The sequence below is a fragment of the Calonectris borealis genome, chromosome 3 (genome assembly GCF_964195595.1).
Source record: "Calonectris borealis chromosome 3, bCalBor7.hap1.2, whole genome shotgun sequence".
Classification (NCBI taxonomy): domain Eukaryota; kingdom Metazoa; phylum Chordata; class Aves; order Procellariiformes; family Procellariidae; genus Calonectris; species Calonectris borealis.
Window position 1 is genome coordinate 31844261 of NC_134314.1, and position 72089 is coordinate 31916349.

Below are 72089 nucleotides of genomic sequence, written 5' to 3' on the forward strand. Positions count from 1 at the left end.
TTGTTCCCCAGGTGCAGGACTTTGCAATTCCCTTTTTTGAATTTCATGATGTTCCTGTCAGCCCATTTCTCCAGCCTGTATTTCTTTTTCTGGTGTATATATTTTATTTTATGTTTGTACAAAAAAAAAAAAATAAAAGGAACCAGTCTTTTCATTTCAAGTTATTCAAAAAGTTAATGTACATGGATACTTTTTCACGTGGTATGTAAAAAAAATTAAATGAAACTATGTTTAAAATATATTTTTTAATCTTTAAAGTATAAAATACAAAACTAGCACTTGTTATTGTTTCAAGATATTCACAGTGAATATTTTTATAGTGATATATTTGATCACACAGATTTTAAAAAAACTACATAGCTACAGTATAGGAGTCTTAAAATGGATTGTGCACAAAAGTGTCTCTATTCTAACTTTTGTGATCCTTACTGCTGCAACAGAACCTTCAACATGTTATGCTAAGGTCTGGGAAAGCTATCCCAATGATAAGTAAACAGACACACATGATAAAAAATTAAAATATTGTATCATTGACTGTAGTCTGCTCCTTTGCTGGAGCTTAAATTATTTATGATAATACTTCACAGTGTATTAATAAATGTATGATAATATATTTTGTACAAGTGATGAAGCCATAATCATATGCAGCCTCTTCACAGCACCATGAAATTAAATTGTTACTGAGGAAGATATTGTGTAGGCCACGTTTTGTGTAAGAATTGTGCTTAAAGGTTAGTAAAAGAGAAAAAGAGAATTTTTTTAAAATTTACTTTTCAAAGACTTAATATATCAACATTCTTTACTGCTTTACAGGTTAAATAGAAATTCTAATACATCATAACATGTACAAATCTGGACCAGGTATCTTAAAAACATTTCTTAAAACCTTTATTTTAATATAAATTACATAGCATGTGTTTGAGCAGTTTCAGTCAAGAAATTGTTTTCTTAAATAATGTTGATGTCATAGTATTCTAAACTTTTCTAACTTTAGTAAAATATTTGGGCTTATCTTAAAAACATGGTGGCTGACAGCAGTTTAGTTCAGGCACTGAAGCACAGTTACCTGTCAAAGACACACACTGTAATGAAGGTTAGTATTTTTTTAATATGCTCATTCTTCTGTGAGCCACTTTTAGAGCTGCAACATTTTATTCAGTTTTAAAAGATACATTTATGCTCACAAGCACACAGTTTAAAGGCAGTTACCTTCAAAGCAGTGACATAGTTTGCCATTTTTCAGATCTTCCTTCTGAAAACAGGTACCTACTGCCCTTAAACGTCTGTATAGGTTTTCAGTAACTATCCACCCAGTTACTTATTATGATGAGAACAGTCAGAATACAAAATGTTATAGACAGAATTTCAGAGGTATACACAACATACATTCACCCAATAAAGTTAAAACTGAGTTGAAAACCCTTTGAACTCACTTCAATGTTTATGCATTAGCATAAAAAAAAAATTGAAACCTATAAAGAACTCATAGCCTATGGAATAAGAGTACTTGGAAGAATAGGAATAACTGCTTTATTTAGTTGTGTTAAAATCTAGATGTGGGAATTTAGAATAATTGCTAAAGGTATGGTAGAAACAGAATGGGGACAAGATAGGTTGCGTGTCAAGCTGAACTTGGGAGCCGTGGAAAACAGGGCTTGCACTGAACAAAATAATTTAGTTGAGGCATGGACTGCAGATGCATAAACAGCCCAAAAAGTACACAAATCCATGAGTGTGATCAATCATCCCTGGATTGCAGTCATTCAACCCAGCTGTAGCTGTAGCTTTTTGGTCTGTAAGACTCATGCAATATATACATCAGAAGATGATTAAGAAGCTTATTGCAGCCTTTCAGTACTTAAAGGGGGCTTATAAGAAAGATGGGGACAAACTTTTTAGCAGGGCCTGTTGCAACAGGACAAGGGGGAATGGCTTTAAACTAAAAGAGGGTAGATTTAGACTAGATATAAGGAAGAAATCTTTTTTACAATGAGTGTGGTGAAACACTGGACCAGGTTGCCCTGAGAGGTGGTAGATGCCCCATCCCTGGGAACGTTCAAGGTCAGGTTGGATGGGACTCTGAGCAACCTGATCTAGTTCAATATGTCCCTGCCCACAGCAGGAGGGTTGGACTAGATAACCTTTAAACATCCCTTCCAATCCAAACTATCCTATGATTCTATGATTCTATGAAACGCCTCAAAATCTAGCACTAACTTCTTGTCCCCAGCTTTCCATTGAAATAGGAAATGTTAGATATGACAGAAAAAAGAAAAAATCATTTTGAGATATGAGTGATGTGAGTGGAAAACAAATTTAAGGAGGTGTTTTCCAGTATAAAGTCAATGCCAATTAAACTAATCCTTGATTACTTAAGATGCTTGATCCTTTTTCTATTCCATGAAGCTGAGGGCTTTCCCTTCTCTCAGACACTAAGATGGATACCTTTGAAGTTTTGAAGTTTTTTCATATTTTCAATTGATTTTTTGTTTTCTTCTGGATTTCACTTTAGCAGAAGAAAAGAAATATTATGTTTCATATGCTGTGTACAAAATGATGGTTGCATTTATGCAACATGCTTTAGATGCCTAATAATTTTACTACATCTGTAAAGATAAATGACATATTTAGAAATCAAGCTGCAGATGTGTTTATGTGAATGCCACATCATTCATTTTCTTTTGAAGACTATCAGCCACTGAGGTAAAGTGAAGCTGAAAAATTCTGCAGTGCACTGTGTATGCATCTATGAGAAAATCTCATAAAGTCTTATCTAGTGTAGTTAGCAAATGAATCAATAATGAAAAAGTCAGCATTCTTTTTTTCTGCACAGAGCATATAATTCAACACAATATTATTCTAAAATCTAAACAAGTTTTAATTGTCAGCAAATTATATAAAATATAATTAATTCTCTGGACTGGTAAAGAGAATAAATGGATTTCCTTAATGAATGGAAAACACATTATCTTTTTTTTTTATCCTTACTTAAATATATATTTTAAATTCTTCATAAATCAACAGTTTTTAATAACAGTTCTTAATTTCAGCTGCACAGGATGTTTGACCAGCCACAGTTCTGTTCAGATACAAAAATTAAGACAGTCACTAGGAAAGCAAACAGTTTATACTTTCAGTCAATTTGATACTCGCTTATTTAAGTTATCACAAAGCAGCTAAGATGTGGTAACCAGTGTCGTCTTGGCCCACAACAAATGCAAAATACTGTATACTTAGTTTAACTGTCTTTCCTTCAAAAAAATCAGAAATACAACTCTTTTATTTCATAGAAGGATGAAGTTTGGGAAAAAAAAAAAAACCTAAAAGCCATAAGACGTCCTTGGAGTTAAGAGTATCAAATATAATCCTGTCTGAAAAATGCCAACATTATAGTTAGGAAATAAAAACCTAAAATGGAGACAAAATCTCTGAGATTAATGGGAAAGTTTTCATTGCTTGTGATGAATACTGAATCCTGATAAAAATTCAGGAAATTGGTCTATTCTGCCACGGAATTTTACATGAGAATCACTGCAGCCTTTTGTACGTCATTCCCAAGCAGAGGAAATACCATAGACTAACTGACAGTCCTAGGTGGAGTGTTTATTTCCATAAGATCTTTTCCCCTCGGTATATCTGTAAATCTTAAGAAACTTTTAGCTTGTTTAGGTTGACCTATCATTGGCTACACAAGATTTACATAAAACAACATTGTTGGAAAGACTATGTAATAGAATAGATATGTATGTCTAGAACTGTGATCTTCAGTTCAAATTGGATAAATAAGCGATTGGTTTTTCAGCATAGCAATTTTGCTTCTTGAATAGTGACACTTTTATTTTCATATAATTTTATATAACAGCTGTTATACATTCCTAACTGCCAGAAATCATACTCACACACACTTGGATGTCATGCCAAGATGGCCACTATTTAAGTTAGGGAACACCAACAGATAAACAGGAAGCATATGTATTTTCTTGTTATACCTTTATAAATTGCAACTTTTGACAAGCCTGTACTTCACAGCATAATATAAAAAACTAAAATGACTGTACATATCATTACAGGATTTTCACACTTTGAATTCAAGCCCTTTAAAATATATAAATATATTTCTGCATGTCTTTAAAATACCCCAAAATAACATTTTATAAATAACTTTTTTCAGAGAAATTGAAAGTAAAGTGCACAGTATAACAAGGAAGTGCAATAAGAAACATAGTATATATTATAAAATACTTAAAGCAATTTGAAAGATTTGAATTCAGTAAAGCTTAGTAGTTTTGTTTTTGTACTCTGGAAATATGTCAAAATGAAAAAATACATTGCTATCTTATGTTTTCATTGCCTGGGCTATGCTCTTTTCGTCTATGACAGCAGGATAAAATAGATAAAAAATAAATTTTTATGGGTTTTTCCTTATTTTGGTATGTAAGAGAGATATTTTTATCTTCCTAGTATGTATTCTATTTTTTATTAGTACAGCTGAGATATATGTCTAAAGTAATCAAACCTTCTTAAGTACAGATATTAAAAGTGGCTTGAATTTTTCAGACTGCTGAACTGATGTCAGGCTTGCATAAATGTCTCATTCTACAAGTCTGTGAGTAAGAAGTTAACTTTCAGCAATACATCTGAGACCAAGCTTAATGAGTCAAGCCATCAGTAGTCCACAGACAAAGCTTCACAAGTGGAATGTTCTGTTGATTGATTTGTCTTTTTTCCTTCTTTTTACGCACTCTATGTTTTCAATCAGTCACTACAGAGGGTGAATAATTTTATCATGAAGATAGGACAGTACAACATGCAACACTTTAAGTCTATATTGTCTCAACACGTTGAAAAAGAGGCAGAAAACTTTAACAATGTGAACTATAATGATAAGTATTCTAATACATAAAAGTTTTCTGAAGACAAGGAAAAACATTCTATATATTCAAGGAGTATTATTATGCCATTTGAGGAAAGAGGACCTGGATTATTTTATGAGTTAGATGTATTTTTATCCTGTTTTAAGCATATTGCTCTAGAACAAACAAAAGCTACTCAAGAAATACTGCTACACATTTTTTAGCACTTCCAATTTTATTCAGAGGTCTTCCTTTTACGTTATTCTTACCAAATACAGGATTAAGATAACAGCTATTATTACTGGGGTTTGATTGTTTGTTTGTTTGTTTATTTTGGGTTTGATGGGATTTTTTTCATCCTGAATGGTCCTATAAACTTTGTGGATTCACACTATGCTTTGAATGTCATGAATAGACACCAAAGTCTACTGTTAAGATATTAGTATTTACTAGGATATAAGAAGATGGCTACTATTACTGTTACTGCTACTACTACTACCACTACTACTACTACTACCATCAGTTTTAACAGTGCTAATACCAACACTACCAGGCTACTAGCATAGCACAGTAAATAAAATTTCTGTTCTTAACAGCCCAAGAGAAGGAAGGGGGCTGTTGCTAAAATAGTATGAAAATAAGTGCACAGGGGCTCCAGACAGAGGAAAGGAGGAAGAAATCCTGACCATGGTTAGGACGCTCCTCCCTTGGGGTGAAGGTCGGCGCTGCTGAGGGCTCTCCCTGCTCTCCCGTATCCTCCTCTCAAACCCTCCTGAGGGACAGCTCAGGCCTCAGGGACCATGGCAGACTGAGGCCCACACCGGGGAAAGGGGTGGCAAGCAAGTGTGTGTGGGTGTTTTTGTATAAAAATGTGAACTGTAGAATTCTTGAGGCTTTTCTGTTTTAATTGGGCGATTTGGACTACTCAACTGTTAAAATATTAGTTGGACTAGCCATAATTTCTTAGCTCTATGTGTATGGCACATTCACTTTTGCACATCACAAGCTTTTGAGTGTAACAATGGTGTTCTGGAGCTGAATGTAAAGCAGGGAAAGCAAAAGTCACTTGGACACCAGCAAATTGTTAAAGCAAGCTGAAACCTGCTCACGCCAAGGCACATCCTGAAAATCTGTACTGCCAATGCAGAGCTTATACCATTCTACTAGAAATAACAAAAATCAGAATTGCTGAACTAAAGTAAATACAAAAGATAGTCCCTTCCCCATAGAGTTTATTGTCTAAGAAAAGAAGAAATGACAGATGGATACAAACACAGACAAGACACTAACAGGTAAACAGTTAAACAGTCAAACTGTCCTGTTCAGCAGCGTAGTAAGTGGTCCCAGTGCATCCACTATAACAGGTGGATGATGAAGGCTGGCATCACTAAAGGATTGGAGGCAAGAGGTGACATCTTAAAGGTCAATGTATTTAGAGAGTGTGGGTTTGTGAGAGGAAGATAAGTGTTGAAGGACCTTGTGTCCTGGTTCTGACTGGGACAGAGTTAACTTTCTTCCCAGTAGCTTGGAGGGTGTCCTGTGTTTTGGGTTTGGTATGAGAGGAGCGTTGATGGCCCATTAATGGTTTAGTTGTTGCTGAGGGTGCTTGCACCGGGGAGACTTTTGGTTTCTTTTTTTGGCCTCCTATGCCCAGCCACGTGCAGGGCAAGCTGGGGCGAGGGTGGAGCACAGCCGGGGTGGTTGACCCAGCTGGCCAGTGGGGTATTCTATACCATGTGACATCATGCTCAGTATAAAAAATGGGGGGGAGGGGGGGATCGCCCCCCATTCGTGACACGTGGTCGGCAGTCGGTGAGCAGTTGCATTGTGCATCGCCTGCTTTGTATATTCTGTTATTGTTGTTGTTCTCATTGTTATTATTACTGTTCTACTTTGTTTTATTTCAATTATTAAACTGTTCTTATCTCGACCCAGGAGCTTTCCTACTTGTGCCCTCCCAATTCTCTCTCCCATCCAACCGGAGTGGGGGGTGAGTGAGCAGCTGTGTGGGGTTTATTTGCTGGCTAGGTTTAAACCACAACAGTCCTTTTTGGTGCCCAACGTGGGGCAGCGAAGGGTTGAGATAACCACAGATTATTTAGAGCATATTAAGGAATTTATATCTGTTAACATATTAATTTCTTCTGCACCATGCTCCTGTTTTTACTGACCTGTTAAAGATTGGAGTTGGGTTTTGTAGTCTGCTGTGCTCTGCAGTGAGTAATGATGTTTTGCCTGGGAGATTTGTTACTAAAACGCTGGCATTGGGGGTTATTTGGTATTTGGGATTTGTAATGAAGCCATTACTGTATTTCGAGTACCACCTCATGGAGACCATTAGCAATTACACCTTTTTCTCTGAGAGATTTTTTATGGAGGAAATAAAGAATGGCACCCTCACTACCTTCCTCTATGATGTCGTCTCCTTCGTTAAAATAACTTGTCAGTACCTTGAACATCCCTGGGTAGTTAAGATACATCTATTGGTGCTCTTTGGGAATATTGTTTTGGTTTTATCCAAGGTTAGTAAAGAATTTAAGAATGTCATCCAGAGATCTGCCCCAAGGCTCGATAGTTATGAGTGGCAGGGTGAGTGGGATAGCATGGGCAAATGCCTAGGATCATGGGCACCCCCAGTGTTCTGGAACTTCACCCCCGAACAAGTGCAGAATCCTGAAAAATTAGTAGAATATTTGGAAAAAGTTTGCTGTCACCCTGGCCATTCTAGGGAGACACAAATCACTACAATGTGCTGGGGTCTGGCCCACACCTATCAAGCCCTGTTTAACACCACTCAGAACCCCCAAGGGGAAGGAAACGTCTCTGCAGCTGATGACAAAGCAACAGGCCCTGCGGCCACCCCACCCCCCACGGCAGGCACGGCAGCTACTCCACCCCCTGCAACAGGGAACCAACCCATGCAGGTATCAGTTGCCCCTATACAAAAAAGAAAATGCACAAGAAAATCAGCTCATTTAGTAAGGGATGAAAATGAACCAGGGCCATCACGAGAACAGGAGGAGGAAGAGACAGAACCCATAAATGAGATGGTAACCATCCGATCCCTATCCCTGGGTGAGCTGCGAGATATGCGAAAAGACTTCAGTCAGCCCTCTCTATCACATGACCAGGAAAAAGAATTACTTCAAACGGGACCCTGAGCAAAGTCTGATGTTAAATGATGCCCATCTAGATTAGAGTTTTATCAAAATGCATGTACTGTAGAGCCTGCTTCTTTCCGTTTTCGTGGAGAAATTAATATCAGAGTTTGTTACATAAACCTAGTTAACCTGGATAAGAAAATCAACACAGAGGTTCAAATCGAATAGTTAGGAGTCTTGGCCCCTATAGTGAGGAGAAAAAGAAGGAAGCATTCTTGAGAGAAAGAACAGCATCTCTTGTTTAGTTATGTCAAAACTCATCTGATGGCAAAATATTTACTCAGAAATGTCAGAAAAGCAAGCCAGATTTCAGTTTGGAAGATCTATATTTTCAGAAAGCAATTCTGAAATAGAGATATAACATAGATATAAATATGTGTGTTTGATGCTCATGTTAGTTGTAATAAGCTATGAAGAAGAGAAACAGTGAAATGGATGACATTTGGGGAGAGAGTTTTTTTTAAGAGAAAGAATGGAAGAAGTAATGAGAAAAGAGAACCAGGCAAAGAGATGGTTTAAATGAGGGCTTTGCTAGATTTTTAATCCCTTATATGTCTATTAGAATAGTAGCCTGAAAAATGAGATGCCTGGGTTCAGTTCCTGAGAGAATCTGAACTATTTCCAGCTCCCAGACTGTGGAAGAGAGCTCTCTTCTTATGCATGTTGATACCCTCGTCTATACAATGCTCAAGGAAGGAGTACACTTTTGTTTATTGTTAAAGTTAAGTCATGGTATCAAGAACTGCAAATTCCTTTTTCTTAGTTCTTCCTTTATTGTGTTGAATTGGTGTACCCTGAAGACCAAACTTCATATCTCCAATCAAAAGATTAAAAATGCACATTAAATTCCAAATGCACATACATATGAAATACTTTTCCTTTAGTATGCTATCATTTGATACTATAATCCATACATATGATATCTCATTTTTCCACACAGGATGGGAGAAAAATTTTCTCACCTTTACCTTCAAACAAAAAGGGAAAGATGTCCATCTTGTACTAATAAGCAAAAGGAAGTGAAATAAATGTCTGTTTTACCCATTTTAGCTACTTGAATACACAGAATACAGACTATACAGAATAACAAATAAATATAATATTAAAATAATATTTGTACTTGTTTGCTATATTATTCCCCCCTAGTCATTACCTGAAAATTACTCTTAGTAATGCCAGGAATAGTTAGTATTTTTGTCTGTACTTTCCGTTTTCCTGGTACATTATGATTACATCTCACCAGTACCTAGTACTTTCAGTTCTGCATGCAATGTGAAACTAATTCTCAGTAGGGAGTATGCATCTATGAAAATACTAAGATACAAGGCTGGCTGGATTATTTATTGCAAACTACTTTCCTGACCAGTGATTCTGATCCTACTAATACAGTTGTTAGAAGCAAATTTTGCCAAATTGTTTTTCTGAAAAGGGTGCCAGCTGGTAATTAGTTCAAGAATTATTCCGTTCTCTGTTTTTCTTAATAGATCTAAAGCAAAGCACATTAAAACAATGAACTGAAGTCAGATTTTTTTCACTGATATCACTGTAGTTTGGATCCCTAGTTGGCAACTTGTTTGTGGATAGCCTATGTCTTCATGAGGCCAGCTTACCAAATGCTTTCACCTATTGAATATTCTTTCTGATCTTTTCTCAGGCACCCTGTTCCAAAAGAAAAAAAAAAAAAAAGGATCAGGACAAGTTCTAGTACTCACAGCCCCATTGTTATTGAATTGTTTTATTAGCAGAATGTTCTTTTCTATCATTTCTTCACTGTATAGCAGGACCTATGCCATAATGTAAATATTTAAAGGTGAGATTTGGGGAATTGTTCCATAATGAAGTGTTATGATTCAATTACAAAATTGACAGATATGGCTACATTGCTAGATACAATACTTTTGTACAAATGTTTTATTTATTTCTCATTAAATGAATTCATTTATGGTTGTTGGGTTTTATTTTTGTGTTTTTAAATCACCAGGCGATTATTGTAACTGCCTGGGAAAACAAATCACAGAACTCATTTTTTCTTCATATCTAGATCTATTTGTACAGTCCTGTGTTTGAAAGAAAAATAATTTATTTCTGATCCCTGTACTGATCAGTAAATTCCCTTAAGCATCAAATGTCATTATCTGCATCTGAAAAGGTTTATCAGTATAGAAAATGTAGCTTTACACCGAATAAATGCTTATGTTTTCAAAAGTAACCCTTGAATTTGTGTATATAACTTTACAGATCCTTCAGTATGATTTGCAAAGATCAAATAAATCCTCACTGAATATTAAATCTGGGCATTGCTCCAGGAAGCTTACTGATTCCTACATTTGTTCTCATATTGAGAACCATGTGTCAACAGCTCAGTCTGACTGCAGAGTACTTCCTCTTCCTTGCAGTTTTGAACTCTGGTATCCTCATAGCATATCTATCCATTTTCAAGTTGATACAAAGAAGGAAAAAGTTAACTGGAGTTTATAAGATGGCTTCTACCTTCAGAAAAAAAAGATTCTGAAAGAGTGTCGTAGGTTGACCTCGGATGGCAACCAGGTGCCCATCAAGCCACTCTAGCACTCCCCCTCCATCAACAGGACAGGGGGAGAAAATACAACAAAAAGCCAATGGGTCAAGATAAGGACAGGGAGATCACTTACCAGTTACCATCATGGGTAAAACAGACTTGACTTAGAGAAATTAATTTAATTTATTGCCAATTAAACACAGTAGGATAATGAGAAATAAGAACAAAACTAAAAACACCTCCCCACCCTTCACTTATTCCCAGGCTCAACTTCAATCCTGACTCTTCTACCTCCTCCCCTCAAGCAGCACAGGGGGATGGGGAATGGGGATTGCAGTCGGTTCATAATGCTTTGTGTCTACCGCTCCTTCCTCCTCACACTCTTTTCCTGCTCCAGCGTGGGGTCCCTCCCACAAAGGCAGTCCTCCACAAACTTCTCTGACTTGAGTCCTTCCCTAAGGCTGCAGTTCTTCACAAACTGCTCAGTGTGGGTCCTTTCCACGGGGTGCAGTCCTTCAGGAACAGACTGCTCCAGCATGGGTCCCCTACAGGGTCACAGGTCCTGCCAGGACCCTGCTCTGATGTGGGTCCTCCACAGGCTGCAGCCTTATAAAAAAATTTTACAAAAAGACAGGGCAGGAAAACATAATTATTTCAAGTGGGAACATTAGAGTTATATGAGAGTGTTTATCTACTTCCAATAGTAGCAATAGTAGGACACTAGATACAGTGGTGCAGATGGTCCCTCCCAGTGTATGCTCTCAGGTTCATTTGTAGAGAAATTTTAGCTTTAATTGTAAAAATATTTAGGTATGTACCTCAAAATGGTACTGGCTGGACAGCCAAAAAACAGGCTGGGCTGTCGAGCCCAGAGAGTTGTGGTGAATGGAGATAAATCCAGTTGGCGGCTGGTCACGAGCGGTGTTCCCCAGGGCTCAGTTTTGGGGCCAGTCTTGTTCAATACCTTTATCAATGATTTGGATGAGGGGATTGAGTGCTCCCTCAGTAAGTTTGAAAACAACACCAAGTTGGGTGGGAGTGTTGATCTGCTGGAGGGTAGGAAGGCTCTGCAGAGGGACCTGGACAGGCTGGATCGATGGGCTGAGGCCAACTGTATGAGGTTCAACAAGGCCAAGTGCTGGGTCCTGCACTTCGACCACAACAACCCCATGCAACACTACAGGTTTGGGGAAGAGTGGCTGGAAAACTGCCTGGAGGAAAAGGACCTGGGGGTGTTGGTTGACAGCCAACTGAACATGAGCTGGCAGTGTGCCCAGGTGGCCAAGAAGGCCAACAGCATCCTGGCCTGTATCAGAAATAGTGTGGTCAGCAGGAGCAGGGAGGTGATTGTCCCCCTATACTCGGCACTGGTGAGGCCGCACCTCGAATCCTGTGTTCAGTTTTGGGCCCCTCACTACAAGAAGAACATTGAGGTGCTGGAGCGTGTCCAGAGAGGGTCAACGAAGCTGGTGAAGGGCCTGGAGCACAAGTCTGATGGGGAGCGGCTGAGGGAACTGGGACTGTTTAGCCTGGAGAAGAGGAGGCTGAGGGCAGATCTCATCGCGCTCTACGACTACGTGAAAGGAGGTCGTAACAAGGTGGGTGTTGGTCTCTTCTCCCAAGTAACTAGCAATAGGACGAGAGGAAATGGCCTCAAATTACGCCAAGGGAGGTTTAGACTGGACATTAGGAGAAATTTCTTTACTGAAAGAGTGGTCAGGCCTTGGAACAGGCTGCCCAGGGCAGTGGTTGAGTCACCATCCCTGGAAGTATTTAAAAGACGTGTAGATGAGGCGCTTAAGAACATGGGTTAGTGGGCATGGTGGTGTTGGGTTGACGGTTGGACTTGATGATCTTAGAGGTCTTTTCCAACCTAAATGATTCTATGATTCTAAAATCATTATCCTATGTGTACTTTCTGATGACAGGTAGGAATATGCTGTAACCTTTCCTCCACTGTGTAAAGAGTGGAGCTTCTATTTGTTATCTGGCCAGCCATTTTCACAAACAAAACAGAACAAAAAAATTGAACTTTTCCAAAACCTCAGAGAATGTAGTATCTGTAAAGGTTATTTTTTCACATTTAGTTTTACATGACCATTTGGTTTAAAAGTTATTTGGAAGACCATAAAGATGTATTGACAGGCTGGACCACTAGGACTCAACAGTTAACATGGCAGTTTGTTATTTGCAGTTTTGGGCTGTTCCAGTACAAAACAGACATTGACATATTGGAGCAACTTTAGCAGAAGCCACCAAGACAGTTGGAGGCTGGAGCACTTGCTCTGTGAAGAGATGCTAACGGAGCAGGTCTTACTCATACTGGAACAGACACAGATTTGGGAGGAAATTGTAAAGCTGTCTGACAACACAGATGGAGCCAAACTCTTTTCAGAGGTGTGTAATTAGATGAGAATCAAGAGGCACAAGTTGCAAAACTGGAAATTTATAGTATTTAACTGGATTTTTTTCACTGTGATGATAATCAAACACTGGAATAGCTTGCCTGCAGAGGCTGTGAAGCTCCATCCTCCAAAACTGAGCTGGACGAGGCCTTGAACAGCCTGCTCTGGCTTGGCCCTGCTTCCAGGGAAGGATTGAACCACACAACTTCTAGAGGTCCCTTCCTGCCTAAGTTACTCTATGGTTTTAACCTAATTTCTTTTCCATCAGGAAATAACTTTAAAATAATGGTTGAATGTAATGTTAATTGGTTTTTTTGTTTTGTTTTGTTTTGCTATCTCCAACTCTGCATTACTAAACAGCCAGAGAAGCACTTTCAAGTCCCAGTGTTGGCACCATGGTTGTAAAGACGGTTGTAACTGCTTTTGTATCTATTATGGCATCTGTGGATTTATAGAACACCTAGAAAAGTACATTATCAATGTTGCTATGTAGGAAGTTAAGTAAGCTAAGACATAATGATACTTCTTTGAAAACCAAACCTAATTTATGAGGGAAGAAAGTACCAGTTTTTCTGCACCTTTTTTCATTCTGAAGTACTTTTCTCTACCACTTAGTTCAACAGAAATGTGACACCTAATGTGCAGGGAAGGAAGACTAAATTATGGAAAACCTTGACCTATTTTCTTGGAGGAATTTTAACATACCTATTCTTTTAATGGCTTCTTATGAAAAGGCAGTATTCTTTCTCAAGAGGCACTTGGTACAAAATTCAATTTAATGCTACAAATTTTCATGAGTATTTTTGTATTTGAATTTTGAAATTTATTTTATGGCTATTTTGTCACAAAATTTCCAAAAATCATTCTTGTTAATACCATATGTTACATCTGTGCTCTCTATTAAGAACAAAAAAAAAACCCTGCAAAAATTATGATTAGTTTTATTTTCCCTTAGAGAAAATATTTTAGCACTTATTTTCTTCCTTTTTTTCACTCTTGAGGAAGTTTCTTATCAGTCCTTCTTTTCAGTACATTGTAATGTATGTAGAGTGAAAATCTGAGTGATTAAGCAAGTAAATATAATTTTGCTAAAAAAATATAAATAAATATTTAAAAGATGAGGTAGCTGAAGAGCTAGCAGCTTTAACTCAAAGACTAACAAAATAATATAGCAGCTGCACCTGAAATTATGAATTGACAAATCAGAACATCCCATTCCATTATGTCTTTCATTTTTTAATGTGTTTCAGGGTTTCTCAGGGTTCTTGTTAATGATAACATAGTTCTATACCATAAGCATTTTGATTTAAAATAGTCAATACCTCAGACTTCTTTTATTGCTATCAAGGAAAAGTAGATATGTATCCATTTGTCAGATGTGAACATGTACTTTAAGATGAAAACAATCAAAAATGGCATTATCACTTTCTGTCCATTGTCTGCAAAGGATTAGCTCAAATGTAAATATATGTAAAGAGTAAGCCCATATTTGGTCAGATGACCAAAAGTTATGTCTGAATAAAAATTTAAATTTAAAGACATTTAGTAGTTCTCCTTCATTGCTGGATCAGAAACAAATGGCTTATGAGTCTCCTCACCCCAAAATCCCAAATCAAATCACTTCCTAGTTTTGAATGTAGCTATTATAAAAACTACAATTCAGGTTTTCAGGTAATGTTAACTCAAAGCTTTTCACTTCTCTCATCAGGTATTCACTGACCCAAAACTTGTGTTCTAGGTTAAGCTGAATAGCTCTCTACACCCTGCTAATTATATTGAATTCTCCACTGACTAATGAGAGCTTAGATAACTAGTTTTTTGTGTGGACACCTTGTTATGCAAACTGGATCCCACCCATAAGCCTTTACTTAGCAAATGCCTTTGTGAAGAAGTTCCTTATGTGTTACGAAAGTGTAAGAGAAATAAAAAAAGCTTTGTGGAATTTGCCATAGCTGAATGTGGCATATTTAATCAATCTTTCACATTAGTTGTGTCTGTGCCCATTTATTAGCTTTATCTATTCTTGATCTTATGAGTAGATTAAATCTTATTGCATCTGTCTTTCTCTCCTTTCTGTCTATGGTGAGACAAACATTTTAATGACATTTTTTTCAAATCTTCCATGACTGTTCTTCATCTGAGTTTTTCTTTGCATCTTGGGATTTGGGAAAGAAATGGCTATCTATCTTACAGTATACTCTAAAACCTTGGTTACTGTACATATCTACGTTTAGCTTTTTTTGTCTTCAGCATCTGATTTCAGCTTTATCCATGGCTGGGGAGCAGAATCTTTCAGTTGATAGCTGTCTTGTTCACCTCAACCCTACATATCACTGTTAACTGGGGGAAAAAAAAAAAAAAAAGAAGAAGCAGGAATCTGACTATACTCTCTATCTCTGACTACACAACAAATAAATTGATGTCAGTGGAATTCTCTTTGCACAGCTTATGATTAATTTTTTCTTTGCATGCTTGTAAGTGATTTATTTCTGAGTTCTCAAGTATTCTCCGATCCAATATTGATGTTTCTGGCCTAATTTTCTAAATAATTATTTAATTTTTACTTAACCCTCCAAATTTATTTCTGTCATTTTCTTCCGTACATTCCTTTTCCACTTGCTCATTCAGAAAGATGTTCTCAGTTCTGATGTTTGGGGTCAAGGCCCCCTCTTAACTGAGTCACTCCTTTTAGATTGATAGCATATCACCACTTACATGTTTTCTGTCAGTATTTTAGTGAGAAGAATTTTATACGTTAAAGTTGGGACACAATCTAATTTCTTAAATAAGAGGGACACATCATCCATTAACAGGAGAAGTCTTACTGAGCTGAAAGACTAATTAAAAGCTTCTGTTAGGAATTGTGACAAGTATTCTTTGCAGCATAGATGCAATTAATACATAAACCCATTACTTTCCCCTAAGAAAATATTTTACTGCAACACCAATCTCTTTTTCTTTAATTAGCTTCTTCAGTAATTCCCTTTCATTTATAAAAACATAGAAATTTATTAGATATTTTGTATGTCACCTCTGGGTTCTGACCTACATATATTTTCAGGGAAGCTCTTAAAAATTTGACTAGGACGTCTACTAATGTTGCTATTGGAATAGTTCCCAGGATGACTCATGACTGGCAATTCTGGGTGCTATAACAATAGCAGTAAGTTTTCCTCCTGCAAAATAACTGCTACCTGATACTCTGTTCGTTACACAGTATTGCATTATCTGAGTTTGTTGAATTATATTTAATTAAATCCTTTAGTAGACTCTGGATTTCATGATGTGGTTAAACATAACCCTATGTTGAATGGTCCTCCCAAATATATTTTGTTTATTGCTCTTGGAACATTGTACTCCCAGTGCTTTTTTTTTTCAGAGATGTTAGGATTGAAAGGAGTGGGAGATGGGATGCCTCTTCTGTTTCACCTTATGGTGTGGCAAGAGGGGAACTCACTTAGTGAAGATCTTAATGTGTAACCAGCTGTTAAGCAGTTTTACTTTGAATCCATTCCTATATTTTCTTCAACAATCAAACATCAGCTAATACAAAGTACTCTTTCAACAGTTTCCATCACTTGATAAAATTGTCCTACAGATTATTCATTCTGGTCTGTCTTTTATCGATGGCTGTGCCTCTGTTACATGGTGTTTGTGATAAGACAAACTTGTGATAACTTGTGATAAGACAAACTTTTTGGACAGTAAAAATGTCAAAGGGAAAATACCTGTCTAGACACCATCCTGGAGAAGGTATGGGGATTTTGGTTATCAGCTGCTGAATAAAGATTCTTCTGGTTTTCATGGGCTCATTTATCTTCTACAAATATGTATATATCTGTTTGTTTTCAATGTGTCCTCAGTTAATATCTAAGGACAATACAAGAGGTAAGTGTACAGTGTGAAATAAGGAGTTTGTCTCTGTCCCGATGTAGATTTAGTATGCCATTCATACTTAAGCTTATTGAAAGGAAACCAAACGAATTCCTTATGTAGAGTCTTGGAGCTGAGTAATTCATGAAATTTGTCTGTTAGTACTTTTGATTCTGGCTTGCAAAATAATCATGTAACTGCCTTTATCATCCGGCATTTGAAACTATGTCTACTTCATTTAAAATGCTAATATGCTTTAGTTTTCTGTTGTAAGTGTAGTTTCAAATTCAGAGGCAATGGTGAGAGAAATAATGTAGAAAAGACTGTAAGTAACTGTTTGTCCTGGTTTCAGCTGGGATAGGGTTAAATTTCTTCCTAGTGCTGTGTTTTGGATTTAGTATGAGGAGAATGTTGATAACACACTGATGATTTCAGTTGTTGCTAAGTACGCTCTTAGTCCAAGGACAGCTCCCATGCCCTACTGACTGAGCTAGGTACACAAGATGGGAGAGAACATAATCAGGACAGCCAGCCCAGTTGGCCAATTATTCCATACCATGTGATGTATGCTCAGTATATGAATGGTAGGCATGATCCAGGAAGTACCGATCGCTACTTTGTTATCGATCAGCGCAGGTGGTGAGCAATTGCATTGTGCACCTCATTTTGTATATTCTATCATTATTATTATTATTTTCTCTTTTCTGTTCTATTAAACTGTCTTTATCTCAGCCCACGAGTTTTTCTCACTCTCACCCTTCCGACTCTCTCCCCGTCCCTCTGGGGGGCAGGAAAATGAGCGAGCAGCTGCGTGGTATTTGGCTGCCTGCCAGGTTAAACCATGACACTGTTTAACTCTGATATGTTGCAATCTGTTAATTCATTATCTAAAATATTTATGTTAAATAAAATTTCATCTTAAGAATTCAGGTTTTCTTTTCCACTACTGTTAGATACAAGCTGGCAATATGGGCCCAATAAATCTTTCTTTTATCTTTAGCTTACTTTTTGTTGGTTTTTATTTGGTTTCGAAAACATTTTTTTGTTCCCCCAGAGATTTATAGGACTAGTAATGATACTAGTGTTTGATATTAAAATTTAGATATCATATATACCATTCTTTGAGGAATGTCATAAAGTTATGCAATTTGTCTTGAAACAATTAGACAGATTAGAAGGAGTCTCAGTGTTTTTCACTTTCTTTTCGACCCGCTTCCTTTTTGTTTAACATTATTAATTCTTTCAAGGTGGTAAGAACTAGCCATATCTTTAAAGTAATTTGATTATTTTATTCTTGAAACAGTCTTATTCCTTATTAGTACTTTTAAACTTTTTCTTGAACCTAGTATAGAAAGGTTAAATCATTGTATCATTAATATTTAAGGCAGACTAAATGGAATGAGATGCTTATAAAGTCCAGACATCTTTGTCACTGATATAATAGTACAAAGAGACAATTTTCTTCATAAGAACAGGAAGATAGTTCTGTCTGTTCCATGTTGGATCATTTATCTCTGTTACATTGATGAATTCATTTTGGTGACAATACTTTGTCTGAATAATGAAAAGCTGGATAAGATAGCCTGATGGTCAAGATGGAATACTTAAATTTTCTCCCAATTACAGGAAAGCTTATTTTTAAGATTCACTGTTCAGGTAATCCATCTCATTTTTCTCTCTCTTTCTTTCTTTCTTTCTTTCTGTACATTCTGGCTTTTTCACCATGCTTCTAGAGTATCCATTATCATAATGTTTATAGCCATTGGTTTACTATTTTGTTAAACAACAGCTCTCCTCACACTCATGAGTAGTTTTACCTATGCTATCAGAAATGTGATTCCCTTCTGAGGGGGACGGAGGGCCCAATATGCCGGCCAGACCCATCCCACAGGGAAGTCTGCTGCCTCCCTGGGGCCCAGGTTAAGGACATTACTAGGAAACTCCCTAGTCTGGTACAGCCCTCCGATTACTACCTGCTATTGGTTATACAAGCTGGCAGTGAGGACGTTGCAGAGAGAAGTCCCGAAGAGATCAAAAGGGACTTCAGGGCACTGGGACGATTGATGGAAGGATCAGGGGCACAGGTAGTGTTTTCCTCGATCCCTTTAGTGGCAGGAGGAATACTGAAGGGAACAGGAAAACTCATCGGATCAACACGTGGCTCAGGGGCTGGTGCCATCGGCAGAATTTTGGCTTCTTTGACCACAGGGAGGTTTACACAGCACCGGTCCTGCTGGCGACGGACGGAGTTCAGCTGTCTCACAGGGGGAAAAGGATTCTCGTGTATGAGTTGGCGGGGCTCATCGAGAGGGCTTTCAGCTAGGTTTGAAGGGGGAAGGGGATAAACCCAGGCTCATTAGAGAAGAGCCTAGGGGTGGCACGCCAATGTTGGGGGAGAAATCGGCAGCCCAGCTCAAGTGCATCTACACCAATGCACGCAGCATGGGCGGCAAACAGGAGGAGCTGGAAGCCATTGTGCAGAGGGGTAGCTATGACTTAGTCGCCATCATGGAAACATGGTGGGATGAGTCTCACGACTGGAGTGTTGCAATGGATGGCTATAAGCTCTTCAGAAGGGACAGGCGAGGAAGGAGAGGCAGTGGGGTAGCCTTGTATGTTAGGGAGTACTTTGACTGTCTAGAGCTCAATGATAGTGATGATGAGGTCGAGTGCTTGTGGGTAAGGATGAGGGGGAAGGCCAACAAGGCAGATATCCTGCTGGGAGTCTGTTATAGACCACCTAACCAGGATGAGGAGGCAGACGAAATGTTCTACAAGAGAAGTCGTCTCACAGTTGCTAGCCCTTGTTCTCGTGGGGGACTTCAACTTTCCAGATGTCTGCTGGAAATACAACACGGCAGAGAGGAAACAGTTGAGGAGATTCCTGGAGTATGCGGAAGATAACTTCCTGATGCAGCTGGTAAGTGAGCCTACTAGGGGAGGTTCCTCGCTTGACCTGCTGTTCACAAACAGAGAAGGACTGGTGGGAGATGTGGTGGTCGGAGGCCAGCTTGGGCTTAGTAACCATGAAATGAAAGAATACTCAATACTTAGTGAAGTAAGGAGGGGGGCCAGCAAAACCGCTACCATGGACTTCCAGAGGACGGACTTTGGCCTGCTCAGGACACTGGTCGAGAGGGTCCTTTGGGAGACAGTCCTGAAGGGCAAAGGGGTCCAGGAAGGCTGGACGTTCTTCAAGAAGGAAGTCTTAAAGGCACAGGAGCAGGCTGTCCCCATGTGCCGTAAGAAGAACAGGCGAGGAAAACGACCGGTCTGGCTGAACGGGGAGCTTTTGCTGGGACTCAAGAAAAAAAGGAGAGTTTACCACTTTTGCAAGAAGGGACAGGGAACTCAAGAAGAGTACAGGGATCTCATTAGGTCGTGCAGAGAAGAAACTAGAAAGGCAAAAGCCCAGCTAGAACTCAACCTGGCCACTGTCGTGAGAGACAAGAAAAAAAGGTTTACAAGTATATTAATGACAAAAGGAGAGCCAAGGAGAATCTCCATCCTTTATTGGATGCGGGGGGGAACATTGTCACCGAGGACAACGGTAAGGCTGAGGTACTCAACGCCTTCTTTGCCTCAGTCTTTAATAGTCAGAGCAGTTATCCTGAGGGTACTCAGCCCCCTGAGCTGGAAGACAGGGACGGTGAGCAGGATAAACCCCCCATAATCCAACAGGAAGCAGTTAATGACCTGCTACGCCACCTGGATGTTCACAAGTCTATGGGGCCGGATGAGATCCACCCAAGCATACTGAGGGAGCTGGCGGAGGAGCTTGCCAAGCCACTCTCCATCATTTACCAGCAGTCCTGGTTAACAGGGGAGGTCCCAGATGACTTAAGGCTATCCGGTGTGACACCCATCTACAAGAAGGGCCGGAAGGAGGATCCAGGGAACTACAGGCCGGTCAGCCTGACCTCGGTGCCGGGGAAGATTATGGAGCAGTTCATCTTGAGGGTGCTCACAAGCCATGTGCGGGACAACCAGGGGATCAGGCCCAGCCAGCACAGGTTCATGGAAGGCAGGTCCTGCTTGACCATCCTGATCTCTTTCCATGAGCAGGTGACCCGCCTAGTGGATGAGGGAAAGGCTGTGGATGTGGTCTACCTGGACTTCAGTAAAGCCTTTGACACTGTCTCCCACGGCATTCTCCTAGAGAGGCTGGCAGTTCACGGCTTAGACAGGTACACTCTTTGCTGGGTAAAAAACAGGCTGGGCTGTCGAGCCCAGAGAGTTGTGGTGAATGGAGATAAATCCAGTTGGTGTCTGGTCACGAGCGGTGTTCCCCAGGGCTCAGTTTTGGGGCCAGTCTTGTTCAATACCTTTATCAATGATCTGGACGAGGGGATTGAGTGCTCCCTCAGTAAGTTTGAAAACAACACCAAGTTGGGTGGGAGTGTTGATCTGCTGGAGGGTAGGAGGGCTCTGCAGAGGGACCTGGACAGGCTGGATCGATGGGCTGAGGCCAACTGTATGAGGTTCAACAAGGCCAAGTGCTGGGTCCTGCACTTCGACCACAACAACCCCATGCAACACTACAGGTTTGGGGAAGAGTGGCTGGAAAACTGCCTGGAGGAAAAGGACCTGGGGGTGTTGGTTGACAGCCAACTGAACATGAGCTGGCAGTGTGCCCAGGTGGCCAAGAAGGCCAACAGCATCCTGGCCTGTATCAGAAATAGTGTGGTCAGCAGGAGCAGGGAGGTGATTGTCCCCCTATACTCGGCACTGGTGAGGCCGCACCTCGAATCCTGTGTTCAGTTTTGGGCCCCTCACTACAAGAAGAACATTGAGGTGCTGGAGCGTGTCCAGAGAGGGTCAACGAAGCTGGTGAAGGGCCTGGAGCACAAGTCTGATGGGGAGCGGCTGAGGGAACTGGGACTGTTTAGCCTGGAGAAGAGGAGGCTGAGGGGAGACCTCATCACGCTCTACGATTACGTGAAAGGAGGTCGTAACAAGGTGGGTGTTGGTCTTTTCTCCCAAGTAACTAGCAATAGGACGAGAGGAAATGGCCTCAAATTACGCCAAGGGAGGTTTAGACTGGACATTAGGAGAAATTTCTTTACTGAAAGAGTGGTCAGGCCTTGGAACAGGCTGCCCAGGGCAGTGGTTGAGTCACCATCCCTGGAAGTATTTAAAAGACGTGTAGATGAGGCGCTTAAGAACATAGGTTAGTGGGCATGGTGGTGTTGGGTTGACGGTTGGACTCGATGATCTTAGAGGTCTTTTCCAACCTAAATGATTCTATGATTCTATGATTCTATAAATTCTTGAAAACCAGGTATTTTACTGTAGCTTTGGTGCACATTATTTTGTCATCTACACCAAGTTTATCACTACACCACAGAGCAGAATTTGGTGACATTTTTTTTCTTTTGAAGAAGATAACACTTCAGCAGAAGTGCTAACCATTTGATTTAATGGGATGATAAATAGATTTATATAGTCAACCAGCATTTAATTCTTAGAAGACACAATTGGGTTATCTAATTTGACTTTCTGATTAACATAAACTGTAGAATTATATGCCTTTATTTCTGTATTAAACTCACTGACTTATGCATAACATAACTAAAGCACTTCCAAAAAAGGACATCCATTCATAAATTAAAGGTGTCAAGAGATATATAATTGCCCACAATTTGGGTAAATGCTAAATTAGCAACTCAATTAAAAGTTTGCCCCTATGTGAATTTGCCTGACTTTCACTTTATTATGCTTTTCTCTCATGGACTACAGACCCTTTCAATACTCAGATTTGTCCCACTGTAAAGGTACTGAGTACTAGTAAAGTTATTAAATGTATTCTTCACTGAAATGAAGAGTTTTCTTGAGAAGCTATTTTTTCTGATGCCAAATTGTTTGAATTGCTAAAATTGAAGACCTAGAATAAACCAGATTATATTAAGACGTAAGGAAAACAAACCCACAAATAACCACACCTCCCTATTTCCACTGATTTACCTCTTGGGGAGAGCTATTTTCATAGTTAAAAAAAGGAAGTTTTCATATTTGGTAGTATTTTAAATCCATCATGTGCTCAGTGGTACAAATACATAACTTCTGTAACCTGATTTACGCAGTCTTAACCTGCTCACTTGTGACAGAAAGAGACTGTCTTGCCTGATGTGGGAGTTCTTCTCCTCCACTGAATTAAATTTTCAATAATTTTAATTAAAATATCTCATCATAAAGATAAAACTGTTAATGTGTATAAAGGGGACAACCATAACTAAAGAGTTACAAATGAAAGAGAAAGCTATTCACAGACAGAATAAGAAAGAAGATGGAAGAAAAAGTGAATTACAGATGTTTATATTCTTCCTGCAGTGTTGAAACAATAATGCTGCTGGTGGGATTGAAATGTATGAACTGAAAGATTTCACCAATCTTAGAACAAATCTTAGTCAACAGCAATGGGCTAATTAAATGAAATCATCCATAGAAAACTAGTGACAAAGTTGCTTTTGGAAGTAAAAAATAAATAAATTCACTCAACCCAACCATCTTAAACTGAATGTACTTTGTATATGATTACTACTGTGTTTTAGTTTTAAATTGAAATAATTCTTCAAAGTAGAATACAAATTCTGCTGCTTTTATTTGATCAAATACATAGCGATTATAAGCCTCCCTTTACTGTAACTTGTTGATTTCGTCTTGTCTGTGTATCCAAATTTGTGTTTAGTTCATATAGAATGTGAGTTATTAATAGAATGACCTCCTGAAAAAAAATGGACAGCACAATCTTCTGTTAAAACCTGGATTTAACCAAATACAGCTAAAATATGGCTCTCACTCTAGGCTATTGCAGAGTACTCGTGGCCAACAGGACAATTCAGACTCTCAAATAGAGGCATGTGCTCTGCCAAACATGATCCTAACAGTTCTTTTGTGTTGAGTAATTTATGGTTTCATATAACTGATGTTCTCTCTCACTGCTGACACATCATGAAAAAGGAATTTGAACATATGATTGACCGCATGCAGCCTGCTAAGCAACTTTTAACCAAATTGACTGAGTAGTGTCAGCTTGTGCTTGATAGGCTTTCTATGCTACAAAAAAAGATAAACTTCACCTCTAGGAAACTGAACATCAGAGGTGTTTTAGATAACATACCAACTAAACTCTATGTTTTCCCTGTTTAGGAAGATTAATGTGTTCCTGATATTTGTAACATACCATTGCACAAAGGTGAAATTTACTCTTGTGGAATGGTTGTATACAGTGCTTTGAACAGTAATTTTTTCTTAACCAGTTAATAGAAGATTCAAATAGACAACTAGAATGCTGTCATTAAAGTTTCAGTGTAATTACAGATAGATATTTCATAGAAAATCCTCTCCTAGCCCCAACTTTCATTCTGATCTCTGGATAAAATTCACTTAGAACCTGAGACTTTAAAAACTAGTATTTCTCTTCTCCTTCAGCCTAATTTATTTAGAAGAACCAGTTCTCCAGGAACTGTTTTTTAACATATAGTGTTTTAAAAGCCTATTTCATTGGATAGGATAAAATAATCTCTACCCCTTTTCTTGCATATAAAATAACCCTAAAATTGAAACCCATTAAGACCTCATACCTTCAGTTTCCTGCTGTTATGTGCCATCATCACTGACTTCATCTATCTCATCCTTTGAAGCTGTGGCCTAATTCTCTTTCAAGACATCAGCATCAATCTGCAGACTGCGTTGCAGCCACTTGTGTAGGTCACCTGCTTGTAACTTCCCTCTCTGAATTTTAAGTAGTCTCCTTCTTCCTACCATCACTCCTTTTTGGACTGTAATCACAATCTTTAGTACTAGTTTATGTCTTTCTGGCAACTCTAGAATCCACAAATAGAACTCTTAACCTTCATATGCAAACTTTTAATAAATATTACATCTTTCTCTGATATCTTTTCTTTAAATGGAATTTTGCTAATTCTCATTACATTTAAAAAACCAAAAGTTTCATCAACAATATTAAAAAGAAAACATATTGTTATCTTGCCCAGGCATGTCCTATACTTTTCTCTTTCAGATAACGTATGTTTGTCTGTATTTTTTTCTAATAAGAAAATTAATGATTTTTGTTGGCAAATATAGAGAAATATATAAAAATATGGACATGATTGTCTATACTTATTTCTGATGTTATCCTAGCCTTTATTCTTGTTGATTTAATTATGGAAAGCTTCAAGTGACAAAACCCAACCTTAGACATTTCTTAAAAACTTTAAAGTTTCAACATCAATTAAAAATTCACTACAGAACCAGTCTCTTCTAATGAAAAGTGGATCCACATTTAATTTCAGGTAAAAATTGTGATTTAATTCTGGAATAATCACCCTTTTTATTTTTCATAATTCATTGTAACAATGGAAACTTTCTTATCCAGGGGTTTAAGTATAACAACGTTGTCTTTGCCAAAATTCTGTATGACATGTATTTCCTTTTTACTGATATTATTATATATTTTACAATTAAAGCTCATTTTAGATATATTCATCTGAATTAATTTAGCATAGGTTCCTGCAAAATTATAATAAGGAAGAAGAACAAATTTGCTATGAAGCTTAAATTTTTTATTTTCGTAATTTGAATTAGTCTTATGCTTAGAATAATCAATATTAATATCATTCAGAAATTGGATTTAGCAACATTTTGACTGAAAATCCTTTCAGACTGTCATCTTAGAGCTGAAAGAAGTATTTTCTCAAAATATTAAGAATGTAACAGAAGATTCAGTAGTGCCTCATTTGGAGTGATAAATTACTTTATTATTTTTCTTCCAGAAAATGACAGGATTTTAATGCAATTTAGGGAAAAGTAAGATACATGATGACATAGTAGTGGTCATATCTTCTTTGATATTCAAAATAGTTCAAAAATATTGTGCACATATTAAAATACATACAAACCTAGTGATAGCTAAGACAAATCTTAAGAAAGGATTCACAGTGTTACTCAGGCAAGGGCAAATGGGAGGTAGAAAGCAAAACTTGGATTTTTTTACCTTGTGGACAAGTGAACAACTTATACTGCAGCAAATCAATGCATATTGATTTTTAAAAGGTCTGAGCATGGCATAACCCATACAGTCAGTACCACTGTACCCTGATTCCTGAACTGGTCACACCTTCATCCTCGTTTGTATGAAGATCCTGCTGTATTGTTTGTCACAAACTTAATTTTTCTGTTCATGTGCCCTATTGCAAATAGCCACCGCATTCCTTCCTCAGAGAGACTGAATTGACTATAGGAGAATTACAGTAGATTTAGGTTTCAAGCTGGAAAATGTTTCTCTCTTCACCAGGAAGAGAGGGAATTATACCTATAATAAACTTTTGGTTTTCCCCCTGCTCCTTTTTTTCCCAGGTGAGGACTTTCTCTAGATATATATACCTGAATTGCATGAGAACAAAGAACTGTACTTGTACAATGTATTTTACGTGCAGATCATGCTGGTGACATACATGCACAGAGGCTATAAATCATTTCATAACATTAATAAACCACGTGCTATGTATAGTGTATGCATAAACCATCATAAAATAGTGTTCCTCTGTCTAAAAATTACTCACCTCTGCAAGAATTATGTTCTAAATCCTAACAGAAAAGAATACAAAGTGGGTTTTTTGTTGTTGTTGGGTTTTTTGTGTTTTTTAAAAATTGGTTTCCATTTGAACCATAATTCAACACCTCTGACATCACTGACAGGCATTTTGCCTGTCTCAATAAATGAAATACACTGTCTCTGTCTGCCAATGTACATTTACAAAGGGTCAGTATAGAAAATTATATCTATTCCTTAGATGTCCCTGCTAGGGGACATCAATAAAAAACTATCAATTTATTGATATCTTCTGCTCAATAATCATATTTTAAAATCATTTTATGATATGCCTAATTAAGCTGCTGCTTCATTTCTTACTGCATAATTTTGACAGAACAGTTTGGAAAATCAATGCCTTAGAGCTGTGTTTGGATTTACTGCTAAATCCAATTACAGTGTATTATCATAAAAAGCATCAAAGTGAATTTTATTGATGGTGCTTGTTTAGTGAGCATGCAACTGTTAACTCTAAATGTAAGTATTTTAATGGCATGATTTCTCACCATAACAAAAGAGCAAAGAGAAATAAATTCTGTAATCTGGCACAACAAACCACTTACTTTCAGATATAAACAAAGACCTTAGGAGCACTGTACTTTACAAAGGTCTACTCTTACCTGACAACATTCCTAGATAGAAGCACAAGCCTTAAAAATGTTGTCATTATTATTATTTTTATTATTTCTGTTACTGATTTTATCTAAATAAGAGACATCAAGTATATGCTATTATTTATGCCGCTGAAAAATTACTATTTGATATATATAGGTTGAAGAGCACTTGAAGCAATGTAATTTGCCTGTCCAAAATCCCAGATTAGACTGATATGTTTCTGACTCAGAGGGCTATCAACATAGCTGCTACTCCAAATTAAAATCTGACTTATAAGAATCAGTTATTTTGTACATTAAGAAATTGGGCTACTGAATTTGTTTTCCTGTAATGCTGAGGTGCCTCAGCAGTCTCCGCAGTCTCTGCTCTCTCTTGATTCTGTGGATCTTTGCAAAAGTACAAATCATCATCTCTTTGTGAGGATACACAGTGAGAAACCTTATAGAGTTTCCATGTCAGCATTAGAGTGAATGAAGGATCTTGCACAAATGGGTGCTAGAATAACCTGAGACTTTAGAGACTAGGAGCAAACAGGAAAAGGAAAACAAAATTGAATGCAAAACTTAAATTACACGATAACTTTTCATCTCTTTTAGCATCTATATGAGATATCTTTTCGGATTAGTCTAATACTTAGGATTTTTTTTTTTTTTTAGATTTCTCATAGGAAGAATAAATATGTTTGGTGGGTTGGGGTTTTTTTAGATTTCAATAGTCTGTGAAGAACTCTTTACACCAGTATGTTATACCATCATTTCAAAGGAAAATTTAAAAGATATAAATTTATTTCTTAACAAATCTAAACAATAAATTCTGATTTTTTGTGTTGTTCATACTTCTTTGTTAACAAAATTGATTTGATATGTTATCAAATGAATAGAGTTTAATCAATCTTTTGCTGACTAGATCGTTTCTTAGTTCTACTCAAACATATGCTCATTTCAAGGTTACAGGTTTTACATTTAATTTTCACTTATTTTGTTAGTTTATTTTTACTTTTGACTTTGCTATTCTGTTCCTCAGCTGTTGTATTTATTACTTGGGGTCTCTGTTGAAGATTCCTTGTAGTTCTAGATTCTTTAAATGGAGATGGGAAACCAATTTCTTCTCCAAAATCCTTTTAAACTGCCTGAAAAATCTATATATCTTATAAATATCTAACCTGATAAATGGAACAGTCAGAATAGGGCATTTAAAACAACTAATAGTAAGTCAGGTTATGATTACATACTTGTAAAGATAGACATCAAATTGGATGGTATTGTCTCTAGCCTTGAAAATAAAATTCTCTTCCTTGAGAGTCACTTTTTGACTACAAAACTGTAGTACTTTTTAGTGTATTATGGTAGAGCAACAATGTCATCCAGTGTTTAGGTTTATAAATCCTCTGCTGAATAGTACAGTACGTATCTCAGAATATTTTTCCAGCCTAAAGCTTCCAGTTTAAAGGTCTAAATTTGCGTAAAATGCATTTTACAGTGTTTGTTGATTAATTTATACTAGCTATTTGTTAGTTACCAAGGATTACCTGAATTCAAACATAGCTTGCTCACTGTCTGCTTATGACTATTAAAATACAAAACTAAACCTTCACTTTTGTACAAGTGTTTTAACTTGCTACATGTTGTCTCTCCTAGGGGATTGTATTGATTAAGGGAAAGAAGCCAGATGTTGGAAGTCAGGAATGGAATAGCACTTCTAAATAAAAATAATATGTAACTGCTGATGGTACATAGTTACTTCTTTAGCAAAATCAGCATTTAGGAAATTTGAACAAGTCACTTAAATGGCAGTAACTTAAAAAACTTCTAAATGCCTTAAACACAAATAATTGAACTCCTTAAATGTACTTTCTATTTTGTGTAGGAGTCTACATCCTCATCCATAACAAATAAACAAAATTTTGTATTCAGTCAGCTGTTGAGATTTAGCAACTTAAAACAATGCCCACCAGGCAGTATTTATTCATTAAAATTGCACTACAAAACAATTGCACAAACCAAACATCTTCTCATAACTTCCTTTGCAATGTCACATAACAATAACCAGTCAGTGCACATATCACAGATCAAAAACATTTAGTTCCACCAAACATAATCAGAAGTCTCAGTGTTGATGTCGGTAAATACTAATACTTAGTGGGACTTAGTGGTGGAGCAGACCTTATAATTCATCTAAATTCCATTAAAAAGTACCAAAGTGAAAAGGGACCAAAGTTATACAAGCATGACAGCTCAAATTGTGAATAATGGACACTGAAAACATTCACCACCTCTGCAAAAGTCTCTGCTTTTATTTTCACACCAACGAAAACAGAGGAAGACACTTGAATTTTAAAGGTCTAAGGTCAATGACCTTTCTCTCTCTCTTTTTTCTCTCTAAAGTTCATCTAATTACAGATGGTCCTAGTGATTAAAACAAATAATACCTGTACAGTTGCATACATTGATAAATACTGTTAAAGTATTCCAATGTGGAAGGAAAGATAGAAAAAGCAGCCAACGGTTCCAAAGACAAAAAATTTAAAGTATCATTCATTGAAAGGAGAGTTGGGATATCACACAGGAAGGGCTGGATGACAATGAAAAAGCTGTGGTATTAAATTAAGTATTATAAAATGTAGGAAGATGCATTTCGGGAATAATAATGAAAATTAAATTAACAGCTTGGAGTGTCATGTTCTTATGCAGGTGGCTCTTGGACAGTTTCAGTACTCAGTACTTAGTACAATAAATAAGATGAGTCTTTAGGGCATAATGTTTAACTTACAAATGTTTAAGAATGATTTTAACAAGGTAGCAGCTGGTTCTACAGGTCTTGTCACTTCAAAGGTCAGCATATCTCTGCAAACCCCCCGAACTAGTCTACTAGAAATTTTGCAAAGATGTCATATTTCTGTACTAACGAACATTAGCAGTTGGTAACAACTGAGAAAGACCCCAGAATAGTAACCAATTAGTAAGTTATTATAAGTGTAAGGCACAATTGTAACACGTCTGTGGGAAAGGCAAATGTGGGCCAATGTTGTATCACTGGAAGTATTTCTACAGAGAAAATTATAAAGCCATGTGACAAAGCTCAGTGAGATTTCATCTTCCAGAAAGATTGCAATTCTGCATCTGCAGAGGTTAAGCTGGAAGACATAACAATGCTATATTGTTTTTATTTCAATTAAATACTTTCCTCACAATGTTTACAAACTGAACATTTAATAGGAAAATTTCTCACTCATGCATAACTTACGACTGATGGAAAACTAGGAACAAGTCCAATAATATATTTTCTATACCATTCTATTTATATCAGTTTTGTCTAGCCTTATCTAATTAAATTTTATGCATTGATAAGAAAGAAAATGGGGCGGGAGAGGGGGGGATGTTTCTCATCATAAAAACCCCTGTATAATTCATAGTATACTGGACTATATATAGTATACTAGACTATAGCATATATACTATATAGCATACTATAAGGCATAAAGCAAATCTATTCTAAAGTTGCAGAGGTAAATAATGTCTCATCATATGATGTAAATCAGAACTAAAGTTTGTGGAACTGGGAAGCATGGCAGTGTGACACACAAGCTGCCTCTGCATAAGTCACTTCGGGAACAGCAAAAATGTGCCCATAATCATATTTATGTCTGTTTTGAAGTGGAGGAAAATGTTTATTAGCCAAACTGTATGTGATAGTACAGGGAAAAGGCAAAGGGAGGACTCATATTTTGCCCTATATCATTGTAAGGACAGTGTCAGAATGTTAGTCATCTCATTCAGATACCTCTCATCAAAAAATATTCAAGTGTTTGCAGAAATATTTGAGCTCTTATCTTACTGCACAGATCCCCAGTTTTGTATGTAGTTATGGAAGATCTCTTTGCAAATACATTCTTAAACATATATATTTTTATACATAGCTATTCTGAATTGTAAAATATCTGTTCTTAAGAAGGAACATAAAGAAATCACTAAAAATTGGTGCTAAAATTTTGTGCCACTCTACCTGTTAGAATGTGACCCAGTCTTAAAACCTTTTGACTCTGTGTCTACCCTGACATTAATGATAGGTAAGAGGGCTCTGTATTTTGTAATATGGGGATAGACATTATAAAACAAATGTTTATACATATCACGTTAATTAGTACACATTCTCAGCAACCTCTTTACCACTTTGCATGATGTAAAGGTTGAAATACAAAACATTTACTGCATTCTGTAGGCAGGGTAAGGTATAGGAGACCTAAGGAAGGGCACAGGAACAGGAATCTCTCATATCAGGGTAGACACACCCCTTGGGTTCCACCTATTTTTAGCACATACAGAGAAGATGCAAAGCTAAAGATTCCTTGCCTTATGAGAAACTTGTGCTGTAGGAATTTGTGGCTTTAGCATTGAGTTAGAGCCAAAGCATACCAATCAAGGAGTAGCAATTCAGATACCCAAAAAACTGTGGTTGTGGCTGATTTCACCAGTGATTAAAAGACAATTTTGATAAATTCAGAAGTGCCTTAGTAATGCCCAATACATATGATGATCTGAGCTTTAGGACCAACCTTGTGTAACTTATAATGATCAAGACAGACATCCCCCAGTGGCTTGTACATTAGTATTGTTCAGAACATTGTGATAATGAAGTCTCAGAGAGGACACATTGAGCTTGAAACACAGATGAATCTGTTAGTAATACTTCAGTAAATAAATACATTTACTACTCACCTTTGCTGCAGCAGTTCCAGAACTGTACAGGCCAATCATAAACTCCAGAGACCAGAAATAAGCAGATATCACACGGTTCTGGCTCAAACCTTGCCACACCACCACCTTTTTTGGAAACATGGTAAGAGCTTGCATCTGAGATTTTGCTGTCTACAAGGACTCCAGTTTCAAAAACATTTCTGGGTGACTTAATATTTGCTTTCTTCAGTAGCTCAATAAATACAATGTCTGGCAGTGATTGTTTGCAAATCAAACACCACAGGAGTGTTTTAATGAATAACTTGAGTTCAATAAAAGCAACTAATGGGAAAATCTCAATATTCTCTGAAAGATTCTTTTTTCTTCAATTAGATGAATCTATGAATTGAACCACTGTAATTTAGTTTGAATCATACACAAGAACTGATGCATCGTAAAATGAGAGAGAGAAAAGATATTCTGAAAACTAATGAAGACTACCCTAATGAGCAAAAACAAGGACCTAAGTGGTTAACTGTTTATGATAACATTCTTAGTTCTAGAAACCTGGCTTACTTTTATTGAACTCCACAATACTTCGTGCATAATACTGTATTTTCATTACATATTTATTTATTTGTTTATGTGTTTCTTATTTATTAAGAAACAACAAGATTGATTGTTTCTTAAAAAGTGAAAGCTGTACATTTAGAGGAATCCTTGCTTGTGAAAAATATATTAAAAAGTGTCACATGAACATATATTCAAACAGACCTGGTTAGTCATACAACAAAATAAATAAACTGGTAGTTATATAAAATATGCCAATAAAGTATTGATTTATATATCTAGGAATCTTACTACTACTCTCTGCCTGTATAGACCCCAGAGGTCCTTGGTTGCTCTTTCAATTTGCTCCTGGTTCTTTTGACATGCATATTATTAGGAACTCTAGGTATGTATAAATAAATAAAAAGTTTTGTGCTGTAAAATTTATGATGCAGCAAAAACTTCCTCAATATCTAACCCATCTATTTCTTTTAGGTACTGTTATCTTGGTATATTTTTTTGAACTTCATAGAGAAGCTTTAGAAAGGGAATACAATAAATAGTTCAGGGTATATGTAGCTAGGTCAAAGACAAAAGCTCTGAGTTAACAAAGTGAAATGGTCAGTTCGTAACCCAAGTTCTATTTATGTCTCAGTTGATCTGTGTTTAAAGAGGAATTACAGGCATGCATCAAACTATTGTCATTATTGTCAGTACTGTAGAAGGAGCTGCCAAATATTTTAGTACACTGTTGTAATTGGTATTCAACTGCCGTTCTTCACCTAAAGCTGCTGAACAAACTATTGACGTAGTTCAAATGACAAGCTTTGATGATGGAGGCAGCCCATATAGGGAGGGGAGGACGAAGAGTAGTGTGGAATGAAACTGAAAAGGAAGGCAGCTGGTGCAAGTAACAAAACTTTCAACCAATGTTTCTTTGTAAAGTTTTAATTCTCAATGCCATTCTCAAAGTCATAAGAAGGTATATTACAGTGAATTTTCAGAGGTCTACTAACATTTAATTTAAAGCTCCACGGATGCTTTGTTTTTACACGACTTGAGTAATCTTTCAACAGTTTTTTGAAGTCACAGATGAATACTGGAAAGAATAAGCTAGCAGCTGTCCAAGGGGAAGTGGGAAGCAGAGGAATGGGAAGTATTGTTTATGAATGGGAGGCAGAAGCAAAACAAGTCACTGCAAAAGCAGCTTAGGTTAGCATATTCCAGTTGTAAACTAACCTAAAGAGCTTTATACAAGTTTGCCCAGTCTGGCATGGTTCCTCACTCTGAAGAAACAGAAACTTTTGAAATCCATCATCATGATTGTGACTTAAGTCCTAGATTCTGAGCTGGGCGTACATAGCTCTGCTGGAATGAAAATGACTATGGGGACTGCTTCCTTGAATATGTTTACACTGTACTTTCCTATTTCCCTGCTTAAGCAAATGAAAAAGCCTGGCAAGAGAGTATGCACACTGCAAGCTAACTGTGAAGCAGGTAGAAATAACTGGAAAGCAATAACAAGCTATGCATGTTAAACTTTTTAACAGGTAAAATATAAGTATGTTTTCTATTTAAATGTCAAATTTTTAAATGTTATTTTTTATTTTTCTCAACTATGGAAGACAGTTAAAAAGATGATAGTCGTGATAAAATCCATATTTATTTATTAATTTACATTATACTAAGTCAAACAGTTGTAAAATAGTTTAGATGCCTCGCATACTTTTCAATTCATATGTTCAGTGTTGTAGAACCTGTGTGTTAAAATACACTGATGGATAGAAAAGTGTCTGGACTCTGAAAACAGAAAGGATATATTTGGACAGACCTTCATGGATGTGAAATTGTGTGACTAAAAAAAAAAAAGTTAATCCAAGAAGATTTTGTTCTTTTTTTTTTATTTTATATTATTATTCTATCTTTTTTTTTTAATGTATCCTACCTGCGTACATATCTACCGAGAATGTGTAAAGGCATGCACAAACACACAGCAACAGATGCCCTCTGTATTAAATCACCACTGGCTAATTAGACAAGAGCTGCACAAGCCAAAATAACAGAACTTGCAAGCAGAACAAAGAATGTAAATTATGTACATTCATTATTAGTCCAAATTTGTATATCTGTTAACTCAAATCTTTTTGGCCACATTGACTATGAGATTCAAAAACAGGAAAATACAGAAGAGTTGACAATTAGGAAGGGGAGCAAGAATGAACATGAGGACATCATCAGAGCCTATCCACCCCTGTTTTCATTTTTTCATCTGTTTGTTTTAGGTATTTCTTGAAATGTTACCTGGTTCCCTACAACATTATTCTCACTGATAGACAATTGGGGTAAAAAGAAAAACCTTAACTGAGAACAGGTTAGTAAAGTACACTTTTCCTAGTGCTGCAGTCCAATTAATGCTATTCTAATATAATCCTAATCTTGCAATGAATCCTCTACTATCAGATAGTCATGTAAAATCTGGTTCTCTACAAGATGAGGGACATAGATTTTAATTCAGTAAAACCACATTAAGAACATTGAAATATAGGATATTTGCTTTATTTTATTCTGTACTTTTTGTAACAGGACAAAAATATTTGTTAGAGAGAAAGAGATTGCTTTTAAGTGAATATCGTCAATCTGATTATTTCTCTTTTCCTGTATTCTCGCAACCTTGCTTTTCTGAGTTATTTTGTTTGGACAACTATTACTGTGAACCAAAAGGCTTTACAAGTAGGACATACACAACTTTAAAGACCAAAGCAATTGTTTATTGATTAACACATACAATAGATAGTGGGAATTAACAAGTTAAGCATTAATGGGCTCACGACCCTTGGTAGGACATCTAATAAATGTTTGTTGGCCAGGCACTCATCAAGCAGATGAGTAAAGGTTGGCTACTGTTACTTTTTGAACCGTACTGCTCCTTTTACTTCTGCTGAGTTGCTATTTTCCAATTTCCTGTTTTTTTCCTTAGGACTTTATACCTTTTCATGTCAGTGTTTTCCCTCCTGAATCCTTGAGCTGCTAATGACCCAGTCTCAACAGTCTTCTCTCTGCCTGAAATTTTACCTTTCTCACCTTCAATGGCTATGGTTTATGCACTTTCTCATGGCTCCTTCCCACAGCTTAGCAGTTTTCTCAGAAATCTCAGCCAAGGTTGCACAGCTGCGCTCTATCAAAACCAGGCCTTGTACCACAGCCAGCTGAACCCCTGGGAGGAGGGTTACATACAGGTTACACCTATACTGGTTTATTTAACTGGGTCAGGGACCATCTTAAGGCACTGGAAGACAGCTAACTGTGTTATTAAATTGCTGCCACATTTCTTAGCACAGTTTGGTAGGGCCAACTAGCACTCCCCAGATAGTGCCTGGACATGCTTTGAAGAGTTAATATTGCACAGGAACTGTTAACACCAGGGAGTTTTTATGCGGCTTCCCAGTAGTCGGCTGTGAGAGGGTTTAATAATGCAGGCTCCAACACCAGAGAGTAAATACAGGCATGTTTAATTTATTAGTGCCGATTTAACCTATCATTCCACTAATCTGGCGTCAGCAACAATGCAAAAGAGGAAAGGGGCATACAACCTAAAATCAGAATTAATATATTATCCTTGATGCCAGCTGTAGTGAATATATATATTATAGCAAGACACTTCAGGGAGATTGCGGTAGTGAGAATACTCGGTTGTCCAAAATCACCAATCTCACTGCAATTCAACAGCAAAATTTACAAACCTGTGAAAAAAAATCTGTTTGGAAAATGAGGACAAATTTATTCTAAACCATATACAACTTTTTTTCCTGAACAAATATGCATGAATACGCATGCACGCACACATGAAACTGAGTGTGTTCCAGTGAAGGTTGTTAACACATTCCTCCCAAAATAACTTCAAAGAATTAACATAATGAATGTGTAAATTAAAGCAGAAACATGTTACATTTTCACTACCCTACAAGCTGAAAACAGCTTGGCTGATTTGCTTTGAACTTTCAAAATATTCATCTTTTGTAGTTTCAAACTAGGCAAAAGAATTTGCAGGCCAGACAGAATAGGTTGTGTTTGTTCTTTAAACAATGACAGAGGTGCTGAAAAGTAGGCCAAAAAGTGGAATACTGGTTGCATCCTTAATTAGTCCCATTCTTTCAAGTTCTGCAGACTCATTTCATAGTCTGTAGAAACATGCAACATTTAAGTTCTTATGTAGGTTTGCTTAGCATTGACACAAAGTGAAATTGGAACATTCTTCTCGAATTGCAATGTATTTTACCCCCTCAGAATACTCTGCGTAGTTTATGTACAGAAACAGAATTTCATGTTTCCTTTCTTTGTACAAGTTTTACTCTGTTACTGGGGAAAAGGTATCAACAGGGGACAAAATATCATTCTCAATATATTAATGAATGTTCTCCTTGTTTTGGGTGTTCCAGTGGGCTTCCCAAAATGTGCATTTTCCCTTATATGCATACTTCTTTTCTCTCAAGATAAAGAAGAAGCTATAAGAGAACATTCACACACCCAGTGTTAACGCTGGATAAAAGCTTTTGAGCTGACTAGCCCTGGACAGTCAAGGAAGGAAACTTGTTTTAGTCCAACATGTGTTACTCCATGTTTCCTGATTCTGAATGAAAATGTTATCCTTTCTAAAATCTCATAGCTTCCACAGAGGTATCTTGTCTTCCTATTTTGCTTTGGTTGTGGCATTACTTATTTCCATTCAACTCGTCTATTGCAGTGTTAACATTGCAAGAGTTTAAAAAAAAAGGAAAAGGAAAAGAGAACATTTTTTGTAACTATTCCATGTTTACTCGAAGGGAAACCAGATAATGTATATCACAATGCAGTTTACAGAAGGGAACAGAAGTAAATTAAAGCCAAAGAGTAGAAATTCCATATGCCACAGATTGTTGAACACCTGTTTTTCTCTAACACCCTAGAATCTAATGGAAGGGCAATGTTAAAGTTGTGGTGGGGGAGCTGGTAATGTGTTTTAATCTAAATACAATAGACAATTAAAACCACAAAATATATTTCATAAACATTTTTTTTTGTAAGGCTATAACTGGCACATCATCTTATTATGAGACAAAAGAACAGAAATGTTGAAGTTGCACAGGTCTGTGATGGCTGGTTGTTTATTATTGTTCTTGTTCTTGTTGTTGTTGTTGTTTTATGCATTTCCTTATTTTGATTCCAGGCAGTTTTTCCACTGGTGTCTTTATTGTGCCTTTGTACATAGCAATCAATGATCTTGCTTCCTTATCTAGCCCTACAGGAGAGCTATGTTCTCTCACTCCATCTGCCATCAGCCTCTCTCAGGTAATAAATGAGAGAGATGATGAGCACTCTGCTTGCCTCCCCCAGGTGCTGTGACTCACCCTCCTGGAAGTGCTTTTTGCTTGAGGGATCCTGGCTGCTAGTATTTTCCTCCTTTCTCTCTCCTGCACCAATGAATAGCCAAAAGCAGACCATAGGACCATAATTGCCAGCCATCTGCTTTCTCTGCAGACTAGAAAAAGCACAAAAATATTAGAAATAATTCACTATGATTGTGCCTTGATTTATTAAAAATGCTATACTCTGATTATGCACAAAGAAAGGGGAGCAGGGGAGAAATAGGGAACAAGAGATGATAGTTATCATTTATCACTGCAATTTTCCAACCATAAAGGAATCAGAAAATAGAAAGAAAAATTAAGTAATCTAAGCAAATTCACTGTGAGTTTTGCAATCGGATACTCTCTGTCAGCTACTCTGATCACTGCCATATTTTACACACACATGTGTATGCATCTTTTAAAAGGTACAAAAGATATATACGAAAGGTATTAGCAGAGGATTTTGTTTTATTGTCATGGACACTTCATATCCAGAAAGTTTTACAAAATAATGAACAATACAGAGACACATTAGAAGGTGAACCTTTTGCTCACAAGGTGTCAATGTAATACACATTGTTGACTAACCTTCATGAGGGGCAATGCATGCCTTTTGTCTGATACCTCAGCCTCAGCTGAACCACTTGTTTAGCTACATAAGTAAATAAAACTGGCCAAAGAACCTTCTCTGCGCTTAGTAATTATTTCAAATGTTAAAAATCATCTGTCTGCAAAAAAGCCTAAAAAATAAAATGGAGCAAACAGGATGGAATGTATAGGGTAAATTGAATACTATGGCAACATTTTGATTCAGATGTATTATAGGGAATTTAAAGGTAAATTTCAAGTATATTTTCTAAAAAAATGCAGTAACTGTAGATATGTTTTCTAATTTTAAAAATTTTCTCAAAGGAAGAAAGCTGAACAAACACGTGGAGGTGACTGTTGAAAAACAGAATGAGAACTAACTTCACGTTCAATGCCATGCTATATATGCTTTTCTTTTATGCATAGAGAAACAAAAAGAAACCTTTCCAAGGAAGACTTTTGTGTTTTCAGTAGAAACAATTTTGCATTCTAAATTGAGGACAGACCCAAAGGAATACGTGAGCAGGTATTTGCAATGATTTGAACTGATTTCTTAGTGCCTTGGAGTGTTATAAAAATACTTCAGATGACAACTAACTTTGTTTGGTCTCCCACCAGTTCTCCCACTACATAGCTAACTTCATGGTTGCCATTATCCCAGGAAGTAGCTGTGTCTTGGTTTGGGCTGGGGTAGAGTTAACTTTCTTCATAGTAGTTGGTATAGTGCTGTGTTTTGGATTTAGTATGAGAATAATGTTGATAACACACTGATGTTTTAGTTGTTGCTAAGTAGTGTTTACATAGTCAAGGACTTTTCAGCTTCCCGTGCTCTGCCAGGTGCACAAGAAACTGGGAGGGAGCATAGCCAGGACAGCCAACCCAACTGGCCAAAGGGGTATTCCATACCATATGACCTCATGCTCAGCATATAAAGATGGGGGAAGAAGAAGGAAGGGGGGGAGGATGTTTGGAGTGATGGCATTTGTCTTCCCAAGTAACCATTATGCGTGATGGAGCTCTGCTTTCCTGGAGGCAGCTGAACACCTTCCTGCTGATGGGAAGTAGTGAATTAATTCCTTGCTTTGCTTTGCTCGCACGCGTAGCTTTTGCTTTACTTATTGTCCTGATTTCGGCTGGGATAGAGTTAAATTTTTTCCTAGTGCTGTGTTTTGAATTTAGTATGAGAAGGATGTTGAAAACACATTGACGTTTTCAGTTGTTGCTAAGTACCTTGTCAAGGACAACTTCCATGCTACCAAGATAGACTGGAAGGGAGCATAGCCAGGACAGCCAGCCCAGCTGCCCAACGGGGTATTCCATACCATGTGACATCATGCTCAGTATATGAATGGTAGGCATGATCCAGGAAGTACCAATCGCTACTTCGTTATTGGTCAGGACGCGTGGTGAGCAATTGCATTGTGCATCACTCATTTTGTATATTCTATCATTATCATTATTATTTTCCCTTTTTCTGTTCTATTAAACTGTCTTTATCTCAACCCATGAGCTTTCCTCGCTCTTACCTTTCCGATTCTCTCCCCGTCCCACTGGGGGGGCAGGGGAGGAGTGAGCGAGTGACTGTGTGGTGCTTAGTTGCTGGCAGGGTTAAACCACAACAAGCTGGAAGCTGGGGTAGAAAAGGCTAGAGGGGGACTGAAATTTTCTGATAGGAATTGTGATATTCGTGCTTGCTAACTGATGAAAGAAGTCTTTCTTTCATGGAAAAAAAAATATCACTTTAAACTCGTTTCCTCTTTACAATATTTTAAAGGAAGTATATGGAGACAGATCATTTTTTATATCATTTATAGCTAGCTCTACCTATGAAAAATTTCAGTGTTTTAGTTGCCTGTTACTTTAAAATTTCAATGAAATCTTGAAAATAAATAAAGATTCAGAAATAAAATGCAGAAATTGCTAGTAGTGCCTGCTTGTTCTTGTTCAGTTTATATATAGTCAACAGCTAATCTTGTTTCTGAGAAAATGATGGAGAAGTTTGAAAGTAACAAATATTATAAATAATTCAGAACATACATTCATTGGGGGGGAGTTAATAATAAAGGGTTTTGAAGTATTTACAGAAAGCTAGCCAATCAAATTATCTATCAATAGAGCATTTCTATATCTGTAATTTTTCTGGATTTTTCATACTGTGCCAAAAAACTGCTACTCAAGAGCTTTTGAACTCTTTCAGTTAAGGTTTGCAACTGCAGGAATTAAAATTTAGCTATAGTTCATTATAGTATTTTTTCACCATCATCTCTCTTTGCTGGTGTTCCTTCCAAAACACAGAAATAGTAAATACTGACTAAAAAAACCTTGCAAAAACTGGAAGAACCATAAATATTTCATTATTATAGGTTAAGATGTCAAGTAAGAACGACAAAAAAGCAAATTTAGTCAGAGACGTCAAAAAGGAAAAGGAAAAAAAACCCACACAATCTTTCAGACAATGAAATATGTTAGACAATAAAATAGGCTGTGGCTTCAAATGATGGAAATTATATCACTGAGATGGGTGGATGAGATCCCTTGGCCAAAATGTTTTCAATGACAAAAAAGAAAAAAGTTTGTGAGTAAAATTATTTAAATATGATGTCAAATTATTTTGGTTATCCTCAAGAAAATCACCCACTTCAAAATTTACTTCAATTTTAGCTAAGCAAAACAAATCTTTCTGTCAACACTTCCCCCTCCTTCAATCTTTTACCATGTAGAACAAATTGCATGTTTGGGTTTAAAAGTAAATTTGGTCTTGATTTCAGCAAAGAATCTGGAATACTTCTATTTTTTTCCAACCTAAAATTGTTCTTTGTATTAGTATTACTTGATTACTGCAAATAAACATTATTCCTCTGTCTCCAGATGCCCTCACAGGAAAAGCTGCTGCTCACACTGGTGAGATCACAAACAGGTGTCCAGGAAACTTTGAAAGATCATCCAGTTCTCAGCAGATCTTAGGCCAAAGAAAGCCCATATATATGATGTGCTATTATGTTTCAAAAGAAACTGCCCTGGTGTTTGACAGGCAGGATGAAGAGAGAGTGATTAGCAGCTACTTATAAAAGATTAGAGCAGGATATTGCTGGATGAACATTTAACTCTGAAATTCCTCTTGATATTCCATTGGGATAAAAGTGCTGATCTGCACCTTTAGACTTTGGAGGGGCAACAGCCCAGTAATAACTTATTGGTCAGAGTGAGAGTCCCTCCTTGAGATAACTATAATGAGATGAGGCAAAACATCAGAATATTGTGTCTCTCATCAGCAGGAAAAAGGTTTAATTGCTTTTTTACAATTTCTGGTTTGATTGATTATACAAAAATGAAAACAACTATGTTCAAAAATGTCTAATACTCTGGAACAAAACAACACTTTTTGCAGATTGGTTATCATATCATTGTGTAATAGTACTTGAAATAAGAGGGATTTTATCTCCCATTCTTTTGAGGAAATACTGAAAGTTAACATGTCTGATTTTGTTAAAAATGACAAGAGTAACATGTAAAACATACTACAGTGGAATGACTAATTAAACCGAACGTTTGCTTGTTTTAATACAGTGATCTTAAAATGAGTATTGGTGCTATATGTCTAAACTGATTTTGTAATATTCCATACTTCAAAAGTTTTGTCTTTCTTCATTCTATTCTGCATTTCCCAAATTGAAAGTAATGCTTTTGGATCGTTATAAATTGTTTCTCAAACATTTTAGGCTAATCACTTTTGAATGATTTGTACTACCCAATGAATCTACCCATGAGCATAGATATATACACACACATACAAACCTTCACACACCTTTCAACACACTGTTCTAGTAATGGACAGAGAAGAGAATAAACTGGAAAGAAAAAACTTACAGAAGTAAATATGCCGATATAAAAAGTTAAGAGTTTCTACAGCAATACAATACACTTGGCATTAAAGGACCATCTTGAGAAATCTGCAGCTTGCAGAAAATATATCTGCATGTTGAAATGAAATAGTTTACCCTTAATTTATCAAGTATTTAATTTACTCATAGATTTACCAATTCATAAAGCCGAAGGCCATAAGAAATTATTAAATCATCCAGTTTGATTAGTATGTCACAAGCCATTACATTTTGCTTCACTAATTCTATATCAAACCCAGTAGTTTTTCTTTCCTCTGAAATGTATTTTCTAGAACAGTAGCTTGTATCTAAAGTCATTACGATATTTTAAATATCTTGCTATCTTCACTAATGTTTTCCTTTGTGTTTCAACTTTTTTCATTTGTCCAGTTTAAGCCTTCAACCATCTTGTTTCTTTCATTCTAACAGAATATTTCTTATCCTTTTATTCTTCGTTGCTTTCACTGCTTATGAAATATTACATCAAAAGTAAGTGTCCGGATTCAAAATGTACACCTATATGAGTAAATAATATCAGGGCGTGAACCTGACCACTGGTTGTGGTTGTCTGTTCTGTTGCTATTAACATAGTCTTTGGAAGGCTTTCAACCGAGAACAGCTAATGTTCTCTGATACAATGACTGAGTATAGTCCAAGGATCAAAGGCATCAACAAAGGATCATTTCTAGTGCTCAGTTTGTATGCAGCCACCCTGTTCCAGAAGGCAAAGAGAGTGTAATAGTATGAGTCATGCCTTGCCAAGTGATATGGATCATCAATAACCTCCTTGTGCAATAAAGCACATTTATGTGGGCATGAAGTCAGTTTGTAAAAATTATGAGGAAAGATTAGAATTGGGTTAAAAACAGGAAAGTGAATTTAAATGTTTTTATCAAAATTAAAGAATCATATTTTTCACTTGAGTTACACTCAGCATATAATGCGATATTGTGTGGTTAATTTCTCCTCCATTTGAAATATGATTTTCAAGGATATCTGCAAAATATAGGATGTAAGTGTTGCTAATGGCCCAGCAGGACACCACTGTTCAGAAGCCAAGACAAAAGTATTAATAGTAAAGAATTCAGGAGAGAGAATGCTTTTGACTGAAATCATGTTTAATGAGATTATTAGTATACAAAAAAAAGGGCTTCCAGATGTAGCATACAGGAGGATTATATACAAATTCAGGATAGCAAGAGTCAAAAAAAAAAAAAAGAAGGAAAAAAAAAAGAGGCATGACTACATGAAAATAATTTCTGTTAAAGAATAAAAGGATATATTTTCAGGCACATAAATGCTAGCTCCAAACACAGGGCTAAATCTAAAAAGATCCACTCAATGTTGTCATAGGCATCACGACTGACTATAGAAAATGAAAAAGTGCAGGAGTAGAACTTCATGAAAATTCAGGAGCTTTCATCTCTCATTGTGTTCCCAGAAGCATAAAAAAGTGATTAAAAATAAACACTAACATACAACGATAATGTATCAAGGTTAAAGAGAAAGACATAAATTAAAGAAGGTTTTCTATACATGTGAAACTCTTAAACCAATTTCTGCACTGCAAGCCTGTATCTGCAACTATGCAGTAAGTCTCTGCCAACCACACAATGATGCTACAAAAAAAGACATGGGAAAGCTGAAGCAGTGAAAACACACATAAAATGAAGGTTACAGAGTTTCAGAGATTGAAAGTTATGGCACAGCTTAATGGGGCTTTCTTTCCTGTACACGGTTGATGACAGAAGTCAAAGTTTCATTCTGCTTCAACTACCTGCTGTTTGTTAGCTGTAAGAAATCCCTGAATAGTTGCCCCTGAAGAATTTCCACTTGTCCTGGTTTTGGCTGGGATGGAGTTGATTTTCTTCCTATTAACTGGTATAGTGCTGTGTTTTGGATGTAGTGTGAGAATAATGTTGATGACACGCTGATGTTTTGGTTGTTGCTAGGTATTGTTTATGCTAGTCAAGGACTTTTCATCTTCCCATGCCCTGCCAGATGTGCAGGGGGCTGGGAGGGAGTGTGGCCAGGGCGGCTGGCCCAGCTGGCCAATAGGCTATTCCATACCATATGACGTCATGCTCAGCATATAAGGCTGGGTGAAGAAGAAGGTGGGGGGGCGTTCGGAGTGATGGCGTGTGTCTTCCCAAGTAAGCGTTACGCGTGATGGAGCCCTGCTTTCCTGGCGATGGCTGAACACCTGCCTGCCGATGGGAAGTGGTGAATGAATTCCTTGTTTTGCTTTGCTTGCGTGCGCGGCTTTTGCTTTCCCTATTAAACTGTCTTTACCTCAACCCACGAGTTTTTCTCACTTTTACCCTTCTGATTCTCTCCCCCGTCCCACCCGGCAGGGGGGGTGAGCGAGCGGCTGCGTGGTATTTGGCTGCTGCCAGGTTAAACCACGACACCACTGCAGAAGGAAAGTCCTCAATTTTTAAGTTATTAGAGGTGAGTCTCTGATGGGGGATAGGAGGAGGAAAAGGCTCTGTTCTGCTTTCATAAAGATGGAAGCAATCTCTTTTAGTTCTTTCTGAAACTATGCAGGATATTCGGATAAATCTATATGCAAAGACTGTAGAGAAAGGTCTCAGTAACTAAACCCTGAAAACCCATCCACCCATCTATGTGTTTTGGTATGAACAACTTGTAGGAATGAGGAAGCTCATCTGAATCGTAAAATCATAGAAAGGTTTTGTTTGGAAGGGACCTTTGAAGGTCATCTATTTTTAACCCCCCTGCCATGGACAGGGACATCTTTCACTAGGTCAAGCTGCTCAAAACCCTATTCAACCTGACACTGAACTCTTCCAATGATGGGGCATCCACAACTTCTCTGGGCAACTGTTCCAGTGTCTCACCATCCTCACTGTAAAATATTTCTTTCTTATATCTAATCTAAATCTACCCTCCTTCAGTTTAAAACTGTTGCCCCTTGTCCTATCACTACAGGCTTTGGTAAAAAGTCTCTCTATCTTTCTTATAAGCCCCCTTTAGGTATTGATATGCCACAATAAGGTCTCCAATGAATGCTCCAAAAATGGAGTACAAGTCTGGGTGCCAGACCTTGCTTACTACCATGCAAGATAACTTGCTTCAACATTTTTGACTGAACAACAACCTGATTCACCATCTTGATATGGCTTTTTCCTTAAAAATGGTGATTTTTTTTTTGTTTAAAATCTTGAGCTCATGCTAAAAAAATAGATAAGTCAAAAGTTCTCCAATAGTCCCCTAAACATGTGCTGTAGGCATAACTACATAGTTTCAAGAAAAGGGTATTCACAAGTAAGGCCCTTTAATTTAAAGCATCAAAATATCCAAGAAATCTACAAAGAAATAAATGAGAGAGAAGAAAAATGTGGTCATTAAAGGAATCTGGTTTCTTTGGTCCTGGTTACAATATTTTCACAAACATCTTTACACTTCTAAAATATAAATTTAATGGAAGTATTCATACTTTACAAAAAGGCAATTTTGTATGCTTTAATTTCAAGTCAAATTTTTTGCAAAGCTTTAATGAGAATTTCACCTCTTTAATGTTAAACAGGGATGGGAGATAGACCTAAATTTAAAGGTTAGAGACTTGCTGGGCCAAATGATTTTTGCTTGTCCAAAATTTTTAAGTGTCCTTATGAAATACATCTTTTGTTTATATAATTCAGCAAAAACCACGCTGGGAGACCTACCAAACTTACCACATACGTGACATTTCCATGAGAACAGCTAGCAGGTTTGAAGGTTAAATGACACCTGATGTAACTACAAAAAATGTAGACCCCTATTACAAAAATTATTTTTCTTCAGTGTGAGTCTATGAGACCTTAGAATGTCTAGATTTAAGTTTCCCCTTATCAAATATGTTAACATGATTGACAGTAAGGGAAATATATGTATAAGTTCTTTGAACTAAAGTGAAACAGAAAACACAATTTAATTCACTTTAAATACATATACAAACATACATGTATGCTTATATGTATACATACATATATACATATATGTAAAAGGAAATATTTTTCAGAAATCTTTTTGATAAGTATACCTCATCATTAGTTATTGCAATGTGGTAGATTTCCATTAAGATCTAAACATTTTTTGGTGAATTTTCCACTGAACTCTAAAATTATACCAACTCATACTGTTTATGGTCTACAGATTATAAGTAACTAACTTATTTGTCATAAATATGTATATATATAACAAATACAAAATGCAAAAAACCACAACCCTAGATAGTTTTTTCAAATGCATACATTTTTAAAAAGATTGATTCACCTTGCATGTTGTTTTTTAACAAAGAAATCTCTAAAAGAAAATTAAAGACACACATACTGTTATAACTTTGTACAATCAGTTCTTTATGGATTGTTCTCATAAATCATAGAATCATAGAATCATTAAGGTTGGAAAAGACCTCTAAGATCATCAAGTTCAACTGTTAACCTAGCACTGCCAAGTCCACCACTAAACCATGTCCTAAGCACCACATCTACACATCTTTTAAATACCTCCAGGGGTGGTGACTGGGCAGTTTCTTCCAATGCTTGACAACCCTTTCGGTGAAGACATTTTTCCTAATGTCCAATCTAAACCTCCCTTGACGCAACTTGAGGCCATTTCCTCTCGTCCTATTGCTTGTTACTTGGGAGAAGAGACCCACACCCACCTCACTACAACCTCCTTTCAGGTAGTTGTAGAGAGCGATAAGGTCTCCCCTCAACCTCCTCTTCTCCAGGCTAAACAGTCCCAGTTCCCTCAGCTGCTCCTCATAAGACTTGTGCTCCAGGCCCTTCACCAGCTTCGTTGCCCTTCTCTGGACATGCTCCAGCGCCTCCATGTCCTTCTTGTAGTGAGGGGCCCAAAACTGAACACAGGATTCGAGGTGCGGCCTCACCAGTGCCAAGTACAGGGGCAGGATCACCTCCCTGCTCCTGCTGGCCACACTATTTCTGATACAGGCCAGGATGCTGTTGGCCTTCTTGGCCACCTGGGCACGCTGCTGATTTACATTCAGTGGCTGTCAATCAGCACGCCCAGGTCCTTTTCTACCAGGCAGTTTTCCAGCCACTCTTCCCCAAGCCCGTAGTGTTGCCTGGGGTTGTTGTGGCTGAAGTGCAGGACCCAGCACTTGGCCTTGTTGAACCTCATATGATTGGCCATTGATCCAGCCTGTCCAGATCCCTCTGCAGGGCCTTCCTACCCTCCAGCAGATCAACACTCCCACCCAACTAGGTGTTGTCTGCAAACTTACTGAGGGTGCACTTGATCCCCAAATGTCTGGAAAGAAAAAATATCATAGACTGCTGAATATTTTTTTTTCCACATTGCTTTCTTTTACAGATTTCTTTGATTAAAAATTAGGTCAATAAGTGTAACTGTTAACATTTTAACAGCACCCTTTTAAATATTAAACATTCTTTGGAATAATTTATTCTATTAAATTTAATAAAATATTTACAGAAAGGTTTTATTTTTTCCTTAAGAAAAATAGCACTCAATCTTGAGGCTTGATATGGTTAAGATATATAAAAGTATTGTGCCTCTGAAGTTTATTACAGTGATCAAGAAGAGCAAAATATGAACAATGAGACCCATTCTGAAGTTTCTATTTTCAACTCTGTGAATTGTAATGATTTGAAAGTTATTATTAGGTCATATTTTGGACAAACTCTTTCAGAACCAAATTTAAAAGTGCCTTCATAAATGCTTTAGATTATCAAGAGAGTTAGGAAATGGAATTTTTGATACTGTGAAAACGTAGTTTTAATGCGTCGAGTTTGACAACAATGTTACATTTTAAATTATATATCTGTGCAAGCCTAGTATATCACTATAGACACAAATGACCTCTCCTTAAAAGCTGAAAATTTAATCTGCAAATATGATACTTCATTTACTATCCTATAATTTCCAAGCCAACTCAGGATCATTTGTAGGAATACATTGTTATTTCATTGCTTCCTCAAAACCTGAATGAACATTATGAATTAGTTGATGCTACTCTTACAAAATTAATACAATTTTATTTCAGCAAAATATGCCCATCAAAAGAGAAATGTAAGTCCTGAAGAACAATAAAAATTTCAGCTTCCTGAGTGATACATATTAGCATTTCGTCCTCTAAAATTTTTTTTTTATAGTAGTTAATTAACAGGTGGATGTGACAGAATCATAGAATCATAGAATCATTAAGGTTGGAAAAGACCTCTAAGATCATCGAGTCCAATCGTCAACCCAACAGCACCATACCCACTACACCATGTCCCTAAGTACCTCATCTACACATCTTTTAAATACTTCCAGGGATGGTGACTCAACCACTGCCCTGGGCAGCCTGTTCCAAGGCCTGACCACTCTTTCAGTAAAGAAATTTTTCCTAATGTCCAATCTAAACCTCCCTTGGCACAACTTGAGGCCATTTCCTCTCATCCTATTCCTAGTTACTTGGCAGAAGAGACCAACACCCACCTCGCTACAACCTCCTTTCAGGTAGTTGTAGAGCGCGATGAGGTCTCCCCTCAGCCTCCTCTTCTCCAGGCTAAACAACCCCAGTTCCCTCAGCTGCTCCTCATAAGACTTGTGCTCCAGGCCCTTCACCAGCTTCATTGCCCTCCTCTGAACACGCTCCAACACCTCCATGTCCTTCTTGTAGTGAGGGGCCCAAAACTGAACACAGGATTCAAGGTGCGGCCTCACTAGTGCTGAGTACAGGGGCAGGATCACCTCCCTACTCCTGCTGGCCACACTATTTCTAATACAGGCCAGGATGCTGTTGGCCTTCTTGGCCACCTGAGCACACTGCCAGCTCATGTTCAGCCGGCTGTCAACCAACACCCCCAGGTCCTTTTCCTCCGGGCAGCTTTCCAGCCACTCTTCCTCAAGCCTGTAGCGTTGCCTGGGGTTGTTGTGGCTGAAGTGCAGGACCCAGCACTTGGCCTTGTTAAACCTCATACTGTTGGTCTCGGTCCATCGATCCAGCCTGTCCATCTGCAGAGCCTTCCTACCCTCCAGCAGATCAACACTCCCACCCAGCTTGGTGTCGTCTGCAAACTTACTGAGGGAGCACTCGATCCCCTCATCCAGATCGTTGATAAAGATATTGAACAGGACCAGCTGCCAACTGGATTTAACTCCATTCACCACAACCCTCTGGGCTCAGCCGTCCAGCCAGTTTTTTACCCAGCAAAGAGTATACCTGTCTAAGTCGTGAGCTGCCAGCTTCTCTAGGAGAATGCCGTGGGAGACAGTGTCAAAGGCTTTACTGAAGTCCAGGTAGACCACATCCACAGCCTTTCCCTCATCCATGAGGTCGGTCACCTGCTCATAGAAGGAGATCCGGTTGGTCAAGCAGGACCTGCCTTCCATGAACCCATACTGGCTGGGCCTGATCCCCTGGTTGTCCCGTACATGGCTTGCGAGCACCCTCAAGACGAACCGCTCCATAATCTTCCCTGACACCGAGGTCAGGCTGACTGGCCTGTAGTTCCCTGGATCCTCCTTTCGGCCCTTCTTGTAGATGGGCAAGCCTCCAGTCATCCGGGACCTCCCCCGTTAACCAGGACTGCTGGTAAATGATGGAGAGTGGCTTGGCAAGCTCCTCCGCCAGCTCCCTCAGTATGCTTGGGTGGATCTCATCCGGCCCCATAGACTTGTGAACATCCAGGTGGCATAGCAGGTCATTAACTGCTTCCTGTTGGATTATGGGGGGTTTATACTGCTCGCCATCCCTGTCTTCCAGCTCAGGGAGCTGAGTACCCTCAGGATAACTGCTCTGACTATTAAAGACTGAGGCAAAGAAGGCGTTAAGTACCTCAGCCTTATCCTTGTCCTTGGTGGCAAGGTTCCCCCCGCATCCAATAAAGGATAGAGATTCTCCTTGGCTCTTCTTTTGTCATTAATATACTTGTAAAAACATTTTTTGTTGTCTCTCACAACAGTGGCCAGGTTGAGTTCTAGTTGGGCTTTTGCCTTTCTAATTTCCTCTCTGCATGACCTAACGAGATCCCTGTACTCTTCTTGAGTTGCCTGGCCCTTCTTCCAAAGGTTATAAACTCTCCTTTTTTTCTTGAGTCCCAGCCAGATCTCCCCATTTAGCCAGGCTAGTCGTCTTCCCCACCCGTTTATCTAAAAACTATACCATTTCAAAATGCAAGTTGCAATTCCTGATAGATAGCAATGGAGAATGGAGTGTGCTCTTATTCCAAAATCTAGAGAGACACATAAGTAGCACATATTTGATTTTGTATGAGAGAATGACCTTGCTTAATGACTTTGTTTGTTCCTCTTCACCTATTGTTTTTTTCTTATATGTGGAAGAGATGAATATGAGATGATAGATGCCATTTTATGGACACATGAGTATCATTTTTATCCTTCCTTGTAGTCTTAATGCTTTGCCATTTCCACATTTTTTTATATCCTTCGTGTGCTCACCCATCCCCTCCTTTCTTCCTTCTCCATGTGGGATCTTGGTAATGAGAAATATACAAGAAGGAATAGACAATAAGGTAAAGTACCAGTCAAAAGATTATTTGGGTATAAGTTTCAAATTGTCAATAAAGATTTTTTTCCTGGACTCAGGCTAGCAGTTACATCGGTTAAAAAGCCATACTATAGAAACCATGATTAAGACGGCTTGATCATGATTAAGATTGAGATTAAGAGACTTTTGTTAGGAAGAAGAATGGCTTGAAGAGATGGATTCAGCCGTGTTACCTGGTGTCCTGGTTTTGGCTGGGATAGAGTTAATTTTCTTCCTAGTAGCTGGTATAGTGCTATGTTTTGGATTTAGTAAGAGAATAATGTTGATAACACACTGTTGTTTTAGTTGTTGTTAAGTAGTGCTTACATAGTCAAGGACTTTTCAGCTTACCATGCTCTGCTAGGTGCACAAGAAACTGGGAGGGAGCATAGCCAGGACAGCCAACCCAACTGGCCAAAGGGGTATTCCATACCATATGACGTCATGCTCATCATATAAAACTGGGGGAGGAAGAAGGAAGGGGGGGGCATTTAGAGTGATGTCATTTGTCTTCCCAGGTAACCGTTAGGCATGATGGAGCCCTGCTTTCCTGGAGGCTGCTGAACACCTGCCTGCCGATGGGAAGTAGTGAAAGAATTCCTTGTTTTGCTTTGCTTGTGCGCACGGCTTTTGTTTTATCTATTAAACTGTCTTTATCTCAACTCACAAGTTTTCTCACTTTTACCCTTCTGATTCTCTCTTCCACCACATTCTGGGGCAGTGAGTGAGTGGCTGTGTGGTGCTTACTTGCTGGCTGGGGTTAAACCACGACGCCTGGATTAGGCAGTATTAATCTGTGAGGAAATTTACAAGAATAACACGGAGATTTTATGAGCACCTAATGAACGTTACCAACCCTATTTTTCTTTAATTTAGGGTATCTCATTATATGGAAGCGTCTCTACAGAACAACATGTCATTTTACCTTGATATTATTTTGCTTTCTGATATATGCCTACCAGGGTCCCAAGAGCACTACCAGTCCTTAGAGGGCCAGCCTCCAGCCTTATCTCCTGGATGGGCATCAGACCTATGTTGCAGGTAGCTCGTCTGACCCCTATATCCTTTTACTCCTGACTGGATACCCTGGCTCCTAAATTGTTCTCCCTGGAGCTGTCCCATTCTTGCTGCTCCCTGGCAAGGTCTATCTCAGCCTCATCACTTTACTACAGTATTTAGGTGGTGATTAAAAATATTCTACATTTGTATAATCTTTTTGGCAAATAAACTGTTGTTTAGGAGCAATAACTGACCATACAGGAAAGTCTATGTTGACATATTTGTTCATTTTCTTCTTATTTTATTATTTTTCTTTATTTTAGCTGTGTCCCATCAACATACCTCGTGACAACCAAAATTTAAGCAGAACATGTTTGAATTATATTTATTATAAACCTTAAGTTGGTATCCTACCTCTTTTAAAATAGTTTTTTCATATGCTTTGGTGAAAGTTGAAGGCTTTTTGTGTAGATTTTGGTCTAGTTTAAAAGTTTTTTCTACATTGTGGTTTTTTTTTTTTTACTGACTTTGAATTTAATTCAGTAATTTATTAAATTGTTATATCTTTAGACTATGCAGTTTATATACAAAAATTTTGGTTTGCTGATTCCAGTGTGGGCACCTAGGGTTACAGATGTATTTATTCTATTACTTTAGGGCATTTGAGTATTTATGACATGGTATCCATTAGTATGAAATCAATCGGGTTTCATACATCAGCAAAGTTTTTTGCTAAAGTGTACAAGTTTATATAATCTATGAAATTTGTAGTTGTTGAATGATTATGTAAGAAAAATCTCATTGGAAATATCTGGAAATTTGAACACTATTCTCTGTAAAACTATTGTCTAAAAATACATCCTTTGTGATAGGGTCAGCATGAGCAAATCTCAATATATCTTTCTTGATAAGGTTCTCCTTATGACATCTTTAGTAAGAAATATCACCCTTTAGCTATGAATAATTGATAATTATGACAAATCAATCTAGGAAACATTTGAGCTATTGGATTTTCAGGTAGCAGAGCATTTTCTGCACAGCTTTACTTCCATGTCTTTTTGGTTTTGTTTCTGTCATATTTATGGCCACACGGCATTTGGGTGAAATTACATAGGATATGGCATATGGTAGCAAACAGAAAACAAATGTTCAAAACTCAATGGAAGATATTGTAACTATTACAAGGGCATATAAATTCTCTCCTACATCATCAACTACTTGCTGCAAAAACATAAACAGATTTTCTGATTACTTTCTATGGAGCTTTCTTTAAAAAAGCTCTTCTTTCTAGTCAATATTCTTCAAACAAAATAAAGAAAATATGTTCCTTTTAACATAATGAAGTGATTCTTTTGGGGAATGCCAAGAGGTTTTTAATAATATCACTAATGGGGGGGACCTGATTCAATTGTCTTCTTATTAAATCAGACTGAAAAATTGTAAGCAAAATTTTCTGAAGCTATAAGAAATTCTCTGTAAATACTAGCAGAGCTACCAAATGGATATATCGCTATCCCTCTGTTTTTGCAACTAATCCACCCTGCCCACCAGTCCTTTCAAAAAAGAAATTAAGAACAATAGCTATATGATGGTGAGGTTACACAGAAGTAAGGTGGGGAGAAATGGAAGGACCAAAAAAAGCAGTAAGGAGAAACTTGGCTCTGACCCTGTTCCTTCATTGACAGAGAAAAATCCTGTAGGATTCCTGTAAGATCCTGTAACAATCCGGGATTGCTCCCTTTGTTTAGAAGGAGTGAGTCTATGAGCAGGGTACTTACTGTGTCCTGAAAATACATTTTGCATGGCCTGAAAATCTGTGTCTGGCCAGGTTTTCCTATTGATAGATGGTCTTTTTTAATGATCCTTTTTGACTTGTTCCCAGTGGAACCAAAATGGATTTAAATATTTCTTTTGTATCAAACATAATAAACTGAACTAGTGAACAGAAGTCAAAGGAACAAAGTATTACATTTGTGAGAAACTGTTCACAGATAATTTACTGGGTATAAAATATTCTCATTTTTAGGACAGTATCTGTTAGGGTACTTGACCAAGACTAGCTTAAGAAATGTATTTAAATTATGTCACATTGACTAAAACCTATAAACAATGATAGAGAAAAAGAATGCTTAGCCAGGAACCGGTGGGATATATATTATATTTACTAGGCTAAGGATTTTCCATTTAAAAATATCTGAATCCATGGTTTTAAGGAAAGTTTTGTTGCAATATCACCTATCTTAGTGTTCTATGGGGCTTTGTAGAGCTACTTCAGGGAAAGTCATAGGGACCCTTTTTCCAAGGGCCTGATTTCCTTGGAGCTAAGAAAACCAACATCTTCAGACACCAAGATTCCTTCTGCTCTCCATCCTGTCTATTCTTTTTGGAACGATATGTTAAGCAATGCTTCACTTCCCCCAAACACTCTGTGGCTATGTTATAGAATGTCTCAAATTATAACAGCTAAGAATTCATTTTTCAAGCCTGAGTGCAAAAAACATTTTAGAAATTTTTTTATTTTATGGAAAGCAGAATCAAACTGAATGAATAGTGGACATGTGATAGTGGCAGGAAAGAATCACACTTTTATACTGTAGGTTGGTCAGCAGTGTAAACACTGTCAGAAGATGAGCTAGTAAAACGGGAATATAGAGCTTTGACAATACACACAACTTCCCAGTTTTGTTTTCATTTTTCTGTTAGAACCAAAGGCATTATGAAATACAGTATCTATGTTAATTGGAATTTGTTAAGTAATCTATTGTTGAGTCTTTTACTATATATTCGTTCATGTAAATTTATTCTTAAGTTTCAATCATTTATTTACATATGAGGGCCTGAATTTCATTGAAGCATAGCCAATACAGAAATTGCTTTCTTTGTTTCTCATTGTGTTGAGCCTTTCCCTCTCACATTGAGTTTTACCATGTTTATGGACTTTTTACCTTATATTCCTAAATATAGATAGATTTTCAGTTCCTGTAATTGTTCCTGCTTTTCTGGCTTTGTTTTATCTTGATATTTCACTGTGGCAAATTGCATTTGGTTTTTTTTCTGCATAGCTATGTCTTTCTAAATGTTTTCAGGAAGAATTGTTCAGCAATTTCAAATTACTAGTAGAAGAATTTTTTGTGTGGATGTTTTTATGTGTGTGGGTACTTTTTCAAGCTTAACGTTAAAATAAGGTTTTATATTAAAATAAGTTCTCTGTTAACTCTCATAATACAAGGTGTTCGGGATTTTTTTCTCAGACAGATTTTATTTTCGTTTTAAATTATATTGTTTTTATTTTTTCTCTGTTTCGGATTCTCTAATGGTCTTCCTTTCATAGCCATTTCAGTTAGACCTACTTTTATCTGATTTGTACTACAATATATAATTGTATTACTAGACTCCAAGAATTTGTGTAATGAATCTTTTTCTAGGTCCAATGCCTGAACAGAAAACAGTTGCATGAAACATAAATGGGATTCATCTCCCACTTATATGACACTGGATTCCCTTATACCTGAAGCAAAATAATGTTATAGGTAATTTTCTTCACGAGTTAGTTGTAGATCTACAAATGTTACAGGATGTGGGTAAATGGCTTTTGCCTTCCCTAATTCAACTACTCTATAGAATGCATTACTATGTGATTGCACCCAAATAAATATGTTAATGTACAGAGGAACAGTCACACCACATCTGGAATGTCAGAGACATTTTTTAATGTAATATAACATGAGGAATATTTGGACATGTGAAACTGTTGTATAGATCATGAGTGTATATCACTGCAGAAATTATGAATTATATGATATTGTGAACACATTCATCACAATAGAGTTTTGAAATTTCTTTGTATTTTCAATGACACCATAATCTAATTCTTTTAAGGCTATGAGTTTATCTGCAGAACAATTTGTGCCTGTAACTCAAATTAAGTTACAAAATGTCAGAGTGCTATTTTCTAAAAAAGCTCTTTGTGGCATATATGACCTAAGGAGACCTACTACTGCTCGAAAAATCTGGTCATTTCATATACATAATTTCCTGTTAGAATTTCCCCAGATTGCCCTTTTTTCAGTATTACATAACATCACAATTCACCTTTGAGGTGTCACATCAAGCATAGAAAACATATTCAAAATGAAAAAAAAAAAAGATTTTTGATGTGACATGCTTGAACAATATAAAATAAGGAAAAGCACACTGAAAAATACTGAAAAATAATTCTTCAACTTCACAGAAGCATGAAAGTCTCCCCTCCAAAGAAACAGGACAGGAAAAGATTGTGATTCTTACCGAGGCAGCTTGGTGACCGATCTAAGTGATAGAAGTATTTTCAAGATTTCCCTAAAGACTAATGTGCTTCCACATTATCTGCAGTCCTGTTCCCCTTTGCAAATACCTTACCCTGAGGTTGCCAAACTGCAGACCAGTAACTATGTTAGGTCTCACTGAGGTCCTCAGCAAGCAGTCTTAAAGATATGTTCCTCTATTTCAGTGTCAAAGAAGCCATTCGTTTTAACAAACTGGACATTTAACCACTTTACCATATACTAGGACATTACATAGAAGGATTGTTAAACAGAGCAGATGATAACATCATTGTTCTGTGTTATTTGATTTACTACCCAGAGGTGGGAGAATAATATGCTCTGTTTGGATGTACCCTTTTACTCAACATTCAATGAAAAACAAAAGATAAGAACAAGAAAAGCTGTAAAATTTAAAAGATTGACAACAGAAAATCTCTAACCTAAGCTAAATATATTTTCCACAAAGAAACACCAATATTTTTCAGCAATTTTACAATTGTCATCAATCTTACATGGAAGAGATGCTGATATAGTGATAGGTAGTGGTCAGGATTTGATATAGTATTTGACAAAATGAAATAAAATAACTTCCAAGGAGGTTTGGGAAGTACATTGCTATGCCTTAAAATTGGAGAATACTTCATAAACATAAAGCAATGATAACCATAAATACATCATTTTGGACATTTGTTATTATGAATATTATTAGTCTAGAGTAACAGGAATATGGTAAAAGCTTCTTCTAGCTGAAAGTTCTATGTTATAAAAAAATAACTAGAATGAAAAGGACACACAAATTGACTTTTGAGTAAAGATTAAAAGAGCTAAGTAGGTTTAACAAGAAGGTGATGACAAAGTAGGTCATGATATTCTACAAATATTTGAAGGCTGTTAAAATGTATAAAGATTGATTATTTAATGTGGTACATAGTAGAATAACTCTGATAAAAAATAAAAGAACATTTGTACTTAATATCAGGGAACACTTGCCAACAGGGAGATACAGATGTCTGTGGAGACCTTCAAAGACAGATTTTGCATGGATTAGAAAATATGCAGTAGGGAACAATCCGATGGGCCAGTCTAGAAATCTTTTCCGTCTCTCTTTTGTATTCCCCTCTATTTTTTATTTGAATAAATAAGATAAGGTGTGAAACACCCTTCTGAAGCCAAAATTTGAGATCACTCTACACCAAGGTTTGAAAATCCTTGGGGAGATATTAGAAGGTGCTGGTATTATGTCTGATGCCATCCTAATGAATCTCTATTAACTGAATCCTCATCTCCCTTTCCTGCTTTGCTCTGTGTATCCCAAAAGAATTCTGTAAGTTGTCAGCCAGATTCTGTATAATTTACTTGGGACTTGAAAGATATCCAAGGGCTGAAGTAGCACAAATTCAAAAGGAATACTCATGCGAATTAGTAATTGTTTAATTCTCATCTGGGTAATGAAACAATGTAACTAGAAAGACCAACACAGCAGGTGGATAAAATCTAGGTCTTTGGCATATCTGGAGTGGAAATCAGCACTAAGAAATTGTCTGTCATGTAGTAAGCTCTTATTCATTTTATTCTGATTGTTCATTGTCATATCACAGCTCTCCTGGTTACAATGGCAAAGGAATCCATTGTAGCAATAAGGAGAGCCATCCACAGAGAAAAAGAACTTTTTCAAATCCAAATTGCAATGCAGGGAAGAAATGAAAAATTGCAAAGGGCCTTGGTAGATCTTCTCCAATATCAGAAAATCATGATATACAGGAACTTGAACTATTGTCTTATCTGAGGAAAACATGGGTTTGTCCCATTGAGGCAGTTTCTAATTCAGTTGTCAGCTTTTTTTTATATAAACAAATGACTGTTAACCAGATCTTCAAGAATGCTAAAACAATATATTCTAATAAATTTCCAACCCTTCTCTATCCTATGGCTTCTACAATTCTATTATTCCTACTATTCAAATCCAGTCTATACTGTCTTATTAATTTAAATTTTTATATTCACTGGAGTATATCTATATTTTCCAAAAAAAGTTCAGAAAAAAATTTAATATATTTTATTTACAGTTCCTCTTAAAAGAACGTTGTATAGCTTATGCTCTGCTCTTTTTCAGTCCCACTCACTTTTTTTGTTTGGGTTTTTTTTTTTTTTTTTCTTTTTGCTATATTATTTTTGCGATGGGTTCATATAATAAGAGACCAGAATAAAATATGCCTTCTTTAAGTTGCACAGTTTCAAAAATTATTGTTGTCCTTACCTTTCCTAAAGGAGCTCACTCAATTGTTGGGTACCTTCCAATAATGTTTCCTCTGTTGGCCAATTTTAAACTTTTAAAGTTTCATTGTGTTAAAATGATTGTGCTAAAAGTCACCCAAGAAGTTATGGAATCCCCATGCTTGGAAATTTTCAAAACTTCCCTGAAGAAGCCCCTGAGCAACCTGATCTAACATGGAAGTCAGCCTGCTTTGCGCAGGAAGTTGTACTACGTGAACTTCAGAGCTTCCTTTCAAATTTTTGTGTGATTCTGTGAGAAAGGTTGTCAGGAGGCTATAGACTATTGTTTTCACATTGGAACTCAAGTGGGTGTTTTAAGGGCCCAGATACTGGCAGAGCTCACAGACAAGGCCCAGGATGCTGGGTTCTGGAGGCAGAGAACAATCAGACAGCGATTGTGTGTGTAGAAACTGGTGACTCCTAAAACACGGGAAGTGTTATGCTGAGGTGTGTTTATAGAGTAGGTAATGAAAGTCTGGGTTGCTATATACAAGGTTGAGGATTGGTCCTCACACTTTTTCAAAGTGACAGAAAATGTTGGTCATTACCATTGTTGTGTGAGAGCTCAGTCAGGAGCTCCAGCACATCTTGAAACTGTGGCCGGTACTTATCAGCTCTGGGTATGACTTTAGCTAGCTTTTAGGAAAATACATCAGTTGTGGGAAGCTGGTTAAGCTGAAATTGGAAATGATCCATGGACCATTTGGAAGGGTCTTTGTGTTAGTTTCACTCTTAGGACACAACTGTCACCAACATTGTTTCAGTTTTGAGTCACGTGTTTATGAATGTCCAAGTTTATTCAGGGTTCTTATATCAGTTTAAACCAGTCAGATCTTCCATTTTGTCAGAGGTTATCCTTTTTTTTTTATGCTAGTGTGGTGGGTTGACCCTGGCTGGACACCAGGTGCCTACCAAAGCTGCTCTATCACTTCCCTCCTCAGCAAGACAGGGAAGAGAAAATATAATGAAAGGCTTGTGGGTCGAGATAAGGACAGGGAGATCACTCACCAATTACTGTCACAGGCAAAACAGACTCGACTTGGGGAAATTAGTTTAATTTATTACCAATCAAATCAGAGTAGGATAATGAGAAATAAAAACCTGAATCTTAAAACACCTTCCTCCCACCCCTCCCTTCTTCCTGGGCTTAACTTTACTCCCGAATTCTCTACCTCCTTCCCCCAAGCGGGATGGAGGGATGGGGAATGGGGGTTGTGGTCAGTTCACCACACGTTGTTTCTGCTGCTCCTTCCTCCTCATAGGGAAGAATCCTCACATTCTTCCCTTGCTCTAGTGTGAGGTCCCTCCCACGGGAGACAGTCCTCCACAAACTTCTCCAACGTGGGTCCTTCCCACAGGCTACAGTTCTTCATGAACTGCGCCAGTGTGGGTCCCTTCCACAGGGTGCAGTCCTTCAGGAACAGATTGCTCCAGTGTGGGTCCCCCACTGCATCACAAGTCTTGCCAGAAAATCTGCTCCAGCGTGGGCTCCTCTCTCCATGGGTTCACAGGTCCTGCCAGGAGCCTGCTCCAGTGCAGGCTTCTCACGGGGTCACAGCCTCCTTCAGGCATTCACCTGCTCCGGCATGGGGTCCTTTACGGGGAGGGCACCTGCATCGGCTGCAGGTGGATATCTGCTCTACCGTTAATCTCCATGGGCTGCAGGGGGACAACCTGCGTCACCACGGTCTTCACCATGAGCTGCAGGGAAATCTCTGCTCCGGCACCTAGACCACCTCCTCCACCTCCTTCTTCCCTGACCTTGGTGTCTGCAGAGTTGTTTCTTACATATTCTCACTCCTCTCTCCAGCTGCAGTTGCTGTTGCGCAGCAACTTTTTCCCTTTCTTAAATACATTATCCCAGAGGCGCTACCACCGTCGCTGATGGGCTCGGCTTTGGCCAGCAGTGGGTCTGTCTTGGAGCCAGCTGGCATTGGCTCTATCAGACATAGGGGAAGATTCTAGCAGCTTCTCACAAAAGCTACCTCTGTAGCCCCCCCGCTACCAAAACCTTGACACACAAACCCAATATAGCTAGAAAAATAAGATCATTCTATCTCAGAAGTTTGGATTTTTAGTGATTTGGACTTCTACATGCAGATTTCTTAGATTCTTTTGAAGAATTCCAAACCAGACCCAAACAAAATGACACTATGGCACACCTCATTTTGCAGTTTGTTTTGTTGCTAATGCACATGGAACCAATATCTTTATAAAAATACACAAGAGCAATTGTTCCTATCACATGCAACTAACACTCACACTTCTCTGTCACACAATGCATACAGAGTCATGCAGAAATAGTACATCAACACAAGAACTCAGGAAAGGCAATTCAGGATGGTGTTAAGTTAACTAGCCTTATTCTTTAACTGTAGGCATGGATATTTAGCCAAACACAGAACCATATTAATGTAACCATATTGTGTCTTGCTCTATGTGAGCCGGTTCTGCTATAGTTCATTTATCTTCATGATGGTCTAAGGCATATTACTGAAATACTCATAAGCGGTTCAAAATACTGAATAGCCTGTTGGGTGGGGTAAAACACCTGCAGTGTTAAACATCTGACTGACGTGAAACAGTGACTAGATGCTGTTTCTACTACATTAATCAATTACCAATGAAAGAATAAGTCTCTCTCACTTCCTCTGATCAGAAATTCACCCTGGACCTGATAACTAAATGCTAACTAAAAATCTTCCAGACAAGTTACTCCCTGAAAAAGCTTATTTCCCCTTCTCCCCTCCCCACAGCACCCCACCCCACTCCCCCACTCCTTTATTACAATAGCATTTTCTGAAAGAACGAAGTCAGCTGTTGCAGTAGGTGTCATGGAAGTTCATGTAAGTAGAAAATCATATAGAAAGTTTCTGGTGAAAGCTTCTCCAAAGATTTATTTCCTTGAGCATGTTTGATTTGCAGAATTCATTCTCACAGGTTGTTGAAAACTGTTAAGGAGACCATGTTGAAAGAATATAGTGTTTGGGGAAAAGAGCAGAATGGTAGCAATAAAGCTGCCTTCTAGTTGCCATACTGAACTATATAGAGGTGAAGAATTTAGTAAACATCTCTCATTAGTAACATTTTTATTGCTCATTTAAACTTATCTACAAAATCTTATGAACTTTTCAGTTGCTTTATCATTGTTCTCAATTCCTATATGAAGCTTACAAGCTTTAAAACATATGCTTATTTTGTTAGGCATATTATCAAGAAAAAAGTTTTGAAAACTTTTGGTTCAGTCTTTTGCGAGAGCAAACAATCTATCTCTAGATGTTCCTTTCAATCAAAACAGAAAGCAAAAAATTTTTTTTTCTTTTTCTTCTTTTTTCTTTTTTTTTAAATCAAGAAAATATTTTTGTGTCCTGATTCTTTTTCCTTTCACGTTTTTCAAGAGTTGATAAATCTGTCACATTAGTTTGTAGCTAGGTTTTTGAGTCAGAAAACAGTTTTTAAATGAAAGTAAACTTTACACTCAAAATTGAAACACAACAGTTCTGAAGCAACATGTTCTGTGTAAAGTCCATTTAAGTACAGTTTTTACTACGAATTCAGGACTAAATCTGCCTCCCATTAAATTATGTGGGGATAATATCAGTAAAGTTAATAAGAATTAGGTGAAGTTGCTTACGAATAAGGTAACTCTTGACCTCCTTGCAGGTTACCCTTAGACTATTTAGTAGAAGACATTTCATGAACTTCAAAAGCTTGAAGTGGTAGGGACTGTATTACCATTCCCCTTTTTGTTACAATATTTTTTATTCATCATGTTCTTAGACTTGATACTAATAATGGAGACTGAATATTTGGAACTACCTAATTATGTATAACTGATGGATCTTGTCTTCTTGTTCTTAAGGTCTACATTATTTTATTTTCACACCATTAATTTATTTCAGCTATGAACCCATCTTAAGCTAAATTTCTTACACGGTGTTCTGAACACAGGTTTCAGTGACCATTCTCTAATCTTTTTGACATTTAATCTTATTAATGTGGAACCTTAGTTTGTCTTGTTTAGGACTTACCCTTCATTATATAATGAACTCATATGTAAACTCTGCGTAGAGTTACAAGGACAGCTTATTTGCTGAGGTTAATGTCATTAAGTATATTAAACATAATTTATTCTGGGAAGTAGCCAGCATGTATTTACAGAGGCGGAGGTCCATGGTGTCAAATCAAGAGCTTTAATGACAATTCCAAACAAAACCCTTCATAGAAGTGTATGCTAACATTTGCCTTGTATCCCAGCAAATCAAAAGTCAGAGTCCTGAAGGGGGAAATGTAGAGCTGAATACAAGTAAATGCTTTTAAATTTGTGTTCCCATTGTGAGCTGTCAACTATTTGTTTTATCTTAACACAGAGATAGTATTCATCAAAAATAGATTGGTCATTTGCTTGCCTGAAAGCAGGCATTCAGTATGTCCTGAAACAGAAAAATCTATTTTCATTTCTTCGGCTGATGATACTCAAGAGTTACTGCTGCTGAGAGCTGTCAACTATAAAATACTGTACTATATTTTTAAAACAACTGTATTTGAGGGAAATATTAACACTTAAACCTGTGCCAATAACAGTTCCTTGTCAGAGTTACCCAAGAACCATTGAAATGCCTAATTTAAGTGGGGGTTTTTTGGTCACAAAGCCTGATTTACAGTTCAGCCTAACTTTAATATGTTTCTCCACTTAGTTAACATAATTTTGGACCACAGATTTTCCTAGATAACTTTGTCTGGGCCTGGTGTTTCAGATTTTCTGGAGACAATGAATTCTCTATTCTATAATCACTATCATTAAATATATGTGTATATAAATATATATACACACACATGCTAGACAAGAGAGATTTATCCTTTTGCATTGTTGTTTCCTGGAAATTAAGTCAAGTTTGCAAGTAAAATGTAAGATAAAGAAAACAAAAGTTTGTTCTAAAGGCTGTGATACTCACATGGGAGGAGATTCTGGTACCTGTCTCCAGATCTGCCTAGACATTTTATAATCATCATTGGATATGAACCAGACAGGAGGAAGGATTTAATCTTGTTTTCTGAATATCAAAAACTTAGATAATAGCTTAAGTTAGACACTGAGTTTTTTCTAAGGTCAGTGGAGAAAAAATGAAAAATTAATTTAATCCAAAGATAAATTGGCAACTTGTTTGAGGGACCTGTCTCATTTCACTGAGTACAGAAGAAGCCAAGATTAGTAGTTCCAGGCAGATCTGTAATGCTGGATAGTTAATGTGGGTAAGAGAAATATTACCTATCAGGTGTACTGCATTCTGAATTGGACTGCTAAGCTTGATACATGCACCTCTTTCAGTTGGCTAGGGTTGGCTATTTAAGTTGGCAATCTTAAAAGTCTTTGGTAGGTCAAGGATGTACTTTTTTGATGCTGTTCTGCTAGGCTGAAGAATTAGATTTTATGTCTATACATTTTACAATTATGAAACCTGAGCTGGGCCTGTGTTGAAGAGAGGCTTTGGCCTTAAAACTTACAGGAATATGTGCTCATTTATTCAAATACCTCTCTTTTTTTAATGCTAGTTCTCTAATTAATTCAAAGAAGGCAACTGAAGACATTGTGATCTCCAGAGAGGGGAGTTTCATAAGAAGATGAATCTTCTTCCTTATTTCCTCTCTCCTAGAGGGTAAGAAAACTACAACAAAAGTGGTAAACTGAATTTACATAAAGGAGACAATCCCACTTCTATGACCTGTAATGAATGAATGTATAACATCTTTCTACAGCTTTACTTGTATTTTGGGTTAGGTGATGAATCATAAAATTTTATTCCGCTATCTTTCATAACTATGTTGAAGCTGTTCCTTCCTTACTTGAATTTCAGTCAGGATGGTGCATGTTCTGCTAATACTAATAAGCATTTAATTTGATTCTCCTGTGCTACTGCTGCTTCTCTGGATTTTGGACAAACTATGACAGATTCCTTTTTATTGTATAGGAAAAGAAGCAGAATTTTGCTTCTTTATGAATTTTCAGTCCATCATTGTCTCTTTTCACACTTGGAAAATGCAGGCCAACACTCATTCATTAATTGCAGAATGAATTCCATTATGAACTCATGCACCTATAGTTTTATTCATTTTTTAATACTGAAAATAAAAGAAAGGACAGTATAAACATTTTAGAAACACTACCATATAAATATACTGTTTGAAATTTTGCAAGTAGCAGAAGCAGAGATGGAAAAAAAGGAGACTATGAAGTACAACTGTAATGCAAGAATCTCAAAATAATCGTTCATCTCTGGGGTTTCTGTGTTAAAGAAGAAATATTGACTTATGATCTGTAAAAGTGATAATTACAAAGTCACTCTGTGTTATTGTGACTGTTATCTAAATTTTGCACTCAGCAAAACCTGTGATGATTGTGTGTAAGCTGAACATTTATTTCTATATCAAGCAATCATAATTAAATTTTATTCCCCAAAAGTGTCAAGGAATATGCCTAATTCCACTGTTTGCTGAAGTGACTGCAAAGATTTTCATTGACATAATGGGTCAATAGGTTAGGCTGTGCTTCCTTTTTAACTAGAAACATTGCTTAATATCTTGATTTGACATAGGGCTATCCCTTAAACCAAAAATAAATAGCCATGTGACTGAACTGTAATAAATCTGGAAAAAACCAATACATGTATCTTTTCAGTATTCTACCAAACAGATAGGTTTAAGGCAAATCTCAGGGGTATTATTGAAGAAGTTAATTGAATAGATTTCAAGAACTGGATTTTAATCAGCTTAATCAAGTTCTGTTCCATTAGTATTTTCATATATTCCTGGTTTTAAAGCTCTCCTACTGTAAGGCAAGACAAACTTTAATATATATGCAAGTGTGTTTAGGTGTGTGTGGGTGTATGAGTATGTGCAATATCTGTTAATTTCATAATAAGTGCCAACTGCAGATGCCTTAAGGCTCTTTGTACTGGATTTTACCTTTCCATTTTTATTTGATTTTTTAGAAATATGGTTTCCTTCTCTTGCCTTTTTCTCCAGGATATTGTTTATCGTGATGGAAAAATTCCTTAGAACCAGGATTTGTATCTTTAACATAAATACTGACAACTTGCCTATGACTATATTGCGTATAGAAACAATTACTGGATTGCACATAGGCAGTCCAGAATAAACTTTTTACTGCAAATTTATTTCTTTTAAATAGAAATACATTACCATTAAAACAATATTGGTTTTGGCTGCAAAGTTAAAAGCAGAACATCAACAAATCTCAAATGCTTTCAGCCCTGAGGGAAGAGAATATTCCATTTCATGAAATAAGAATGGGGAAGTTTAAAAAAAAGGTTCATAAAAATCACTGACTAACCATGCCTGTTTTCCCATATCCGGCAACCTCTCCTCACTCTTCCCTCCTCTCCAAATTGAAACAATGCTTTGCATCTATTTTTTCTATTTTGGGCAAGCATCTCCTTAACCCATTGTAGTTTTTTTCTCTAAAACTGCTGGATGCAGTGCTAGTTTTCTTCAAAATTGTTTCGAACAAAAGTTGATTTCTACTGTACCTTTTTACACTCCCTTTATGCCAAAGCTTCCCCTTATGCCTCTGTTGGATAAAAAACAATAAGATGACAGAGGCTTACTTTTGTCATACTACAAGCACACCGGTGATTAATATTATAGAGAAAATGCTTCAAAGCACAAATCATTTTTAGAAGGTACTGCAAAGCCGGATCTCTCATCTTTCAAAGAATTTCCCCCTCTCTGACTTTGAAGGTGTTAATTAGGCTTGTGAAAAATAACAAATACATAAATAAAATTTTAAAAATTATTAAATTATATTACAAATTTATATCTAGTTATGATTTTTTGTCTGTTTCAGTAATTTTTTTAAATTGATTTGTTGTCTTGAAATTTGTTGTCAATAAACGTGATTTAATTTTATACATCTAATTTAATTTTAATTAATATTTCTGTTTAAGATAGATAAATTATCCTGGTAATTATAGTTGCATGTAGTATTTTGTTCTCTATTTTATTTTAAAATAACATTCTATGACTATGCCCAGATAGGCAACATTGTTTGTATACATCCTGATTAATTTCAATCCAGTGTTGTGCAGAAATTGTTGATATATGCATAAAGATTATTGTAGGATCAGGACCTTTGAAGTACATTGAACTGTTAAACAGGTAACTTTCCCATTTAAGTAGTTTCTACATTTCTTTATTAGGTAGCTTGATTCCTCATATGAACACCTGTATATGTTCAAGTATGTGCATCTGCTTGTGGTTAGATGAAAAAGTAAGGAGAGAAAGAGAATTTGTAAATTACTTTGGGGAGGAAATTTTAACATAAAAGCATTAGATTCAACCATCCTTTTGAACTGTACTTGAAAAATATGGCTAGGAAATTAATTTATTAATAATAAAAGCAGCAAATGCTTGATAGCTGAGATTTTATTTTTCAAAAGTATTTCAAATAAATTCCCCAGATTTTTTATAAACCCATAATTAAAATTTTTTTCATAATAACAATCCATGTAGATTAGATTAGATCTTGTCAGTCACCTCTGAACAGAAAAGTCACAAGCCTGCATTTTAAAGAACATTCCCATGAGTCTAAGAATTCAGCTTTCCAGAAATCAAATGAGAAACAGGCCTTTTAAAGAAAGATGAAGTCCTAAAGGACTTCCTGCTTTTTCAATTATTCGTAACTTTTTAAACATTCATATCCTTCAGTTCAGATCTGTGTCTCTAATTTATAATTAATATGTATAACAGATCTAAAAAAACTCCAAAACAAATAAAGCACCTTGTGCTTTTTTTCTGTATTTCACTGAGTCCACTGTCAATGACTCATTTTAGGGAGAGAAGTCAGCGTTCTTTAAATGTCAGTAAGTAATAGAAGTTTTCTTCTGTTAGCTCCACTTTCAACTCCATGTTGAATTATTTAATTTTAGAGAGCTTCATTTGTGGTTACTCTGGATACTATTCAAAACTCCCGAAAAGACTGTTTACATGATATTTAAAGTCTCCATTGCTTCCCATTGAATTAAACCCTTTATGTTTTATTACAGAAAGCATAACTCGAAGATCAAACTGGAGCTCAAACTGTCACTTTAAATATCCATGGAATTGATATCATTGTTGGTGATAACAACTAAAAGTTAAAGTAAAGAAAATTTCCCAATCTAAATAGTAAGGACTGCAAACTTTAAAAGAACTGTATATGCAAGATTCTGCTACTTCTCACAGAAATTTAAATTCCATCCTTTTCATAGTCAATTGACATTTTCATAGCGTGTTCACTGCAGCAGAATGTAGTCTTTTTTCAGATTTCCTGATATCCTTTCAAATACACAAGAGATTGGTATCAATACTCTGAGCATCACAACGTTTCAGCATTTGGTCTCAGAGAGAAAATTTACTTCCCTGTGTTAAATACATTTCTAGTACAATGCCTGCTAGGGGATTCCTGCCTGGAAATGAGTATGGGATTGAAAAAAAGCAACTACTGAGGGACCCAAACACACTGTCCACTAGTAAATATGACACCTGGAGATGTGTTTTAATTACTTTTAATTAACTAATTAGAATTAATGTTCTTAAGTAATTACTTAATTACATTTTACTCAGAAATGTTGAGAGACCCACAACACAGAGCTGGTTCCCAGATTACACCTTGCTGACACCCCAAAACACTTTCTTAAAAAATTCCTTTTCCCCTCACTACAGCATTTCCAAAGACATTTATAGAAATTATGTTCAACCACAGTCTACAGTGTGTTTGAGAGATAGGATGCTGTCATACTCAGATGATAGATAAGGGTTTGAATCTCTTCAGACATTAGAGAAAATTAAACTTTGGTCTGAACTATGTTTAATTTAGTTAAATTAAGCATATCCTGACTTAATTACGGCTAGTGAGATATTATTTAAGGGGATATCATATCTACCCTGTGTATATTGGCAAAGTTTAAATAAAAACTAGACCATGGACTGTCTAATGTTGTAAAGACTGAAGCCCTTGTAGCATATCAAGATACAAAGTTTTGTCATGAGGGAAGTTTAACGCTGGAAAAGGAAAAGACATCTGTTTACCTCAGGAGCTTTCAGGAATAGGTGGCAACTAAGCTGTGGTTGTGAGGATCTACAATTTGAATTTAGTTATTAAAGTTGAGGCATTCTTTTAGAATCATAGAATGGTTTGGGTTGGCGGGGACCTAAAAGATCATCTAGTTCCAACCCCCCTGCCATGGGCAGGGACACCTTCCACTAGACCAGGTTGCTCAAAGCCCCATCCAACCTGGCCTCGAACACTTCCAGGGATGGGGTATCCACAACTTTTCTGGGCAACCTGTTCCCACCCTCACCACCCTCATAGTGAAGAATTTCTTTTTTTTCTACACAAAGGGTGGCCACAATATTCTTGTCTACACATTGCAGGTAAATATGGGTAGATGAGCAGCTCCTTACAGTCATCCTGAACAACAGGAAAACAGAAAGTAAAGTTGGATTTTTGATGAATGTCTCAGTGATTTTCAATGACTTTTCACTGTCTTTAGAGGATGTTAACATTGTGCAGAGATATCAGCTTGCATTGACTGCATTTGAACTAGCTTAGGGACTGGAAGAAGTATAGCTCCATTAAGCTTAAGCTAATTCATGAAGCTGAGAAATAGGTTTGCCAATTTGAATGAAGCATGATGATGACTGGTATAGCACTATAGTCTGCTGGACCAAGACCCTGTGGCACACATGACTGAGACACCAGGGTGGCTGAAAGCAGTTAACATGGTTCCTGCAGCATTATTAGATAAGTTTAGTTTCTCTTTTGCAAGCTCCATAAATATTTTAAACAGCTAGACAGCCAGTTAAAGCTTGTCACCCTCATGAATACTCAGATCCTATCAGTATGTAGTTGCATCAAATTCATAAAAAGTACTCCCAGAAGACCTCAAAGGCAAGGAAGAACATGACACTGTCAAGAAATCCACACTTCCTGGGTGAAGATTTTGGACTGGCATTGATTTATCTTCAGATTTTGCAGATAGTGGGAGGGTGAGCAGGTCACTGGATAAGGGGTAGTGATAACCTGCTCATTATTATTCATGGATTGCCCAGTTATCAAAAATTTCCTGGATCCTCATGTCATATGTTCCTTTGGCCCTGGCAAGTAGCTCCTTAGACGATTAAAAATGTGGAATTCCCTTTTCATCATGAGAATATATCAATTCTCTGGTAAGAAATCTCCCCCCCTTAATTTATTCAACCAGAGTAAGAGGGAACTCTAACCTGGTATTCCAAAATGCTATATGCATTGCTCTTCAGATTATCAATATTTATGAATTTCCTGAGGTTTTTTTTTCTGAAAATATGCTGGCAAACTTGAATATATTTGGGTGTGATACATTAAAAACAGTTCAGTGTAGATTTTCATGTGTGATATATGAGATCATCCAGAATGTGCAGTTTTAGTGAATATTTCCAAATATATTTAATCCTGAACAACACTTCTTTCTCCACCTCATATTATTGTCGGATATTATGAAAAGAAAATCTCTCTTTATATTCTTTTTGCTTGCTCATCTCCAAGGTAGAATATAGAATTTTGCAATTGAGAAAACTTCCTGAATGAAATCTTACTCTATTTTTAATTTGCAATAAATTAAATTAATGTTCCCCAAGTTGAGTCTGTTTTGCCCATGATGGTAATTGGTAAGTGATCTCCGTGTCTTTATCTTGACCCATGAGTTTTTTCATCCTACTTTCTACCTCTATCCTGTTGAAGAAGGGGAGTGAGAGACCATCTGGGTGGGGGCAGCCAGCCAAGGTCAATCCACATAGTCCTGTTAATCCTGGTGTTCAGAACTGCAGATTTTGAAATAATGAAACAATCCAAAAATAAAAAAAGATAATCATATGTCCTGGTTCTGGCTGGGACAGAGTTAACTTTCTTCCCAGTAGCTTGGGGGGTGTGCTGTGTTTTGGGTTCGGTGTGAAAGGAGCGTTGATGGCCCATTGATGCTTTGGCTGTTGCTGGGTGATGCTTGCACCAGGGAGGGGGAGCACAGCCGGGGTGGTTGACCCAGCTGGCCAATGGGGTATTCTATACCATGTGACATCATGCTCAATATAAAAACCGTTCGTGACACGCGGTCGGCGAGCAGTTGCGTTGTGCATTGCCTGCTTTGTGTATTCTGTTATTGTTGTTGTTCTCATTGTTATTATTACTGTTCTACTTCGTTTTATTTCAATTATTAAACTGTTTTTATCTCAACCCGGGAGCTTTCCTACTTGTGCCCTCCCGATTCTCTCCCCCATTCCACCGGGGGGGGGTGATCGAGCGGCTGCGTGGCGTTTATTTTTGCTGGCTGGGGTTAAACCACGACATCATACTATACACAAAGAATATTAAAGTGTCTTTAAGATATTTCATTTAAATTTGTTGGAAAGAAATTTGGATAAAATAGTAAAATGTTACATGACATTACTATGTCTACCAAGTCTTCTCTAATGCAAATTGACTTTAAAAGTTTATGTATTGGAATCATTAAACAAATGCTCATGTTCTTATTCTGTTGCAGCTATACTCTACAACAAAATATAAACATACTGTATTTTCTCTGGCAAGTTAGATTGTCTTTATGTATGATAGATTAGTAATTACAGTATTGTTTCTGTAAAAACACCAGTGACACATGAAACTTCTGCATGCACCTGTAAAGATGTCTTGCAAATTCACCATAAAAAGATTGAATTATATTCCGTGTAATGATTTTAGAAATAATCCAAGAAGGATGAATTAGTACTGTAAAAGAATAGTATTTGAGAGAAAGATGGTTGATCTTGCTTTCGAGGCTTATTGTCTGGGTGACTTTTTAAAAATGCCTTGCAATGGAAGAAACTGAACTTAACTACCAGGCTGAAAGTATCAGTCTCAGCTTTACTGGCCTCTGATGCTTTCATACATATTATTTACATGACAACAAATATCACTGACTTCTGGCATAATTTTGTTTTCCCAAGCAGCCAAAAGTCATAGCATTTACCTCATAATAGAAACAAGAAGTATAATAAAGCACAAGACTTTCAATTTTATTTGTGAAAGTCAGTATATATTTGAGTCTATGTATATTTGTGCTGATAGTTTCCTTCTGAGGTATATTAACAAGATCCTTAGGACTAAACTGTCTAAAAGCTTAATGCTCTTTAAAGCAAATAGTTATCTAGTAACTATACCACTTGAAGTAAATGTCAGCATTCCCATAAAGCATTGTGCTGTTACTACTCACACACTGTGCATCTCACCCTGGTGAGCCCCCGCATTCCCCTATCTCTGTCAACGATGCAGCAAGCAGCTGTGACCTCGTGGAGTGCACCCAAACTCAGGGTCCTGGTTGCTACCCATGGTTCTGGGGCTCCGCGTTGGCTGATCACCATCTTCACAGCCCTCCTTCACTACAAAACCACACCCTCAGTTGTTCTTCCTACCTGACCTCCCCTTTACCTTCGTTAATGACTCAGGTTTTCAGTTCTGAACATCAACACTCAATGTCTTTCTCGTCTGTGGAGAAATTCCATTTTCTCTAGCACTGGGCTTTGGAGATTCAAACAAAAACTGCTTTTTCCAGTGCCAGAAGAAGCAGAACAATTCAGATAATTGGCTTCACTGCTTAGACGTACACCATTCCTTGCTGAGAGTGCCTGAAAGAACTGAGGCACATGGCTTGTGACGTGCTGCTGAGTCGCAGAGGTAGCAAGAGATCAGAATATAAGCCTTAATTTGTGAGTCAGGAATGGAGCAATGAGGTTGATAGATACAAAACTTTAAACTAACATTTCCTGTAGTGAAATCCCAACAATATCTATACCAATACTGATTTTAACATCCAAATAATTCATAAA